At 35.1% G+C, this 51497-nt stretch overlaps 3 protein-coding genes across 3 annotated transcripts; 1 reads left to right on the top strand and 2 right to left on the bottom strand.

Moving 5' to 3' along the window:
• Positions 1 to 7607: 7607 nt before the first annotated feature.
• LOC118282340 (cell surface glycoprotein 1) lies at positions 7608 to 13272 on the bottom strand. The gene is made up of 4 exons (XM_050701294.1): positions 12910 to 13272; positions 12229 to 12414; positions 10540 to 11861; positions 7608 to 9440 (listed from the first exon to the last, which is right to left on the bottom strand). Exons 1-4 carry the CDS (start codon positions 13095 to 13097, stop codon positions 7849 to 7851), a joined length of 3288 nt encoding a protein of 1095 aa, XP_050557251.1. The 5' UTR covers positions 13098 to 13272; the 3' UTR covers positions 7608 to 7848.
• A 1648-nt stretch (positions 13273 to 14920) lies between these two features.
• On the top strand, positions 14921 to 18733 carry LOC118282341 (uncharacterized). The gene is made up of 3 exons (XM_035603379.2): positions 14921 to 15757; positions 16248 to 16347; positions 17964 to 18733. The coding sequence occupies exons 1-3, from the start codon at positions 15054 to 15056 to the stop codon at positions 18144 to 18146; spliced, it is 987 nt and encodes a 328-aa protein (XP_035459272.2). The 5' UTR covers positions 14921 to 15053; the 3' UTR covers positions 18147 to 18733.
• A 4282-nt stretch (positions 18734 to 23015) lies between these two features.
• LOC118282348 (endocuticle structural glycoprotein ABD-4) lies at positions 23016 to 43094 on the bottom strand. Its single transcript, XM_035603389.2, has 4 exons — positions 42948 to 43094; positions 27486 to 27610; positions 24435 to 24609; positions 23016 to 23549 (listed from the first exon to the last, which is right to left on the bottom strand). Exons 1-4 carry the CDS (start codon positions 42948 to 42950, stop codon positions 23451 to 23453), a joined length of 402 nt encoding a protein of 133 aa, XP_035459282.1. The 5' UTR covers positions 42951 to 43094; the 3' UTR covers positions 23016 to 23450.
• Positions 43095 to 51497: the final 8403 nt, after the last annotated feature.

Raw genomic sequence — 51497 nt, 5'->3', positions numbered from 1 at the left:
AGTTACAATAACATAAACGTCTTTGTAAATAACAATGGTTCAATTCTCTTTACTTCATTGTTTACCAGAAATTGTAACCTAATTTAGGTCGTCGTCATCAGACGTAGTGAACGAGACTATAATAACACTCTATAAATAATTGTAAACAATCAACTGATTTTATTGGATACAATATTATAATTATCGTATTCTTGTGACTACAAATCAATGATTACTAAGTTTATGTGATTAAATGAATAAATTATCATTTAATCTCGTAAAATTAGTAACGAATTGTTGTGTAAAAAAACATTTAACTATATCATGACTATGTTAGTATTTAGTCAAATTTATGAATGTAACGTAAAGATATTGGAATTTTATAATTTATAACTTCCTTTCTTATTAATTGCATTGTATTGTATAAATAGTTATAACATAATACAAAATGACTTTATACTATTAACTAATAATACGTTTCCATAGTCGAAAATTAATAAATCAAAAAGCGTTTAATCATTAAAAAATTATCAAATCATATCAGCACCTCTCCATTGTGAACACAACTGAAGTTTCTATTTTTTTTTTCATAGGTGCATACAAGGAAATAATCACAACTTAGGCTACTTGCTAGTAATAGTATTGGTTGTTAGTATTGCGATTGTATTTTTTTCTTTTATTTGCATACTGTGAAGCTGACGAACAGGATGTGAACAACAGTCTAGGTATTGACGGTTTATGTGACGTTATGTTCTTGTGTAATACTTCTCATTTTCTATTGTATGTCAAGGACATGTCCTTAAACACAACAATTTTTTAAAAGCAAATAAATTGTTAAGGCCTATTTCTTGAATGGGTGACTCTACTTATACAGGATCTAAGTAAACACACTACGCCTAAGTCTTACTTGATCATTAACATAGTCATAAACATTCGCATACATTTTCATCTGAGTGTTGTGAGATGGTCATTTGCTCAGCTTATAACACCGAATGCTTCCTTATGACATTTGTTTATACGTGTCCTAGTTGCATACTTCTTTTTTCAACAAAATAAATATTATAAAAGACGAACGCGTCATCCACGCCCAGTTTCACCTTTGCTATGTGCATAGAATTTGTATAAAGAATTTGTATGAGAAGTGTTTCATGTTAGCGGCACTGTTTTAAGAGCCATGGTGTAAGGGGCATCGTTTGTGTTGCCAGTAGCTGTTACATAAATTGTAGGCGTTGTTTTCGCTTGTCAGTGTAGCAACACGTTACTATCAGTTATCAAGGCAACTTGCGCAATGGGCACAAGAGGGAGTGTGCGTGGACGCAGGCACGCCTGCGATGCGCTTCATTTCCGTTCATTTTTGCGCCCGATGCACATAAGGTTAATCCATTATGTGATTTACAAGAACTATTTCCTGCCAAGTTTTCTGCTTTTAGCAATAAATCCACACACAAACAAATAATCCAGACACAATTCTCAATGATTGATACATAATCATACACAATTGTCGTGGTTGCCGGGAGGTTTAAGACGCTTCTGATGGATACGAATGTGGGTTCGAAATGAACCAACGGCAAATACCAATGTAACTTTTTCCGATTCCGTTATACACATTACTTTCTAAGAATATTTAGACACTACTGATAAATGGTGAAGGAAAACGTTTTGAGGAAACCTGAGCTTATAATTTCTAAATTATAAGTTTGAAATCGCCAACACGCATTGAGCAAGCGTGGTGAATAATGTTCAAACCTCCTCTCCGGGTGAGAAGAAGCCTTTGGTCAGCAGTGATGGCCACTTATATGCTGATAATATTGACATAACTAGGATATCACATGCCATTGAGTAAACCGTAATGTTAAATTAGTCATTCAAAATTATTTCATCAGATGTTTTAAAACCACCTGTAAATCTTAGTCAGATCACAACCTGTTAATACTGGTATGAATCTTAGTCATACGCTTATTTACATTAATATTTGTACTTATGCAATGTATTTGATTTTTATGAAGATAAGTGCCTATATAATGAAATTGTTCTTATGTTGGAGGAAAACCACTTAAATTTTTCTATATTACACAGGAATGCCTTTCCACAGAAATGCTGTTAACAATTCCAACAAAACATATCCGTAAACTTTCTTGCTATTTAGTTTTAGCCATGAACTTTGCAACGAGAAAGTGGCTCTTTGTCAGTGTCATTTACTTCATATTATATTTTACAATATGGCTTATTATATGTATATCGTAACATATCGTTAGCGTGGCCATAGTTGCGATTTTGTCATATACATAGTTTCAATTGCACGTCTTTGGCGGACGCGAGATGTGTCTGTTACGTAAGGAGTGCCTGCGCTTTTGAGGTTACTGACACCGCTGCGTGCCGCATGGAGCGCCCAATTCTAAACGTTTTGCACTCATTAGTCATTACCATCGCTCGGTGCTTTACTATAACACGAAACTAGGCGTGCGTGAGGACCCCTCTTAGTTGATCAATTTAACCTTGGAACTTTATACAGGTTGTGTAGATCGGGCTAATGTTACTTGCTTAACTACCACGTAAGTCGGAGAAAGATGTGCAATTCAGCATGAGATAATATTTACGCATCTATTACTCTGCGTAATGTGTTTCTAAGAATAAACTTGAAGATTGCATATTAACATAATAATGGTTGAACTCCTACATTGAATGGGCATACCCTTGATTGAATCCTGCGTTGAATAGATCATAATCGACGTAGGCGAAACAAAAGAGGAATGCAAGGACAATAAAATGATGAGCCGTTCTCTCCTTACCCTTTACAAATGGACTGATGCTGAGATAAATTCAAGTGATGAACATACATCACTAAAATAATAAAAAATATAAATTTAGTGCTAACAAGATCTGTTATAACCACAGTTATTTAATAATTTCGTAATACGTTCAACACTTAATCAGGACTCTATTACTAATACATCGTAATATTTCTTGTAGGTGTTATGTGTCTCGCTGCCCAAATTTCCAGCATTCTTTTCATTTCAATTCCTTCAGAAAGAAAGAACAATAGAATTATATACAAACAATAACACGGTAAAATGTGTAATATTTCTTTGTAAAATTATTTTCTATGTCACATTCTTATACACAAGGAATCTTGCTACTACAATACCCATTCATAGCAGTGTTACGTAGGAACTTAATTACGTATTCTTCTAAGTGGGTTCAAGTCAAGTATAAATAAATAGTGAATGTGTCCTCACCTCGTTCACTTTGACAATGACATTACTTTGATGTTAAAGAAAATTATAATCTAGGCACGTAATGTATAACTTAACGTTGCTGCATATTTTAAATCGATAAAATAATATATCGCAGTGTTTCCTGAGAAACTATTTTAGCTAAAATATACTAACTTATTAATGTTTTATGTGTGAGTAGAAATACATTTACTAAAGCATGTAGTTATGTATTTGTCAAACTAAAGACAAAAGCTCTTAATGACATATAATTAAGATTCAAAAACGTTTGTTGATGGAATTCTGTTTTTTCTCGGCACGATAACTAATGAGGTGGTAGCAAAGTATTCGTGTATTGCTTCACCTATAGTGTATTTAAACAACGTACGGTTTTATCAATAGACCATTATTTGCGTGAGACGATGATCAACTGATAGTCAAGTAGCCGCTGTCGAGGGTTTTTTAGTAGCTGCATAGAGCAGTCACACTGGTACATATAGGATTAGGTATATCTTTCATTTTGTGGAGGGTAACACAGAGGATAATAAATGTCATTTACTTTTTTATAGTTAATGTAACTTAATCCTATGTTTTTGGTGAAAAATCCAATGAATAATCCTTTTCTCTACTCGTGAAATAATCCAACTTCCAACTCCTAACTAACTCAAACGTAATATATTTTAAACATTTAACTTAATTATGTTACATAACAATTTTATCCTTTATGTAAATAAACTTGAAAAGTTTGTCAGATTTTTTTTATTTTTTAATCCTTTCCCTTGGATTGTTCAATCCAAAAATATATACACGATTTGCATTTTTATATCAGTCTTATAAACGTTACGAGTTTATTGATAGATCTGAGGCTAGAGGTTAGGGTTATGACACGAAGTCTGGCGAAATAACCTAAATAATAATGTATTTGAAACTTAGCAGATTTATACAGACTTTTTATACACTTCACACCATATAGTTCGTCTTTGATTACGTAGGACTCGCAGCAGAAAAACGTTGGGCTTTAAATATACCCGTACACCTCTATCCTTCTTATTGGGGATATAAAAACAAGATCTTTTTATGTTAAGTGAAGTACCTACCTAATTGATAATTTAAAATACTATTGCATATCCAAGATACGGATTATTATTAATATAGGCTAGAGAAATTCCAGAAGCATATTATTTGAGATCAGAGTTACTTGTAACTTAGTACGGTACTTGTCCAGACTCGTGAACAAGAAAGAAGCCAAAAAAGTATCAAAGAATCAAAGTGAACGGCAATCCGTGGTCCGTATCCCGTATGGTTCCATGAGACAAAAGTATGAAAATTATACCTGTATGTTTAATTAAACTTGATATTTTTTAGTAAAACCTTTAGCGAATATTGAGTTACCTTCCAGTCTCTCGCCATTAAGAGTATTTTTATTATTTTGTTTGTTTAAACCAGATCAGTAGGTTTTCTTAAAATAGATTTGGATGATTTTTTCTAGACGAATATTTACGTTCACTTTACTATAGGTACTTTATTTTGTATGCGTCTTATGTGCATCCAGAGGCCAGAGACACGCCATATTTATTTCGACCGCCATGTTTTACCAACTTTAGAACTATTTTGTGTTGTAGTTATGTTACGTTATTCATGAGATATTAAGATTACCTACCCATAAGCATCTGAATGAAATGTAAAACATCTACACTCTACACCACCCAAAGATATAATATCGTCGTATAATACGAGACGACTGTAATATAGTTCCTTGACCTTAGACACAAAAAACATCTAGAATCTAGATTGAACTCTCAAATATTAATAAAGATACGAGATCGAGAAAGAGAAATCCGTGTCTTATAATAGGTACCAAAAGTCGGTACATTTAATAGTTAGAATAACATCAAGATAATGAGAACAATATGCGGAGACATGGAGACTAAACGGAGAAAGTAAAATTGTAACGTAGGATGTCTTGCGGCTCTTTTCTTATGTAACATCTATGTATAGCTAGATACCAGTACAAAAATTTTAATAACAATCTGGAATGTTAGTACTAAGGCAATTTTTACAGAATTTCTATTGTACAATTAATAAAAGTCCATTAAATTCCATTGATTGGTAAATAGATTCATAAGTAAACAAAATAGATGACTATTTCTCGCCATTAAATACATACACTCTCCCTTTTCATGTACATAATATGTATCTAACACATTGTATTATACTGCGTATTTGTAAACATTTAAATACCATTTCGGAGACTCCACTACTACCTAATGCAAATTAATTTCGTCATCAAGTTCCCTTTAATACTTTGTCTGAGACAATGATCTTCATCTAAACATAATTTACATGCAACTTGTTCCAACCATTGATAAAATTTATGGGATTCACCATATTTGGCTATCCAAAAGAGTCCATTAAAAAAACCTACACAAAATCCAAGGTCGATTTCATAATATTATCTGACCGCGTTATTTTACCGAATAGGCTATTTAACGATTAAACGTTTTAAACCAAAATCAATCTAGTTTTATCTTAAATAGTACAAAAACTAGTAGCATGTTACCTTAATAGTTGCCTACTTACCTTAAATGAGAGCCGGTAGAGCAACTAAACTTGAATCGTATATTAATGTCTAGTGCAATCCTGTACTTGTGTATGTAATTATCCTCTAAGTGTATCGACATTTTTATTTCGTTTAATGGCTTTTAACATCCTAGCCATTATCACTAAAAGTACCTACAAAAATTGAATTGTTTAAAGTGCGCCCACTTTTCTAATGCTTCGATTAATAGTGTCATTGTATAGGAGGTTAATAAATAATAACTTTTGTGGAATAGAAAAAATCTATACATTCATGAATGAATGGAACCCAACTGCAACCAGGAAATATAGCTTTATGTTGTCAACTACCACACTGCTAAAGCATGCGTTGCATACATTTAAGAACTTCGAACAGTATTATATTTTTTTACTATTTCAACAGTAAATAAATTATCATCGGATTGATCAGAAACCATAAATCATAATGATTAAGTTGTTTTTAATTTATTCATTCAGTAAGCGATCTAAGCCGTAATGTTTATTAAATTAGTCTTGGATCTCTACAGCTGCAATAGTTGCTTCAACACGATTCTAAGAGCAAAACCTTGATGCAGTACACAACAGTGGATGCCTAAATGACTCCCTTGACTTTATTAGAGCATTCCGATACAAAATTGTATCAGTGCACCTAATACCCAAGATTAACGTCATTGGTTTCACAACAAAAGTGAGAGGAGGAACGCTTCTCCGCACTATGCGTCGACTTGAGCTGATCTTGACATTTCATTGAACTGATATTTCAATCTGCATCGCTTAGTGCACGTAAGGTGTATTAGATATACTTATTTACTTTCTTTTTTTATTTAAAATAGTGAGTGATTTCTTTAAGATCATTTTAGGTACCTTAGGTTCCAGAACCCAAGAGTTTTTTGCCTTATAACATTTTTCCTAAGATATTTTCTGTTGTCATTAAAAGTATGCGTCGACTTGTAGATTTTTACTTATTTTATCCAGTTGGATTGCCTTTGTATTCAGAAAAATGTATTACAGTCAATATTTTTATTGAAGTACACAATACAGCCTTTGTTTATTTTTCTCAGAGCTGTTGGATAAGAAGCATACAAGCGTGCAAAAGGGAAAAGGGTTACATCGTAGCATCTCTTTTTAAATAAATATGAATATTATTTCCAAATATTTTCCATTTACAAGTAGGAAGTTTCGTATAGTACTAATAATACTTCTATATCTATAAGGTATTAAACATAAGTCATATAATTAAGTGATACATTATTTTTACCATCGTTGAAGGTATTGTTGCTGTAAGCTAAAGTTGAAAGTTGTTAGTTGCGGCAAACTTCGTACTGCCTCCAACATTTTTATTCTCACCTTTTAAACCCTCCAAAAATAATTCAGTACCAAAATCTGTCAAATCGGTCCCTACTGGACCGATTTCTAGCGAACCTAACAAACAGCAATATTGATTTTAATATATATAGATCATACAATATATAATCTGTAAATTTAATATATAACCCAAAAAATATATATTTACAAATTATAAGATACAAAGAAGTAGTAAGCAACTATCTAGTTTATAAAGCGCCTGATAGATTATCATACTATGTTGTTTGTTGTAAATTGAATTGAAAATATCCTCAGGCGTTTAAGAATATGTATATAGAAAACGTAGTTACACAATTAAACAGATGATAATATTATACTATGTGATATCAAAATAAATTTTATTCTGCTCATTCTCAGTTGATTTGAACTGAGTAGGTATTAATAAAGTAAATAGTATCAATGAAAAATCTTCTTAAAATTTTTATGTTTTTGTACTTGCTTGAAGACTAGATAGGGGAAAACGAAACCAATAAATAGTTTAACAATCGTTTATTTTATAATATTAAACTAAACATTTACAACATAAACTATGCCATTGACTTAGAAATTCTTAAGATGTATCACCCTTAAAAACTAATTAACAGTTTATCCACAGCAAGCTTCAGGCTTTAAGTAGAATTTGCATTTGTTTCCCCAAATTCACACAATGTTCGTACAGTCAACCATTATAATTAATTAATTATTGTACAAATATTTCACCAGATATTTATGTAAACTATGCAGCTTTAGGTTTAGGCGCTTCGTCTGTAGATTTAGTTGCTTTTTTAGGGTCCTCCATTGGTTTAACACTGTAATCAGGTTCTTCATGTTTTTTACTATCTACAGACGGTTTCTCTGATTCTTTTGGATTCTCAATTTTCAGTACCTCCAAGTGATCTTTACTTTGCGCAATGATTTCAGAGGGTTTTGGTAGGGATTTAGCCAAAGATATAGCTTCTTTAGCGGCCTTTTCAGCAGTTTCAGCGGCAGTACCAACTGTTTGAGCTGCTTGTAGTGCTTCTTGTGCAGCGTTTTTGGCAATGAGTGCTTTTGCTTCTGTTGCGTTATTTTTAGCCGATGGCCCTTCTATCGCGCTTTGCTCTTTAATAGTTTGAATTACTTTTTCCACGGTTTTCAAAGCTTCCATAGCAGACTGAACTGCACCACTTGCTGATTTCTTAGCTTGTTTTGCTACGCTAACCGCTCTTTGTGATAATTTTTCTGCGTTTTCAGGCTCTTTTTTCAATTTGGCTGCTTCTTTAGTTTTTTCTTCTTTTGTATTATTTGCCTCCTTTTTGGGCAATTTGCCTGCCTCAATAGATTTTTCACCTTCCTTGCTAGGTAGCTTTTCTCCTTGTTTTGGTGCATGCTTTTCACTTTCTTTAGTAGCAAGTTTTTTATCCCGTGAAGCTGGTTTTTCTTTTTCCTTAGAATCTGGGTTTTTGCCATCTTTAGGCGCTGACTTTTCACCTTCTTTGGGAGATAGTGTTTCTCCTTCTTTGGGAGCTGGCTTTTCTCCTTCTTTGGGAGCTGGCTTTTCTCCTTCTTTGGGAGATGGTGTTTCTCCTTCTTTGGGCGCTGGCTCTCCTTCTTTGGGCGCTGGCTTTTCTCCTTCTTTGTGAGTTGGTTTTCCGTCATCCTTAACATCTAGCTTGTCTTTTCCTTTCGAAATTCTTTCACCATCTTTTGGCGCTGGTTTTTCTCCTTCTTTAGGGGTTGGTGTTTCTCCATCTTTGGGCGCTGGCTTTTCTCCTTCTTTAGGAGTTGGCTTTTCTCCTTCTTTAGGAGTTGGCTTTTCTCCTTCTTTAGGCGTTGGCTTTTCTCCTTCTTTAGGAGTTGGTTTTTCTCCTTCTTTGGGCTCTGGGTTTTCTCCTTCCTTGGGCGCTGACTTTTCTCCTTCTTTAGGGGTTGGTGTTTCTCCTTCTTTAGGGGTTGGTTTTTCTCCTTCTTTGGGCTTTGGTTTTTCTCCTTCTTTAGGGGTTGGTGTTTCTCCTTCTTTGGGCTCTGGCTTTTCTCCTTCTTTAGGGGTTGGCGTTTCTCCATCTTTGGGCGCTGGCTTTTCTCCTTCTTTAGGAGTTGGCTTTTCTCCTTCTTTAGGGGTTGGTTTTTCTCCTTCTTTAGGGGTTGGTGTTTCTCCTTCTTTAGGGGTTGGTTTTTCTCCATCTTTAGGGGTTGGTTTTTCTCCTTCTTTAGGGGTTGGTGTTTCTCCTTCTTTAGGGGTTGGTTTTTCTCCATCTTTGGGCGCTGGCTTTTCTCCTTCTTTAGGAGTTGGCTTTTCTCCTTCTTTAGGCGTTGGTTTTTCTCCTTCTTTAGGGGTTGGTTTTTCTCCTTCTTTAGGGGTTGGTTTTTCTCCTTCTTTAGGGGTTGGTGTTTCTCCTTCTTTGGGCGCTGGCTTTTCTCCTTCTTTAGGGGTTGGTTTTTCTCCTTCTTTGGGCGCTGGCTTTTCTCCTTCTTTAGGAGTTGGCTTTTCTCCTTCTTTAGGGGTTGGTTTTTCTCCTTCTTTAGGGGTTGGTGTTTCTCCTTCTTTAGTGGTTGGCTTTTCTCCTTCTTTAGGGGTTGGTTTTTCTCCTTCTTTAGGGGTTGGTGTTTCTCCTTCTTTAGGGGTTGGTTTTTCTCCATCTTTGGGCGCTGGCTTTTCTCCTTCTTTAGGAGTTGGCTTTTCTCCTTCTTTAGGGGTTGGTTTTCTCCTTCTTTAGGGGTTGATGTTTCTCCTTCTTTAGGGGTTGGTTTTTCTCCTTCTTTGGGCTCTGGTTTTTCTCCTTCTTTGGGCGCTGGCTTTTCTCCTTCTTTAGGGGTTGGTGTTTCTCCTTCTTTGGGCTCTGGCTTTTCTCCTTCTTTAGGGGTTGGTGTTTCTCCTTCTTTAGGGGTTGGTTTTCTCCATCTTTAGGGGTTGGTTTTTCTCCTTCTTTAGGGGTTGGTTTTTCTCCTTCTTTAGGGGTTGGTTTTTCTCTTTCTTTAGGGTTTGGTGTTTCTCCTTCTTTGGGCGCTGGTTTTTCTCCTTCTTTAGGGGTTGATGTTTCTCCTTGTTTAGGGGTTTGTGTTTCTCCTTCTTTGGGCTCTGGTTTTTCTCCTTCTTTAGGGGTTGGTGTTTCTCCTTCTTTGGGCGCTGGCTTTTCTCCTTCTTTAGGGGTTGGTTTTTCTCCTTCTTTGGGCTCTGGCTTTTCTCCTTCTTTAGGGGTTGGTGTTTCTCCTTCTTTGGACGCTGGCTTTTTTCCTTCTTTGGAATACGGCTTTCCTTCGTCCTTAACATTTGGCTTGTCTTTTCCCTTAGAAGCAGATTTTTCTCCCTCTTTGGGCAGTGGCTTTTCTCCTTCTTTAGGCGCTGGCTTTTCTCCTTCTTTAGGCGCTGGCTTTTCTCCTTCTTTGGGAGATGGCTTTCCGTCATCCTTACCATCTGGCTTGTTATTTCCTTTCGAAACTGTTTCACCATCTTTTGGCGCTGGCTTTTCTCCTTCTTTAGGAGTTGGTGTTTCTGCTTCTTTGGGCGCTGGCTTTTCTCCTTCTTTAGGGGTTGGTGTTTCTGCTTCTTTGGGCGCTGGCTTTTCTCCTTCTTTAGGGGTTGGTGTTTCTTCTTCTTTGGGAGATGTTTTTTCTTTATCCTTGACATTTGGCTTTTCTTCTCCTTTAGAAGGTGTTTCTCCCTCTTTGGGCGCTGGCTTTTCACCACCTTTAGGGGTTGGTGTTTCTGCTTCTTTGGGCGCTGGCTTTTCACCATCTTTAGGGGTTGGTGTTTCTCCTTCTTTGGCCGCTGACTTTTCTCCATCTTCAGGAGATGCTATTTTTTCATTCTTGACATTTGGCTTTTCTTCTCCCTTAGAAGCAGGTTTTTCTCCGTCTTTAGGCGTTGGCATATCTCCTTCCTTTATAGCTGGCTTTTCTCCTTCGTTAAGGATGGGTTTTTCTTCTCCTTTAGATGCTGGCTTATCTTCTTTGGGAACTGGCTGTTCTATTTCTTTAGGGGTTGCCTTTTTTTCATCTTTGGCCGTAGTTTTTTCTTCTTCGTTACCAGCAGGCTTTTCTCCTTCCTTCAGGGCAGGTTTTTCTCCTTCTTCAGAATTTGACTTTTTTTCTTCTTTGGGGGCTACATCTTTATCAATAGGATTTTCTCCTTCCTTCAGTGTTTCTTTTTTGTCTTCTTTGGCACCAGACTTTTTCATTTCCTTCTCAAATGTATTTGTATTTACTTTAGGTTCAAGAATATCACTGTCTTTTGTAACTAGGTTTTCTTCTTTTTGTACAGCATATTTTTTGTCTTGTTTTGAAGCTTCTTCTGGGTGCTTCCTATCTTTAGCATTGTGTTTTGTATCCTTATTAATAAAAACTTTTTTACTTTGTTTGCTAAAAGGTTGATCGTTAGAATTATCGTTTGTTAATGCATCTTCTTCGGCAACAGGCATCTCAGGTGCAGCAAAAGTAGGATTTTTACCTTTGTTAACTGATATCTTTTTATTGTTTACTTTGTTGCTTTTCTCGTCTTCCGTTTCAGGTTTAATGTCCATATGTGTTTCTTCATTGGTGATTCTTTTTGCAAATTCGCCATTAGGTGGTAATATATCTTCAAATGATTCCGACTCTGAATTTTCTGCCAAAGCTTTCTTTTTATGAACAGGTTTGGATTTATATTCCTCACTGTTCTCGTGTTCTAGTGAAGACTCGTATTTGCTCGTGTGGCTGAAGGTTTCAACCCTTTTTGGTCCTAAGTTAATATGTTCTCCTGTAGGTCGGAATCCATTTTCGTCAGCAATATACCTAAAACAAAGAAAAAGATTTGTGTGTTGATACAGGAAAAAGGCGGTAATATGACCTCTGCTGGAATATACAGTATATATCGAATACCTATGTAGTTAAACGTTTATGTTTGGTTGTTATTGGAGTCAGTTTGAACTTGCTCTTGTTAAAACTTTTCCTGTGTTGCTTGAAAATGCATCATTCTAGTTATAACTTGGAGAGCCAAAATTTGAACTTATTGCAAAAATACTTTTACTAAATTAAATACTGATTGCAAAAATATTTTTTTATGAATCTGTTTATTATAGTGCATTACTAAATACACTAAAGCCGGAAAACTATCTCCTTGGGCTCTCAAAATAAAATTGTAAGATTATTGTTTACTTACGATACGCTGACGACGGTACCATCTGGGGCGGTATAGGAGTAAGATCCTTTTTGCACATGGATTTCTCCACTGTCCTCATCTTCACCGCCTTCGTTGCTGCAGTCACTGTGTCTGTGGTCGGCCCTGCCTTCTACCACTTTGTCAAACGACGTCTCCTCACGCTTGATACCATTCCCGGTTTCGTAGCTGTAATTATAATTTTAAGTTTTCACATCAATATGGTTTTATCTAGTACAGATTTTATGTTCTTATCTTTTACTAGCTGACCCGGCAAACTTCGTACAGCCTCAAACATTTTTTTGTCACTTTTTAAACCTTACCTAGACTTCTAGAAATAATTCAAGAGCAAAATTTGCCAAATAGATCCAGCCGCTCTCGAATTTTAGCGAGACTAACGAACAGCAATTGATATTTATATATAGAAAATACAAATACCCTAAATAATTTGCCACATATTTTTATTTTATATTTTGATATAGGTATTATGTAACTTTCATAGCGTATTCTGTACATATTGACCTTGCAAAAGAAATCACGTTTTTCTAAAAATCACTGAATTACACTGCTCAACATTTCTCTTTACCACCTTTTGGTTTAATGTCAATATACAAACACAAAATAAATAATTAATAGAGAACGGTAAAGGCAACTACTTCCTTAATAAAATAAATGAAAAATTACCTAAATTTATATTTTCCGTCCGCGTCAATTTCCTCAGATTGTGTAAGAATGGGTATCACTGACGGATGATGTCGTTCTCGGGGGACCTCATCCGTTGGTGGCGCAGAAAGCACGCACACCGTTAGCCAACACAAACAAAGTAATTTTAATAACATATCTATTGCAACCACTCCCGACTGACATTTCATAATGATACTCCAGAATTGATGTTCACTTATATGTAAGACACATTTATTTACTCTATCCTCCCCCCGCCTTCCTTAGGAGCGAGCCTCACCGGACGCTAACCACTTCAACCTTAACGCCGGACTGATGTGTTCTTCGGAAAATTGCACAATAGCCTAGGTGTCAACAATTGAACATGATCGGTGACGATCGAACGCGATTAAACCATGGATTCCGAAACACTGCACTGAAATATCTCATGTTTATAAATAAACATCGTGATAAATAAATAAATACCAACACGCCTTTTTTCAAACGGAAATGCAGGAGGTCCATAAAAGGAACTATATCTTCAGTCTTTATTAGTTATGTTATTTACGGATCCCATGTGATATGGGGGTCAAGTACCATGCCCTGAAAATGTAGATATAAATATATGCATTTTTTATATTTTAGGTGAAATTAAAAACAACGTGCTCAATGACATTTTATTTATTTTTAGAATTGAACTTGTGTAGCCACATGCTCAGCAGTCATGCTTACGTCCGCTAGGACCGTAATTGTTTAATTTCGGTGTTTCAGTATTGGAGTTTTTATGTTCGTCATATATTTAGTTCCTCAAAAGGATGTATAAAGAGAGCAATTTATTAAAAATTTACATTCCCTAATCGTGGTAAGCAAGAAAAACAGCTATAAAGAAAGCAAGTATAACAGCTCACGCATAGGACCCATTTAGTTTTAAGTAAAATTTCCGTGGTGTTTGGCGACTGGGCTTCTCCCAGTTGTGCAGTCTCTTTTGTGCCTTTAGGCTTAAGTCATTCTGTCTCCTGCATTAAATTCACCGAGGGAAGTGGAAACTATCGTTTTCATTTTCTTCTCCTCTAATAATATCTTCTGATTTATTTCGTTGCGGGATCCAAGACAGTCATTCATTTCCCTGGGACGCGCCGGACTTCAGTGTTCCGGTGTTTTTATGGTTGTATCTACTGTAGATCCTGGCTTACAATTGCAGCGATAAGGGAGGGAGTGGCGGGCTTGTCCAGTAAAAAAAAACCTAATCGTGGTATCCCACATTATTGACATCCTGTAAATTCCAAAATTTATGCCATTTTTGAGTGGAGAAAATCATCCAATGACTTCTTCCGCCTTGGGCGAGGCGAGAGGGAGTGTCAGTCTTTTACTAGCTAAAATCCACCCCGTTCCTACTCCTGCTTTTCGAGCCAGAGCCCCGGTAAATCCGCTAGGTAGTTCGCAGCTCCGGAAGGACTCATGTTTTTTTTTAAACTTTGCCCCACATTGGGATATTCTCCTGTGTCGTGGGTGCGTTTACAAACATACAAGTTTACATGCACATGACACCCAGACCCGAAACAACAATTTGTGGATCACACAAAGAGTTGCTCCGTGCGGGAATCGAACCCGCTACCCGTTGCGCGGCAGCCAGTTGCCCAGCCACCGCACCAACCGTGCAGTCAAATGTGCCTACTAACAATTTTTGGAAATTCGAAAATTAACCCAATAGGCTATTGGACTGCACGATCTGAAAATAAAATCACACACCTTGATCGGCAGTTGTGGTTGCAAACACTCGGCTTATAAGGCAACATTTTTGTTCTTATCTACAAATATTAATTTATTCAGTTTTATTAATAGGTAGGCTTTGGCGATGTAATAATTAATTTTATAATAATTATTAATGACCCAATAAAAATATTAATGAGGATCATGCTGTATAGTATTTACATAATACGAATAACAGGTAATGTAAATATCCACAATCGTATTTGTTTACATAAGTAGAGTTGATTGTCGTGCGTATAATTATAAATACAAGAAAAATCAATGATTCTTGTCAAACCAGTGAATAGATTACGAGTAAAGCCCATTATGAGTTAAACTATTGAATCGCCTTCATTTGCTGGCTTAATCGCGCGGCAGAAGGATCACAAGTACTTAGCGGATTAACTAACCGATATAAAATGTTAATTTACAAATCAATATTACCGATGGCGTTGTTATTAGGGATCAGTGTGACTAGTGCAGATTTAATTATACAGAGACGTGTTCCTCGGAGGCATACTCAATTTACAAGATCGCATAACTCAAACCATCCTCCATTTCCGGATTTCTTAGAGAATGCTCCAGAGAAAGCTCCAGTAGCTGTGATGGCAGACGAAGACTCCATACTCCATATGAAGAAAGTGGCCGTAAATGAAATAAGTGACACTAGTGAAACAAGAAGCACGGAAAATCACCAACCTGGAGACCTAATGCTTTTAGGCATAGTACAAGATTATGAAGACAGAATAATTCAAAAACCCAAAGCCCGATCAGTAGATATAAAACGTTCTGAATTAGATGAGACAAAGACACCGGCGCTTGCAGACTACGATAATAAACCAAGAAGGAAAATACGAAGGAGGTTGCAACAAGTAAGAAAAGTTAAAGTAAACAAAAGTCAACTTGATGTTTTTGTTAACGAAACAGAAGCCGAAGCAGCTAAAGTAACGACAAAAGAAACCACAAAAGAAACGACAGCAAAACCTGAAGAAGCCTATAAGGAGGAGCAACAGTCGTACGCTACTCAAACTTTCAAACGAAGAAAGGGCATGCGACCACCGGTGGTTCCTATAATTGAATCGCAAAACTATGTGTTCTCGCATTCTGGCAACTTCCATTACAGGTAATATCTCTAACATTCACAATAACCCTATTGTGATGAATAATTTTAATTTAATGTCCGACTTGTAAATTATTTGTTAACAATACTTTCGAAGATATATTGATTTAAAATCGCGTGACATCACTTCTAGGTACGTTTTATACATAGAAATGACACATTTGCTGCCACTCCTAAATTTCGATACGTTTTATCTAAGTAATATACATATTTTTTTTGTCTAACTGTCGGAGTAAAGAGATTTTTAGTTTACATATCCTATTACAATATTTGATTCATCTCTGATCTCATTCATATCTAATTTCTGAATAGAATAAACATATTAAACATATTTTTTTAGTTTATATCGTCTATGATAAATTATAAAACAGCTTAAAAATGTTCTTGAGTACAACGTGATCTTTGCTTAGACAAATATACCGTAATGACGTCATACACTCTTATTGGCTTGTTAAAAATGCATACTCATACTTGAACAAATGTTATTCCACAGTTACGAAGGCGGAGACGGCACAAAAGCTTATGAGAGAGGTCAATTAAAAGAATCAAACGGAGGTGCCGGCAACGCTGTTGAGGGAAACTACTCCTACAAAGTAATACAATGTTTTATTAGCTCATTCGTGCTTATCTTTATCTTAACATAAACATAGTATAATCATAGACTTAATGCATGTTTTAACAATCCATTACTATGTGATGAGATTTTGGTTTCTGTGAGTAATTGAGTGTTGGTCATTATTTAAGGAAATACATTATATTATTCACATACATATTATCATTTAACATACCCATATGACAACCCTACATCCTAACTTGCTGCCTACAACAAATAGTCGCTCAACTCTGCACTTTTGATCATACAATAATATTTAACTGCGTGATTTCGACACCAGCAATTTATACTGCGCTAACTCAAAAAGCGTACTTTACAGTAGAGGCGTTTAAAGGGAAAAACGTGATAACTTTTACATTACTTAAGATACTTTTTTGAAATTTGGTATGCTTAATATTTAATTTATTCATTGTAATATCTCATATTTATATTTCCTTTATTATTTCTATTTTTTGATTTAGCGCCAGTTAGCCGTATATAAACGTAATTCATCAAAAATAATTTACATCTTATACACGTCTAACTTATGTTAGCGTAGTGTAGTACGGGACGTCGTAGTGCATGATCAATCATCTGATGCATATTTCAATATTTTATAAAGAACATGTACTTACTTACAAAAAGAATAGTCAGCGTACCATTAATAAACGAATTAATACGTTAACACATAAGTATTTACTATGTAAAAGTCGCTAAGTCGTTCATTTTACAAACGAACAAGTGCACACACATGAACGCACTAAACTACGCTAACTATGAGTTAGTGCAGTGTTGCACGGACTTTGACCAAAGTGATCCTTTCGCACACTCCGCTAATAATAGTTGGCGTAATATAAATCGAGTGATTTCAAAAAGTACCTTTACTTAGCGTTTTATAAGATTTGTAACTTTCTTATTTTTGCATATTTCTTCTCAATTTTTTTATGACGTATGTAAACACACATTTTAAGCAACTTGGCATAAAAAAAGTTTTTTCCAAATTTCGAGTTAGCGTAGTATAAATTGCTGGTGTCGATTTGTACACTGGCTATGTGACCGAAGAAGGCGTGTCGCAGTTTTGATTCCGGTACGGAAAATTCTTTGCTAATTTGATATTATTGTTCCACGGCTGCATGTGAAGTGTTTGGAAGTGGACGTACAATACAAGAGAAAATCCGAGTATGGTAACTAGCTAGTGAAGCATAGGGCAAAACCTCCCAAATTCACATCATGTGATGATTATCATTTCATTTATATCCTATAGGTGAAGTTGTGGTATTCACATACACTTCCCTAAAACATATGTAGTACATTTTTTATTGTTTTCAATGCACATAGTGGTGGGTGATAAGTTTATTATTGTTAAAGTTTAACAGCTGATTATCTTAAATTAAACTACAATTTACTTAATAACAGATACTACGAATTTTTTAACAACTTTACAACTTTAGTGCAAATCATTTACTTGACACGGCTAAAAAGTTCTTGCCAAAAATCTACTCTATGACAGGAGGACTCCTGTCATATGATATTGTCTTCCTATCTTAGACGTCGTCTAGCTTTCTTCCTTTTGTTGTTATTAAATACTACATTAGTCCATATTTGTGCAACTTTCAGGATAATGACGGCAATGACTACAGTTTGCAATACACAGCTGACGAGAATGGATACAGGCCAGTCGGGGCACATTTACCCACACCGCCGCCTATTCCTCCAGCAATTAAACGTGCTTTGGAGTACCTCGCCACTAAGACAACTGAGTCAGAAGAGGTGACGGAGAAAATGTGGACCCGTCACTAAAAGATTATTAAAAGGTGATATATACATATACATGATGTTATTTCAAAACACAATTGTTTAATTTACTTATATTGAAATCTACGGCAGTAAAAATCATCTATGGTGATATTTTTGAACTTACAGAAATTACTTATACATATATTATGCGCTTATGAGGAAATTATCACTCATAACTTTAAAATATGCTTGGACAAAATATAATAGTAGTACTTTTGTAGTAAAAGGGGCTATTAAATCTTTAGTTATACACCGAGATTGCGTAAAAATGGGTTGCAGACTAGGTTAAGTTAAAAACGACTTAAAACATGATGGTTAAAAAACTGGCAAAATTTTAATATTTAGCTACCTATTTGATAATTAAGCTTTGTAAATATAAACTCGATTTATCGAATTTAGCCTTTAGCTCGGCATTATATAAATATGTGTTGAAAAAAATCATGTCATGCTATTGTTTTAGTTTTAGTCTGAATCTTACCATTACGTATTGGCTATTGTTTACGTTATATTTCAGGTTTATTGTTTACATGTTTTTGTTTTTCTATAAAAGAAAGAAGAAAGGTTATTCTTTCCTCAAATTTGGGAAATTATATTGATGTTTCATTGTCTTTTGACATTCATTATCCATACAACTTAAGGACATTCAGACAATAGGCATTGTTAATTCTTGTATATTTGAGATAGGCCATAGTACATTGCATTTTCTTATTTATTTTAAGAAACAATCCGTTGTAGGAATACTCTCAATTAGTTGAATATAACAGATACCAAATTTTTATTGTAGCCTAAAGTCACTTGTTAACATTTGCAACTAAAAAGTAATTATTGAAGTTCATACAGTTTCCGTAAACAATATCAAGTTTACTTGCATATTGTTGATATTACAGTATATATTTTTGGTACTATATTTAATAACAACAGGTGATTAACAAACTAATTCAATTGAAGAACATAGGTACTAGTTTTTATCACACGTAAGTAAATAGACTACTTTCAAAAATTTTAATGGTGACCATCACCATTATAAACAAGTTTTAAGCCATTAGGTAACCAATCGTAAGTTAGATACATAAAGTCACCACCCTATTCTTAAGGCCCAGAGATGCGGACTACCTAGCGGGGTTTTCCGGGGGTCCGGCTCGAAATGCAGGAGTAGGAACAAAACGAAAAATAAATTTTGACGTTGGCATACCCTGAAGGTACACATAATGTTTTTAACGGTTTTATATTTGCTTGCCTCGTTTGTTTTTTTGGGTCAAATTTGGGTTTTACTCATTGAAATTTTACCCTCTTCCTGACGACAGATCGATCTGATATTTGGTAAGCACAGACTTGATGACCCGCCTTGGGCGAGGCGAGAGGGAGTCTCAGACTCTTACTGACTAAAAACCACCCCGTTCCTTCTCCTGCTTTTCCAGTCGGAGCCCCGGTAAACCCGCTATTTAGTCCGCAGCTCCGGATCAGGCATCACCACTACTGGGCCCCGTCTGTGGTGGTCTGACGCGCCACACGCACAGGTCTGGTTCTGGTCAGGCGGCGAGCTACCCTCTCTCGCCGTCCGTAGATCGGCACTTACGGTGGCCAGAGATCGTCCCGCGATTAATTACTTATTGGAGATCCCTTTCAATTTGACATTCAGTAAAACAGGTGGGGTACAGAGCCCAAAAGAAAAAAAATGTGTTCTCTGTTCTCATCAGTGACCTTGAGACGTTCTCGTATTAAAAACAGGTTTGTAGAGTTATGCTGTATATGTACCTACCAAGTAGTGGTGAGGTCACTTTTGCTTTCTATGGTGAATTATTTTCACTGGCATTTACTTGCGTATAATGAGGTCATATACCTACGTCATCATAATATTTGCGTCAGCGACTATTATTAATGATGGTATTTTAAATTAACTATTTGTTTTTACTTCTCAGTTCGTTAGTGTTTACTTTTTATTTTACTTTTTTACTTTGTCTTGTCTTTACTTGTACTTGTACTTGTCTTTACTTTTTTATAAGACTTTTAACCTTTTAACATAATATGCAATCTAAGAAATAATTCAATATCTAAACTTTTTGTTGTACGTAATCAATATTTACTGTATGCATTTTTTATGAAGGTCATTAGTTTGGTTTTAAATACATACTTCAATGTTTTCAACGGTTATAAAATACTTTACCGATGGTACCTATATTTTCAAGGGAAAATTACTAGTAAAACAATTTATATATTGTGATTTGCAATATATACCTAGGTAAAACCAAATTGAGATGGGTAACATATTCTATTAAAACTTGAGAACAAAAAATAAAAATAAATTATTAGCTCTATCACATAGCCTATATGTATAAGTAGATATTATGTCATAAGTTCAAAATGTTCACCTCAAACATTTTAAATATCTTTCTGGACATGCTTTACCTACTCGTTAACGTTAAGGAATTAGATTATCAAAACAATATAAAATACCTACCTACTATATAAATTCGCAGAATTATTATTAAAAAAAACATCCGGCAGACGAAACCTGACTATTTTGTAGTGATTGTTATCAGTTTGACTATGACATCAACAGTTTATCACTTATATGACAGTTCTATCTATAGGAGCCGTGCTAATGAAAAATCACAGTATATGGGCCTATTGTCTTTAGTATGCTAGTATGTAAAACCTTGATATGCCTCCATTTGGTTATCTAGTAGAAGGATGTGTGTATCAAATTCCTTCTTAATTATATAAAAAAACGGTTTACATAATAACGTCACCAGGTAACAGTTTGTTTTGTCTGAAAGACTAAACCATGCACTATACCGTCTAGATACCGTACGATCTAACTGTGCAGTTGAACAGTCAAGTTAAATCGTAAAGTGTGTAGAGCAAAACAGTCGAACTGTATAGTTTCAACTGGATGGAATTAAGAACAAAACTATACAGTTTATACTGCACAGTTAAATCGTAAGGTGTGTAGCGTAGGTTCGTCACCTACCCCGGTCAACAAGGTGTGTGGAACCGGCGAGAGATGTCGCGCGGTGTTCCACAGGGTTCGGTTTTGGGGCCGCTCCTGTGGAACATCGGTTACGACTGGGTGCTGCGCACCGACCTCCCGAACGGTGTCAGCGTAGTCTGCTACGCCGACGACACGCTGGTGCTAGCGCACGGGAGGTCGCACCAGGCGGCGGCCAATTTAATGGCGAGAGCGGTTGCGACGGTCGTTGCAAGGATCCGGCAATTGGGACTCGAGGTGGCGCTCCACAAGTCCGAGGCCATGTGTTTTCATGGCCGCGGAAACGCGCCACCTCCGGATGGGTCCCAAATAACGGCAGGAGGGGTTACCATCGGCGTCGAGACGACGATGAAGTACCTAGGACTCGTCCTCGACAGTCGATGGAACTTCGTGGAGCATTTCCGACGTTTGGCTCCTAAGTTGGAACGGACGGGGGCTGCGCTTAAGCGGCTCCTGCCCAACCTCGGGGGCCAAATGCCTCCTGCCGGAGGTTGTATGCGGGGGTCGTGCGGTCCATGGTCCTCTACGGCGCCCCTGTGTGGGCGCCGAACCTGATGCGGCGACCAGCTCGGTCGCTGTTCACGTCCCAGAGGGTCATGGCCATTCGAGTGATCCGCGGATATCGCACGATCTCCGGAGAGGCGGCCAACCTCCTTGCCGGACTCCCGCCGTGGGATTTGGAGGCGAAGGTGCTCGCGCGCGTCTTTAGTTTGCGCGCCGACGCGCGTCGCCGGGGCGAAACTCCACTGCCGCGCCAGATTAATGCGTGGCGGGATGAGCTCCGGCGCGATCTCATGGCGGAATGGCAGCAGCGACTGTCGCAACCAAGGGCTGGGCTCGCTGTCATTGCAGCGGTAAGTCCCCTCTTTGAGGAGTGGCTAGAGAGGCGCCACGGCGTCCTCACCTACCGCCTGACGCAGGTGCTTACCGGACATGGAAGCTTCGGTAGGTTCCTGTTTCTGATTGGGCGGGAGGAAACGCCCGGGTGTCATCACTGCGAAGACCGCCCGGAGGACACGGTGGAACATACGCTTGCGGTCTGCCCTGCGTGGGCTGAGCACCGCCGTGTCCTCAGGGATGTGGTCGGCGACGGCGCCCTCTCGCGTCCGGCACTGATACAAGCCATGGTGCGGAGCGAGGGGGACTGGGATGCCGTCTCCTCCTTCTGCGAAGCAGTCATGCTAGCTAAGGAGGAGGCGGGGCGCGTGAGAGAACGAACTCCTCACGCCCCAGCCGTCGCGAGAGACACTCCGGGCGTCGGAGATCGCGCGACGATCTCCGGCCACCGTAAGTGCGGGTCTGCGGACGGTGAGCAAGGGTAGCTCGCCGCCCGATCAGAACCAGACCCGTGCGTGCGGCGCGTCGCGTTCTGCGCGCGCCTCAAAGAGCCATCAGACCACCACAGATGGGGCCCAGTAGGGCTGATGCCTAATCCGGAGCTGCGGACTACCTAGCGGGTTTACCGGGGCTCCGGCTCGACGGGCAGGAGAAGGAACGGGGTGGTTTTTAGTCAGTAAAAGTCTGACACTCCCTCTCGCCTCGCCTAAGGCGGGAGAAGTCATTGGATGATTTTCCACCCTCAAAAAAAAAAAAAAAAAAAAAAAGGTGTGTAGCGTGCATTACACGGTTACACCACAGAACGAAAAAGTATTTCATTTTTCTGTACGTTACACAATATCGGAGCTAGATCGTCGTATACAGCAGTTGTATTTAATATACTTGCATTACGATCAAGCGATAATAGTCATTATGCTAATAGGTAAGTAGAATAATTAACAATGACTTTAGCGAAGTTCATCCGAAAGAGTAATTATTTGAAAGAACTTCATGTGGGGATTGGGGTTTAAGGGTCATAGCTATCTATTAAATACTGAAAAACAAAGTTTACATTTTGCAATGCATCTTTGGCACTGATTTTGCTTTTATTTAAATAAATATACAAACATTTTACTCAAAACTCAATCATTTTCTATCACAGTTCAGTCATTATACATTCTTTTTTATATGTTTTTTATTGCTTACTATATTATATTGTTTTAAAGTTTATATAGTTTCGTAAATAGAATTTAAATATGCTTTGTAAATTTTAGATTTATTTATTGTAAAATAACATTTGCTTATCTAAAAAAGACTGGTAATGCATAGAACGCATAACGAGATCTTTTTTACTATAAAACATATAAAAAGTTCGCATTAATTCTATTTTATTTTTCAAAAGCTTTAAATTCTATTTGCAAGACTATACGAGTATTCGTGGGGTTACAGGTACGTAGGATGATCAGGTCGTTTAGGCATCAGCCAGTGGTCTGGGTCTAGATTTAAGCCCTGGATGGAGCTGGTGGGGGGAGAGTAGCAAGATAGTCGAGAGCCTTCTGGATTGCAGGCGGTATTGGTGGTGGTGTCGGCAAATGAGCACCCTGGAATTAAAAGGTGAAAAAAATATTAGACACGATCGATATAAAGAAAATTCGACCATTCGCTATGCTGTTTCTACTGGTATCTTTAGTTCTTTTACTCATTATAACATTTACAGCTAGCAATATCTGTAGTTGATTTATCTCTAGTATCAGAGACTTATACTGCGATTTTTTTTATTAATATTGGCTGTTGTGTTTGACGTGGCCATGTACACTTGGGGGACAAACAGGTTTAGTGTTAGCTCAAAATAGCTAAAACATATTATAGGCTTTTAAATCACTTGACTTCTGTCACCAACTATAATTATGATAATCATTATGAGCTCATCTTTTATACAAGGTATCATAATAATGTAAAACTATGACAAATAAATAGATGCCAATATCAATAAAACAAAATATTTAAACAATTCCGTAAAAATTACGTCATCCTGCGTGTTTAAAGTCTATTTTTACTAGGATGACCGAACTATAGAACAAAAAAAACTCTATTTTAAAGGTTAAACTGCATTCCTTAACATACAGATATAAATTAAATACCTTAAGTATTAAATATCCTTGACCTATGTAACATTTTTACCTTTTTTATTAGCTACGCAACAAAAAGTCGGCGAGACCAAATAAATCAAGAAATGGTTCATCATTCCAATTGTTCACACATTGTAGACGAATATTTAGTGTTATTTTTATGAGCATTGCCAAATGATCACATTTGGTAACACAGAAAACCGCAGAAGATACCTGCCTCTACCAAATACATTGAAAAGACAAATATAGTGTGCCAAGAACCAACCTATTTTCCTTAAATACTGTACTATGGAAGGCGAAACGACGAAAAAACTACTATAAGTAAAGTTTTTTTTAAAGTGATTGAAAAAGTGTCACCTCTGGTTTGAAACCATTGTCGTCATCAGCAATGTAGTTCAGGTTGATGACGGTGCCATCAGGAGCGGTGTAGCTGAAGCCTCCCTGAGCTACGATGACGTCAGCAGCGTCAGGACCAGTGGCCTTCTTCAGCGTACCAGCCTCCTCAGCCTTGATGCCATTTTCAGTCTCGTAGCTGGAGAAAATTAAACATTATATGTATTTACAAAATACTTATTTATAGTTAGGTTTGGTATAAAAAGGTATAAAACTTCATAATGAAATTAAATCTATTATTGGCAGTCAGGTAAAATTCATTTCCAACTATCATACGTTAACATTCCGGGGTCAGTAGGTATCTAGCTAAAAATAATAATTGCATAATATGATGGAGATTAGTGTGTCAGTGCATGTCTGATTTTCACAGCCAACTGATCCGTTCAAAGTCGTGATGAGCAAATATTTTGTCATTAGAGCTTATTACTACTGTTTACTTCTTTATTTGGAGCAGGTGTGATTTAGGAGAAACCTAAATAAAAATGACGGATATCACTGAAAATAAAAACCCAAAGAACCTACATGTTATTGTGTAAAATAAAATACGTATCGTACTCGTATTCAATCGTTACTGTCTGAACATCATCTGTTCAACCATGTTCCGAGGTACCTAGTCGCGATGTGCCCTTTCTGGTGCATTATACAATGGAATGATATGATTCTTTATTGTATGATCAAGGTTATAAGGTTAGCAATAGATACCTATCGCATTATAACATTCAAGAAATGCCTATACGACGATATTTATCGAAAAGAATTCGGCCAAGGATGTAAGTGATATCAAAACGTGACATTCAAATGAATGGAATATTATTTGTACATTACTAATATAAAAAACATAACCCAGCATCAAGTTAGTAACTGTATTATTCTCTGAAGCAGTAAATAAGATTAAAATGTAGTAAAGTTAGGTTACAATAAGCTCACCTCCTATTACATAGGACTTATAACACAAAATAAGCGGTATTACATGCCGTAATGTGCACCTCTGCCTAATCTACGGGGGTAAAGGCGTGACGTTGCTAAAATTACGTTGTTAGTTCTATATATGTAGATATATATATGTGTAGATACTAATCAATCAATTACTGAAATTGTACAATCTAAAATCAAAAAGTCCGACACGATTTTACATAACTAACAGAAAAAAAAACTAATAATGTGTTTAAAGAATTCATGGTGAACCTTGATTTATGTTGTCGTCTTTTGTTCTTGAACTTTATTAGATGCCAGCTGACCCAGAGACAGTACACGCAGGGGGTCAAATCAATGATTGTGCACTTGCTAATGTAATTTACTACATCACTTGTAGTCACGTTATGTAATGCCGATACAGAGTGAACAGCACGTCTCTAGCTATCAGTAAAAGGATGAATAATTGCAAAGTTCAAAATTATAATCAACTAAGTAAAAAAAAAAAATTGAAAAGGTTACATTTATGAGATCATTGTTAAAAAAGTCATCAATCGAGAAATCGATGGTATTAGACGTAATCGATTGAAATTATCAATTTAAAACGATTCAATTTTGACATCCTTGTTCATCAATGTTTTCTCATTATATAGACTGTTATGTTTAATTTTCCCATAAATAAAACTATTTTTCCTTTATAAAGCTGGTTTTGATGATATATCGAATAGGCAAACTCTGTTGAGCAGCCTTGACATCATTAGAATATCTATTACATGGTTTTTGCTAGTCACAAAAATTCTATCACGTTTTGAATTACTCATATCGATCTCCTATCTCCATACATACATAGTATTCTAGGAGAGTATAGGAATATTTAGAAACTCTCATACTCAAAACACCTTTCATCCCAGAAGGGGTAGCAGAGAGGTACACATTACGGCACGTAATGCCATTTTACAATGTACACCCACTTTTCACTATTTATTTTATAAGTCCCATATACAGGAGGTGAGCCTTTTGCCATATACTGGACACAGTTCCATCCAATTCCAGAGTCCGTGCTACTACTGAGCTTATTTCGAAACTGTAAACCCTAAAACCCTAATAATATTTAACTTGTCCTAAGAACCAACGCAACCTCACGCCTTTTTATCCCCGAAGGGGTAGACAGAGGTGCTTATTACGACACGTAATGCCGCTATACAATGTACACCCACTTTTCACCATTTGTGTTGTAAGTCCCATGTAATCTAAAAATAAATAATTGTCCTAAGAATCGGACATAAAACGGCAATTCAACCAGGCAGTGTAACATAATAGGCTGGAAATAAACTCTATCTATTAATAAAATCGATTAAACACATAGCGTTATTCTTATTTTGAATCTACGCTGTAGGTCTTCACTATACATACATTTTATTTGTACGTTGACGCTCTCTAACAAACCGCTTCGTAGTTACACATACACGAAGTACGCTTTACAGATTAACACCTAGATACGATAATAGATTAAAGCCCGAATTTCCAAACGATACTCGACTTAAATTACCTTTATAAAAGTACTTCTGTCTCAAAAATTTACTTGGAAGTAATAGAGACGGCATGATATTTATTGCTCGTTCAAAATTGAGTGGCGTTTGAGTGTACGGTGGTAAGCTTGTCATTGTCGTCAGTGCCAAATATTTGCTTCCTAATATTAATGGTAAATATTTAGCTGTTTGAACATTATATTTATATTGTTAGAGTTATCACAATAGTTTGAATCAACGTACAGCTACTGTATCAAATTCAAATGGGTGTTTCTTCAAAAAACTTTAACTTTTATTTAACAAATCATTATTCTCCCGCGTTATTAAGCATCATGGTAGCTTATTGTCATCCTTATTTATATTTGATTGGTTGAGAGCAGTGTCACAGCTTAATTTATTGAAACCAAATTTTGTGTTTCAATCGACAGAATTGTTAACTTTTGGTTGAGGATAATGACGCCGTTAACGTTTTGTGATTTTTTTTGAAGAATCACCCAAATATATCCTTAAAATCCGGTTCTAAGCACTAGAAAATGTCAAAATGTGTGTGTTCAAGTCTCATAAAAAGATTTACCTGTAACGATAAGATCCATCGGGTTGTTGGTCGAACTCTTGTGAGACGATTGCTATGACTTTCTCTGCAGGCCCCTGCGGCGCTGATAACGCTACTGCCACGACTCCTAACAGAATTAAAACCCTCTGGAAATAATAAAAAAAAACACCATATTAAAAATGAAACTTAATGTAGATCATAAAAAATGTCGCTTATAAAAAAATACGGATAATAGAAAACAAAATCATCAAATAATAAATCAACCCATTGTATTACGTTACATCAGAAAATGCTTTAGTAAAATATAAACGCCTGATATATCTACGAAGCAAGTCTCACTTATAAATAAAGCTATTATAAACCGATGAGGCATCAACAATTTCCAGTTAAGTATAAAACATAAATAAATATTAAGTTCCTTTTGGTTTATAGAATTGTGGCACTAGCACATGCAACAAGGTCATTGAAGACACATGTCGACCTACAATTACCTACAAGGACCCATTAAGTCCTATAGACTATAGTTTAAAATCTATGCTCATGTCACTAAAAGATTTATTGCCCATTTGGTAGCAATATCAATTTCAACATTATTCACAATCAACGAATCAACCAATTAATTTCTATAAAATAAATTTTAATTAAATGAATCAATGAATAATTGCAGATGAGTTTCTATGTCTGGTAAGATTTATTATCCTGATCTTTATAGATGTAAATAACGTCTAGTCACCAAAAACGGTGCAAGGTTAAGAACTCGCCTACGTAGAACAAGCAAATTGTTTTGGTTAATTCTGTCTTAATTATACAAAACATTTCATATAGTAGCATAAACCTTGTGTTTGACTCCATATCAGAAATTTTAGAATTGGGCAATCCCTTAAAACAAACTGTAACTGCATAGGACGTTTTATAGAGAAACAATATGGCGTTTGCCATTTGTGACCCGCAGACGTCAAATTTTAGGTCAGGCACGCATCGTAGATAAACAAACTTGTTACATTCAGCCTCTAATTGTATCCACAACACAAGACAAACACAATTAGCTGGGCAGCCTAGTGCCCGTTTGTGGCACGCGGCCTTCACGCGACAATCACGCGAGTGACACACGCAGGCTCTGGCATTTTATCTTATTTAGACAAAGCATCTTTACATAACATTGAATCAATAATAAATAAAAATCGATATTTCTCTGATAGGAGGCTAATACGTTCAGATTAAGTATGGACCCGATCCTAAAACTGCGTGCAGTTATGGGCGAATAGGCAGCAACATCCCCAAAACGTGACATTTAAGAGAAGGCTTCGACCAAACTACGATTCCTAAGCATGGTGTTTCTGGCAAATATTCTTTAGAAACAGCGTATTATTCAGTAATTTGCGGCCATATATGTAGTATAAGAGAAAATCTAGCAGTTGACACTTAATAGAATCAAAAATACGATTTCATTAATTATTTTTTTGTATCTCAACCTGATCATACATCACTTTAACATCAAATATTTTCATCAGGGGCATAGTTTAATTGATTTATGTCCTTTAATTTTAAAAATAGACATGTGAACATAGAAAATCTACAAGATTCATCAAAATATATTAAATGAATATGTTAATGTACTCGTTTCTAATTTTTGACAACGAATATGATTAATTTTGTAAGTGATGTCGGTGTTTTAATTACTTCTTCTTAAGTAAGCTGGTTTTTAAAGTGTAAATGTTAATTAATATTATAAGCACTGATACGATCAAAGTGTAACAGATGCGAATCTGTAAAACGTCTGTAGGAATTAGTCATCAGCTTCCTTGATGTATTATTTGCTAAAAATCCGTTGGTAACTGGTCCATTCTAGACTACATTTTGTCCCAAAGAAGAGGATTATTTGTTAGGCTATGGTTTCAACATTTATTTTCAAAACAAAATCAAAAAAATCATTTCGAGAATCTCATGCGTGGATCGTGAAGATTCAGTTAAATTAATCATTCTCATACTCAAACATATATTATATCTACTCGAACATACAAATGTAGCCAAGAAGAGAGTATAAGGCTTGATCATTTTGTAATTTCAATACATCTATGTATAGTAATGATAAAATGTATTATTTACAAAGAACCTTCTCGTGTCAAAGGTACAGATGCATATGTAAAGATTATTGCTTACACAACTATGTATTACCAGTCTTACTAATACTTTGAACTATGGTCAAATCGGTGTCAATATGCGTACCTACCTACATAATTTGTTATAAATGACATTTGAAATTATACATATTTAAAAGAGTAGGTAAATTGAATTGAGTATCGCACACACGACCAGAGATGGAGAAAAAAAGTCATAATCAATTTGTTTAGTGGTTTCAGAAATTTCGTAAGTTCAATCGTTTTCCTGCTTATGAATTCTTTTTTTTTAAGGATATGTAATGGATGGATAATTCAAATCAAGAAATACATATTGTTAGTTGTACCTTTTGTGTCTAAATAGGTACAACTATTAGGTAATAGCTTCTGCCAGCGGTTTCGCCCACGTGCCCGTGGGATAAAAAGTCCTATCACCCAAGTCAGCTCAAACCCTATCTGTATACCAAACATCAAAATCCATTCAGTAGTTACAGGATGATTGACGGACAAACATCCAAATATCAATAAGTGTGATTTAGGCTAAACTTAAATTACAAATGGGCACCTATATTTTAATTTATAAAACAAACCGTATAATATGACACTGAAATGATGAAATGAACCCTGAAAGATCCAATGTACCGATACTACTGTAAGATAGATATCACACGAATTATGTTTACCTAATGGTTTAAAGGACGAAGTTGTTTTCCATCTGACATTTTCCTCTCATTTACCTTCTGCATCCTCACTTTATTTATTAGCAATATAAATAGGTTTTACAAGACTTTTGACCCTCTGTAGGTAAACAAAATTTATGTTTATATGCACCATTTAGCAACCCGTTTCGATTAACCTTTATGTCGACAGGATAATTAGCCACTAATATAACTTCAGCTATAATTATTATTGTGCTCTTTTCATGGTATAAGTCGGTAAACGAGCAGATGGATCACCTGATGGTAAGTAATCGCCGCCGCCCATGGACACCCGAAATACCAGAGGCGTTACAAGTGCGTTGCCGGCTTTTTGGGGTTAGGAATTTAAGGGTTGTTGGGGAATCGAGGAATTAATTGGGCCTCCAGTAACCTCACTCACACAACGAGACACAATGCAAGCGTTGTTTCACGTCGGTTTTCTGTGAGGCCACTCTTTGAAAAGAGTAACATTGTCAAACATTTTATTAATAACTAGATTATCCTTGCATTAATATACTACTGTGATGGAAAAGTGATCGTTCTACGTGTACCATCAAGGAAATGTCATTTGCCTCTTATGATGACTTTGTTCGCTCAAAGCTGTGGCAAATATGTTTTCTCAAAGCTAATTAAACTTTAAATGTCTATTCAACTTCCTCGATCAACTTTAGTATCGGATTATACTTAATAATATTAATACTAATCCTCTTAATAGTTTTATTTGCTCGTTTTTAATGTAAGTACAGATTATCTCAGGTTTATTAGAAAAATAATCACTACGTCGATATCTATTTTAAATGGCTAACCAAACCAATATTTTACGATACAGGTACCCACGATACTGACCTATGACATGTTCTAGTATTACATGTAGGTTATCGATAGAAGCTTGAGTTACGAAGGTTGATACGCTTCACGGACCATTAGCTAAGTCTGGTTAGTAATTGATATGAACACTTGAAACTTAAACCACATCAATTAGTGGAACATGTTACACATTGTTTAAATTATATTATGTTTTGTAGATTATGTTTAGAAGAAATGTCTTTAGCAAAAAGTTAAAGACAGCTCATGGTGAAGAGTTCCTCTGTGACTCGAAACTAGTCGAACCTTTCTCCATTAATTACGTGAGTTAACCGTGATTTTTGGTTAAATTACGGACAATCAAGACAGTACATTTAATACAGATATTATATTTCAGGATTGTTTTCGCTATATTTTGCATAGACAAAAGAATACCATGGCTCCGGCACAAGAGGGCAGGAATTAGAAAGGGGTGATTTTAAATGCCATTTTATCAAACTGTCCTTATTTTAAATGAACTACTAAATTTGGACACGTGAAAGTTATCATCATTTTCGTTTAGATGCTGTCACGCTAAATAACTTTCAATCAGTAATAGTTTAACACATTCAACGTCATGGTGGTCACCGGTGACCGACGTTAGCGGAGGATTTGCTTTCAACAGTTTTCTTTTAGCAGTCTAAGACTTAATGGTGGTGGGTAAAAACGACCAAGTATAATAAGGTCTTTTTCTTTTTTTATGGGGGGATAATCATCCAGATCAGTTCAGGCGAGAGCGAGTGTCAGACTAAAAACCATCCCGTTCCTACTCCTGCCCTTCGAGCCGGTAAACCCGCTAGGTAGTCCGCAGCTCCGGATGTCCACTCTAGGGAGGGATTACCAACATATTTGAAGAATTTTCATCATCTATACATATAATAAAATCGTAGAAAAGTGCTGTCTGTACATTGAAAATAAAAATAAAAAAAATAGCAGGGGTTATTGTTATGTCGATGTCGAACCCAAAAATGTAATTAACTTTTTTTTTGTCTGTTTGTCTGTTTGTCTGTTTGTCTGTTTGTCTGTTTGTCTGTTCGTCTGTGCGCGCTAATCTCAGAAACGGCTGATCCGAGTTGGATGCGGTTTTCACGAATATATTGTGGGATGCTTAAATTTACATTTAGTGTTTGTTTCATGTCAATCGGTTCATAAATAAAAAAGTTATGTCAAATTAAAGAATCACGTCGAACATTCTATGCTTATACCATTAATCTCCGCAACTATTTGACGGATTTGGTTGAAATTTGGTACAGATATAGTTTAGAACCTTAGAAAGGACATAGATATATTTTTATTTCAAAAATCAAAAAATAAAAATAAGAAATAAATTATTTATAAATAATTCTATGTCGATCGTTACACGACTTCGGTTCATGTTATTGTTTTAATTCATCGAAAAAAAGTAAATAAATAGTAAAAAGGTATGAAAAAAATAATATCAATATAATAAAACATTTAGTACAAAGAAAATGCTCTAACGGAGTATAGATAATTCTATGTCGATCGTTACACGACTTCGGTTCATGTTATTGTTTTAATTCATCGAAAAAAAGTAAATAAATAGTAAAAATGTATGAAAAAAATAATATCAATATAATTAAACTTTTAGTACAAAGAAAATGCCCGAACGGAGTATAAATAAATAATCCAAGTTGTCTTTATCCTCGATAGATGGCGTTGGGATCGAAATAGATCGCGCTATGGTTTCGTTACATTCATTTGGTTGGGTATCGGCCGAGCGCTTCGGTACTATCGTAGAAAAAGTGTATTATCAGTCGTATGATTATTTGTCTGTAGTGGTCCTGCTGTTTCGTATAATATTCTAAATTGGTTTCGTTGTATTTGTCAATTAATAAGTTTATTTGTTGGGTTTTCCTGGTTTTCTGGTTAAACTATTTAACGTAGGTTTAGTTTGATATCGATTATTAGTAGTTACTGTAGTTAGTTTTTTTAATAAAATTGTAAGTCTAATTTATAAATTAATTAGATTAGATTTAAGTCGTTTCTTTTAAATTATTTAGTTTAAGCTTGGTTATTATAGCATAGAGGATAGGTTGTAATATAGTTTCTTTTTTAATTGTTATAAATTCGTAATTCGTAGCTTTCTTTAGTTTTAAGTTAGTTTAAGTCCGTTTTTAAACTATTTTTTCAATGCCCTAAGTGAGTATACATCTATTAAATTCAAACGCAGAGCTCATTATGTTGATTTTTGAAGAGTTCCCTGGAATATCTTCCACATCTCATTTTTGAAGAGATCCCGCGAGATCGGGAACTATGTGGTTAAAACCAAAAATTTGCCGGAAGTCACTATTCCACGCGAACGAAGTCGCGGGCAAAAGCTAGTTACAAATAAAACTAAAGAACAATGTGAATGGAATGCCAATATCTCGCTTCTAACATAAATCTTTCGTCTTCCTAAAGTTCATTAATATCGTCATCTTATAATTAAGTAGGTAAAGATATTTTATCTTGATGCAAATTAATATGAAGAGGAATAGACATTGCTTCACAAATAAGGTAAGCTATGTAGGTAAGTATTTAAACACTTGTCAAAGATTAGACGACCTACGATCTAAGCGTATTTGGGACATCAAATTATTTATGCTAATGAGTAAGGACGAATGATATAGGTATATATTTTAAAGATCTATAAAATACATCGATTTATTAACTTAATAGGTATTACAAGTTTTCTAGAACGTAGTAAAAAGAAGTAGGTACAATACAAGTAATACTGTCTCTACTATTTTTCGAAACTAAAGACTTGAGTAATATAGTCAATACTAGATGTAGTTGCTGAGAACATGGTACAATAAAAAAATACACTCTAATTTAAATTTAGAGTATAGAAGTCAGTTAAAGAAAACATACACACACACTACAAACCGGTCAGTCATACATGACCTAGTGCTTGCATTGTCATACGTAACACACGCAGAAATACCACAAACTAACCACTTAGATACGGGTCCGTTACCATGGATACAGAATAAAACAACAAAAGGTTTTCAAGTCGCCGTTTGTCACTCGCAAACAATTCATACCGCCTAAATAGTTGCGGATGGTGCGGTATGCAGATGTCGGCACACCAGCTATTTTGCAAGTGTATTGGCGTGTGGGAACATGTCATAGAATTCGAGAGTTACCGCGAAAACAATGTACTATGTGTAAAAACAAAAGGTGTGCACCTAATTAGTTGCTCGCACGCCTCCGTACTAGTCCAGGTACGGACTTAATTACATATTTTTTTGGATCTTTGATATAATACATTAGTGACATGGTCTAAATTTTATTTTGCTCAAATAGGTAAAGTAATTTCAATATCAACCTAAATTAAATAATTTCATTGTAATTTCGTAATATAAAATAATTCCTATTACCTTTTTCATTTATTTTTTCTTGTGTTTTATGACTCATTAGAGAAAATAAAAAAAAACCTGTTAGATTACATTCAATATGAAAAACTCAAACCATGTTCAACAAAATATGCAAAACATAGACGCTTGTTTTAAGATTATTAATTACTATTTTATTTTAAAATAAAGATGTCAGTATAATCGACATGACCTGAACGCATGACCCTGTCAAGACTATTCTCTGAATAAAATATCTAAGTATGAATATTAAAGGATATTTTCTATTCTCTAATACAACATATACAATCCTTTAATATTCATACTTATACGTATTATTATTTAGTCAAATATTTATATCACACTAATATAACATTCTATTCAGTCATGCGTACACATCGATTGTTTAAGAATTATTCACGTGACTTATTGAATTAATAACCAAATATTTAATTAATGATGGCTATTTTTAAATTTATTATTCATACTACAGATTTATTATAAGTATAGATAAAACCGATGTTCTGTCGATGATTTAATAATTCGAAAAAATTAAAATATAATGTTTGACCTTCAAGGCAACGTTATAAGCGAGAGTAAAATGTAAATAACTATAACCATATAAGTTATGGGAAATAATTTTCACACACTATGAAATTGGAGAAAGATGCATCGTACCTTTCTTTCGCGCATTGCGCATGAAGATAAAAAATATTACGTAAAAAGAGGTGAATAGAATTCGAGGGGTGAATAGATACAGAAGAGGGGTGAATAAATGTTGGGAAAATGTTCTAATATCTATTCACCCCATTCCTGTGTCTATTCACCGTTTGAATTCTATTTACCCTGTTTCACCGTACATTATGACTTAAAATACATTTAATTAATTATTTCGTTGACATAAAACTGTGTATTTAGATGACTTTTTATGAAATTCTATTCTATTCTATTGTTGTTGTCGATCTAAGTAAACTTTTTATTTCATTATCGATTTTATTGATATAAACAAGTAAATTCTCGATCTTCTAGTAAGGTTCCATAAATCACATCTCACAAGTAATTGATAAATAAACGCGCCATTCAGGTACCTTATAATAAATCTGCATAAAACGATGGCACGCTTGTCACTGAGGTAAACAGCACAATGGTTGCAAAGGTTATGTATTGTGGATGCAATAAATGCACGGTGCATTGCATAAGGCGCCGACTGAACTTATGCCCTATGCACCCACTATGGTCACGTCCTTAAAAACAAGATTAATAAGAAGATGTCTCGATAATGATTGAGCAGTTCAATGAGATTAGGTATCTGTCTAATAGTCAGTAATTAACTAGTTTAGAATTTAGGTTTCCTTTTTGCGATTAACGTCTTTAACTAAATTACATTTAGGGTTAAACTTGCATGTTTGGTTACAGAACTATTTTATTTATAGAGGTATGATATAACTACTAATACAAGTCTACTGAAACTACGTGTCTTAGTAGGTATAAAACATTGCTTTTTAAAGTTGCCAAAAACTAATGAACATCAAAATTGTTCAGTGCAATGTGCAATAGTAATAGTGCCCTGAACATCTAGATAGGCATCAGTGACCAATATGCATTTAACTATGTTAGACAACTCATTGGTTCGTTTAACGACATTTTAATATAAGTAAATTGCATTGCAAGATGCAATAATATAATCAACAAGAAGGTTATCAAGAAATTAAATACACACGCACAGTTTTACCATCAACCTAAAGATTATTTATAAAAAAAAACATATTAATAGAATTTCAATCAATTTGAACAACAATACCTTTAACGGAATCATTAACATAAAGAACACATATCATTAATTTATATCCATTCAAATTCACAATACGATTTATTGGCCTATTATAAAAAATAATAATATACTAAGGTAAAGCCCTTGAGTGTTTGTAATATTATTATCATAAATTGTCCACTTCCTAATAAGATTTGATCAAAAATATGACGGTTGTACCTGCGAAGGTAAATGGTGGCCTTCTGCACCTAAATGCTAAAGATGCAACATCCTTCAAGGGTCAGGAGTTCACGTCCCAGCATGGGATATAATTTATAGAATCATTTAAGTCCGTTTAAGGTTTACTTAAATGGTTTCTAGCACTTTTAGATTCCATAAAAAGCAGAGTCTTTTACATTTAGTTTTCTTACTTCTTCTTTTTGTACTAAGTGTTATATCTATATTGTTTATGGTAAAAAAAGAATAAATAAACAAAATGTATTTGTCACTAGTTGTCACCCGTTTGTCGTAAATAAAAACTCCTAAAGCAAACACGCATTTTAACTGAATCAATTCCTACGAAACTACCATCAAGCTTAATATCAAAAACATAGTGGTCACAATCGAGCCAGATTTACGAACCGAGCTAATTGCAAAAAAAGTTATCGAAGATATCGGCCGGCCAACGAGAACAATAGCGACATCGCATTCAGAAGGTCCGTCATTAATGAATGAATAGAAGCAAAAAAAGGTGCAATGACTACTAAGGAGCTAATAAACGTTTTAGAAGACACAGCTGCTTTATTACAAAAAACGCAAGTAAACATTAAGAAATGTCCTAAAACCAGGCTGACAAAAGGTTACGTCGAGGCAAGAATAAAATGTATAGACGAATATTGGACAACATTCAGAGAATCTCATCAACAATTAGTCAAGATAACAACGAAAGAACAAAAACAAACGTTAAATTACTTCGTTAACGAGGATTTCTATACTTATGAAGATTTATATCTTGGGTTATTAGCCGACTTACAAGACCTTTTGTCGACGATAAACGCATCGTCCCTACCCACATCATCGAAAAATAATTCATTTACAAATACGACTAATGATCAACTCGTTAGGCTGCCGAGGATACAACTACCAAGATTTAGTGGGAATTATGAAGATTGGCCTACCTTTCAAGACTTATTTATTTCATTAGTTCATGAAAACACGGCGATTAGTGATGTTCAAAAGTTACACTATTTGAAGAGTAGTGTCACTGGAGAGGCCGAGGTGTTATTGAAACCTATTCAAATAACTCAAAGTAATTATGAACAAGCATGGAGTGTTCTCAAAACCAGGTACGGTAATAAAAGATTGATTATCAATTCAGTTTTAAAGAAATTATTTTCGCAAAGAAAAATAAATACTCAATCTGCAAATCAAATAAAGAGTTTATTGGACGTTACAACGGATTGCTTAAACAACTTACAAAACTTAAATATAATTACGAGCTCTTGGGATCCTATAATCATTTTTATAGTGATTCAGAAAATGGACACAGAGACTCACAAAGAATGGGAACAAACCGTTTGTACAAATGAAGACGATAAATTACCTACCTGGGATGACTTAAGACAGTTCATGCAATCAAAATACCGTACCTTAGAACTTGTAATGTCAACATCGGGCCTCCGTGAGAAGTCTATCAAAGAGCGTTCACACTTTGTTACTGCTACAGCCTCAACTTCACCATCGTCGGGAGATAGAAAATGCGTGCTATGTAAAGAAAGCCATACCTTATGCCACTGTAAGGAGTTCTGCAAACTGCAACCTGCTGAGAGAGCTGAATATGTTAAGTCAAACAAACTTTGCTTTAATTGTTTGGTACCAGGACATTCCGCTTATTTGTGTAAATTGCGAGTCTCATGTCGTATATGCAGTCGACGTCATCACACTCTGCTACACCGATCTAAGGACGCTACTTCTTCGGTACAATCTGAGGACACTGAACAACCGAAAGTAGTACAACACGGCGTAGAAGAGAAGGAGGAATTAGTCAACACTACAATCGCGTCGCATCACAGTACCAAACTAAGCACAAGTCTAGCACTACTGGCCACGGCAACAGTTTTAGCAAGGAACGAACATAATCACACTGTTGTTCTACGTGCACTGGTAGACCAAGGTTCGCAGGCATCATTCATTAGCGAGAAGGCGACACAACTACTTAAATTAACCAGGCGTACAGCAAGAGGAAGTATCATTGGAGTGGGATCTACAAAAACTAACGTCAATCACGTGGTACAACTAAGGATTGGTTCTCGATTGCATTCAAGCTTCGAGATCAACATTGAAGCATACGTCATGAGTAAACAGTTAACCACGAAAATCCCTTCCAAAGCTGTTAATGTCACACATTGGCCACACCTAGAGGGACTCAACCTGGCTGATCCGGAGTATCACAAACCGGGTCCAATAGACTTGCTCCTTGGTGTTAAAGAGTATGCACAAATCGTGCAGCAACAATTAATCAAAGGTCCTCCGGGTTCTCCATGTGCACAAGAAACAAACCTGGGATGGATTCTATTTGGAGAAATCAATACCAGTGTAAGAGAAGAAAGTTTTCTGGTCCTTCATCAACAAATAGAAGTAGAAAACATGTTAAAATCCCTTTGGGAAATTGACACAGACAAGAAAAGAAAATTAACAAGAGAAGAAAAGCTATGTGAAACTATATATAAAAAAATCAGACAAGAACAAAAGAAGGAAGATATGTAGTAAGCTTACCATTTAAAACTGAAAATCCCTTATCTCCCAATGGAAACACTAAAGAAATAGCAAGAAAGAGACTACTACAGCTTGAAAGAAGATTCAGAAAGGAACCTACACTAAAAGAAAACTATCAAAAGGCCATGCAAGAATATATAAAATCAAACTACATGGAAGAAATACCTGAAAATGAAAGTAATAAAAACAAATCTGTGTACTTACCTCATCACGCAGTTGTCCGCGCTGACAGAGAAACTTCAAAGACACGTGTCGTATTTGATGCTTCGGCTAAAGGGTCGAATAACGTTTCTCTCAATGATGAGCTACTTGTAGGTCCTCAACTGCAAGACGACCTTAGAGATATTGTTATGCGATCGAGACTATATCGTGTCTGCTATGCCAGTGACATCCAGAAGATGTATCTTCAGGTTTTACTACACAAACAAGACGCCGATACATATCATCGCCTTCTGTGGCGAGAAGAAGAATCAGATCCAATCAAAGAATACCGTATGCTTCGTGTTACTTTTGGTACAGCTTCAGCACCCTATCTAGCAGTCAGAACTCTTCATCAAGTGGCTGACGATGAAGGTGAAAACCATCCAGAAGCCGTACGAGTTATCAAATCAGATTTTTATATGGATGATCTGATCTCAGGCGAGGATACGGCAGAGAAAGCTATACAGACAGCTCAAGAAGTGTCATCTATACTGCAAAAAGGTGGCTTCATATTATCAAAATGGTCTTCGAATTCTATGGAGTTTATGCAATCTATAGAAGCCAATAAGAGAACAACACGAGTACACTTAGATTTAAAATTAGATGGAACTGTGCAAGCCCTAGGTTTGATCTGGAATCTAGGAACAGATCAATTTCAATATAAAATAAACTTACTTCCAGTGTCAGATAAAATTACAAAAAGAACAATCTTATCTGACATGCAGAAATTGTTCGATCCTCTGGGATGGATCGCTCCGAGTTTGATCTTGGCTAAAATGTTAATACAAAAATTATGGTTGGAAAAGACTGGCTGGGACGACAAAATAAGTCAAAACCTGACTGACGAGTGGTTGACTATCCGTAAGGACTTTGAAGGAGTAAAAGAAGTACATATTGATCGATGGCTTGGCACATTAACGAGTGAGGTAGACAAGATAGAAATTCATGGCTTCAGCGACGCTTCCACGCGAGCATACGCAGCAGTAGCTTACGTACGAATAAAGATGCGGGATGGCTCAGTGTCAACAAAACTGCAAGCAGCTAAGACTAGAGTGGCACCGCTACGAACTGTGTCACTACCACGGTTGGAGTTATGTGGAGCGCTGTTACTGTCGAGATTGCTTAAGCAAATACAACAAGCCATGCGAATACCTACCGTAAACATCTATGCATGGACAGATTCAACCATCGTCCTTGCGTGGTTATCAGGCGATCCCCACAAATGGAAGACATTTGTAGCAAACCGGGTTGTAGAGATAGCTGAAAATGTAAATAACAACCGGTGGTTTCATGTCTCATCTGAAGATAATCCTGCAGACATTGGGTCACGGGGTATGTTAATAGTTGATCTAAAAAGGTCCAATTTGTGGTGGAAGGGTCCAGCTTGGCTCTCTGAAACAGAAATAACATTAAAACAAGAATATGAATCTACTGATTTAGAAAGAAAAAGTGATACAATACAAGCAAATTTAAAAGTAAATATTGAAGAAGGCCTAACGTCACAGTTTAATGAGTTTACTAATTTACAAGAACTGATACAAGTAATAACATACTGTCGAAGATTTTTAAATTTTAAGAGAAGCTTAGAAAACTTGGAGAAGAACTTTACTACAAAGGAATTAGAAAAGTCACTTATGAAATGCATAGAATTAGTACAACAACAAGAATTTAAAGATGATATAGAAAGGATAAAATCAAATAAAGCATTAAAAGGAGAAAGTAAAATTAAAACATTAAATCCTTACCTTGACGAAGATGGTATCCTCAGGGTGGGCGGTCGACTTCGTAACGCGAATTTGGATGAGCAGGTTAAACATCCTGTTATATTAGGAAATAAGAACACTTTGGTGCCTTTGATTATCGCCAACGCACATGCTCGCACACTGCACGGTGGTGTTCAACTTATGTTAAGTTACATAAGCTCAAGGTATTGGATTGTACGAGCCAAGGCACTTATAAAATCCTGCATACACAAGTGTCTTATATGTGCTAAACTAAAAGCGAAATCAAGAACACAATTAATGGGTGACCTACCTAAAGTGCGAGTCACTCCTGCTCGAGCTTTCCTACACACCGGAGTTGATTTTGCAGGCCCATTTAATATAAGCATGTCTAAAGGAAGAGGCATCAGAACTCAGAAGGCATACATCTGCGTATTCATATGTATGTCAACCAAGGCAATACATCTTGAGTTGGTAAGCGATTTAACCTCTGAGGCCTTTATCGCTGCATTCAAGCGATTTGTTGCAAGAAGAGGAAAATGTAGTGATATATGGAGTGATCAGGGCCGAAACTTTGTTGGGGCCAACAAAGAACTGATGGCTGCATGGAAAGAGGCAAATCTGGTCTTCGAAGGTGTAATATCAAACACACTAGCACTGGAAGGAACACAATGGCATTACATACCAGCGTACTCACCGAACTTTGGAGGCTTGTGGGAGGCCGGCGTAAAATCAGTAAAACACCATTTGAAACGCATTCTGACCACCAATCTAACCTATGAAGAAATGACTACGGTGTTGTGCCAGATTGAGGCTTGTCTCAATTCTAGGCCGTTGTGTCCTATCGATGATAAAGATCCAGACTGCATAGAAGTCCTTACACCTGGACACTTCCTTATTGGTGAAGCTCCTATCGTGGTACCGTCACCTAACTTCAAAGATACAAATATGCATTGCCTATCGCGGTGGCAGTATACTCAAAAGTTGCTTGGCGATTTCTGGCGACGTTGGCAACAAGAATACTTGACAAGATTACAACAACGTCCCATTTGGTTAAAGAAATCAGAAGAGTTCAAAATCGGTGATGTTGTCTTGATAAAGACCGACGGATTACCGCCAGGAAAGTTTTCACTGGGTCGTGTGGTAGATAAGCATCCCGGAAAAGACGGCATTACTAGAGTCTATAGTATCAAAAGTGGCAACAGCGTAGTGAAGAGATGCTGTTCCAAGTTGTGCGCATTGCCAATTGAAAATGAATGAAGTTTATGCTAAATTTCACATAAAATACCCTTAAGACTATTATGATTAGTTTAATAAGTATAGTAATAGTAAATATCCATTTTAAGTTTTCCTATTGTTATGTTTAGAAAAGAACTATGTCCTTTTGGTGGGCGGCATGTTATATCTATATTGTTTATGGTAAAAAAAGAATAAATAAACAAAATGTATTTGTCACTAGTTGTCACCCGTTTGTCGTAAATAAAAACTCCTAAAGCAAACACGCATTTTAACTGAATCAATTCCTACGAAACTACCATCAAGCTTAATATCAAAAACACTAAGGGAGTGTCAAATCCATTTAAATAAGCAAAATATTTCTGAATTTAATCATTTTAAAAATGACACAAAATGGTGATAATAAGAACCAATATTATTACGAAGCGTCAACGAAAACAAACAACCGCATGGGTTACTTGTACTTAGCTACTCGTAAAAATAGGCCTGAAATCTATCAAGGCCATGACTTGTAATATTTATTTATTTTACTTTATTGTAAAAATAAAAATAACTGATTAATATCTAATAAAAGAATATCGAATACTTTAGTTTTATAATCGAGAAACATAACTGCTTAACTAACTCTCACTTATTACAGAAAATTTCATAAATGCAAATAATCCAAGGAAAACTATAAAAAATATATTAAATAATGAACGAACCCTTTAAATAAAAAAAAAACATCCCTAGCCCTTATTCTATTACAATAAAAATCTATATTTTAATGAAAATACAACTATAACTCACCATTGTGATAATGTATGAAGCACTTGATAATTCAGGATGAGCAATGATTATATCCCATGTGGTTTGGTTCGCGGCGTGTGCGCCCGATTGTACTTACTCGTCTAATCACCTGTCCCTTATATAGAGACGCGGATTTGTCTAGCCATTGCATGTGGCCGGGGGAGCCTGCACTCTGTGCAACACAGGGATGTACTTAGGCCTACGATCTAAGCAACAAAAAAAAATTATAAGCAGTGACAGAAACTTCAATAGTCAACGAACATCTTTGAGATCTTAAGAAAGTATAAATTTTAGAGAAGCATTTAGAAACATCATTCTGGAATTTATGTTTCAGTTTCAATAAAAAAGTTTTTTAATCATATGAGACATATTAACAATATGGAGTTGAGTTACGTCATTATTGACCAGTAATTTGATCGAATCGTTTAGTATATTAACTCTTTTTATTTTGTCTAATTGTGTAGAGCAAAATATTAAAAAAAAAATACAATAAATTACAAAAACTACGGGAAAAAGTTTCACCAGATAACAAAACAGTCATCAAATAATATTATTACAAAAATTAACATAAGCATTGTTACAAATGTTAAAAGTTTTTTTATTAATTTCGTCTATAAAAACTGAATTTTACGACTTAATTACAATACTGATAATTATTTATTAATTAATTAATGTCAATCCATTTACAATTTACAGTCTATACCCTGCTGTTTTGCGACGCATTATTGTCAATTTTATCATTGTTTACTCCATTTTGGGAAGTTAGTATAATTTTATTATAATGTTATTAGTGCACTAAATTATGTACATAGTAATCATAAACTTCAAATTTACGACTGAAGTGTCTACTTTGTTTAAATAAGTTATAAATTCTTCACTGACATTGATTTTATTGTGTTCTTTACAACCAAATTGTATTAAAATAAATATTCATTAAGTTACAATTCGTTCCTTTATAAAGGGCCAGTTTACGAACTTAGCTTTATGGACTATTTTATTGATACATACATATGAGTGCTGCTAATAGACGTGATTATAAATTTAATGGCAATAAAAGGTATAAGATCAGCAATAAAATTGATAAGAATTGTATGTTTAACCTTTGTGCCCATGAAATTAAACTTTATGGCTTTAGCCCATAGTATTAGCTAATGCTGTTGATAAGAAGTTGGAGATTGAGGGCAACAACAAAGTAATGTATTAAAAAAATAAAATGTTATCAGGATTCTTAGTGTTCTTCGTTTAACATCTTCTCATTTACAACAATCTGAACTACCAACACTACAGTGAGACACAGAAACAGTCAGAGATGGTAGGAGATCATGAGGAAAGCAGTATCCACCTCCAATACAAACAGCCGCCTCAAACTGCTCTGCCAAGAGCGAAACGACAGAGAAGAGAAGAAGATAACCGTGTAATTCATTCTAAATTGCGGTTTATAGCCCAAATGACACATTGACCAGTAGCCAAGAATTATCATATCATAGAGTTAATCGAGACATCTCGCGTGTCGCATAGTCCGTCCCTTTGTCGTAACATTATCTCGTTCAACGTACAATAGAATAACTATCAAGAGTCTCGTAAAACGATGGCCAACCCAACACTTAAATGGTACGCACGCTTTATGTCAAATGCATTGCAAATTGCGCCCGCGCCACGAAGATGCCACTGCGCTTGGCATTTTACAATTTTATTTAAACTTGGAACTTATTAACTGCTTTGACATACCAACACACTTACATACGAAACATGAAGAGTCAATATACGTGCGTTCGTTAGTTGCTAACATTTACACATTTAGCCACTAGTTTGCTCATAGGTTTGGTTAAACGAGATAATTTTAAGGAAAATCTAGGTACTCGTAGAATGTACCTATTTGGAAATTATTTATTTTTCTGTGACTATTGGTGGGTTGTCATAAGGTTTTACGTAGTGAAGAATGGGAATTTTGTACAAAAAGTCAATAAAATCTCGATCTTTATTATGAAACTATTAACGTATCTAGAAGAAAGGTTACAAAAGTTACTTATGTTCTGCTTTTCTTTTCGCTCATTATCAATCAAAATATCTATCGCCATCGCCATTTGCATATAAAATGTCCGCAACAGTACAGAATCGTGCCTATCGTCTTAAATGCAGTTACAATTTAATTTCTATAAAGTGTAAAATGAGTCATTAAAATGTACTACAATTCAACCACACACTGAGCTTATGAAATAGTACTTAATGGAGTAATGGCCCTACAACATGTTTATTTCCGTATAATAAATGTATAGTTCAACTTTCATGGGCTTTTTATGGCCGTTTTATGGCCAACATTACCCTTTTTGATCGGAACTAGTTTCTGAGTATTCATAAAGACAATTTGTCCATTAACACGTAGGGTTATTTAATTTGTCATGAGCATATAAAACGGTTTTATTCAAAATTTATTATGCTAGGGAAATTAAGTAATCAATGTAAAGCTTTTTTATGTGTATCGTTGTACTTTGTCTTGTATAGATACTTAGATACTTACACATAATTTATCAAATGTAAAGATATGAAACGGTCCTGTAAAAAAATTATACAAATCAGTTTAACCAATAAAAACGCTATGAAAATTACGTTTAAGTAAACGATATAATCAATCAATAACTAAGTAAACACTATGAAATTGTACTCTCAACAACTTTTTTGTAAAAGTCGTTCAATATCCTTTTATCAACACATCTAAAAACGTGAATTAATCACGTTCTTAATACAATGGTGATTTTTAATTCCCAATTCCAGTGTTTTGCTACACCACACTGTCATCATCATCAATCATTTATTACGTTGAACTACCGAATTTCGAGGTCGGCATCATTAGCGTACATTAGGCTTTTCCAATATCAAATAACTACTTAAAATTCTTCAATAACTATAGATTATTATGTCAAAGATGGATGAATAACTAGATCGTAACAAACAAACAACTTGCATAGCAAAACTATGGAATGGGCTGTCATTCGCGATATGTCTGAACCGTTACGACCTTCAAACCTTCAATAAAAGAGCGTATTCCTTTTTAAAGAGTCGGCAACGCACCTGTGACTCTTCTTGTGTTGCGTCCATGGGCAGCGCTGATCGCTTACCATCAGGTGATCCGTATGCTCGTTTGTATTCCATAGTAATATAATCTTCTTACAAGTACCTATTGACCTACCTATTCATTGTTAGTTATTTATATAACTTGCAAAGTATAAAAAGACATCTATCGAACAATTATCAGTTGATTGATAAATAGCAAAATCTTTGTAAAATATTATCAGATAATAATATATATCCGTCCTAGGTAAATTAGGTTGTATTATTTCAACTAAACGGGTCTTTATTAATTGCTCTAAAATCCCAGGCGTTAACCTAATTCAGATATCAATTTCATTTAATTACCACTCATGCTTTGCTAGAGAATACAATTCTAATTAAGCCTAAGGAGCATAAAGGTCTATAATTACTGCAAAGCATGGAATAAGTTGTAACAATTAGCCAGTTAATTAAAATTAAAGAGACAATGTCAATGATAAGCCAAAACCATACAATTGTGTAAACTTTAATTTAACAGGTCATCGGACCAAATTTGTAGACAATAAAACTATTATAGTATTGTTTTCGTGCACAAAAGCTAATTACTTATAGTTTTGTATGCGAATGCGAATACTAGTGGAGGTTAATCTCATTGCTTTAGTAGATGGCCGATTAGAAGGATCATTTGTGTGGGACAATTTCTCACACCTCTGGTTTTGGTGGTAATGTCACACGCTCCCACCAACTAGTACTGCTAGTAGCAATACCAACCTATTAAAAAGAACCTACGTGTTGAAATGAAGTACAGAATTGCGTGTTCAGTGAGATGGTGAACACCTAAAACTTGAAATACAAAAATAAAATATTTTAAAAACTTGTAAAAGTGCGTTTACTAAGTAAAACATAACATTTTTTACATAAACTCAAAATACGAGACCATGAAATATAATAAACACATTCCATAGAACTTTTATCTAATCTTATTTGCAAACAATTACATACACAAAACAACATACTCGTACTATCGTTATAATTACTACGATAAAGGTGCGAAAAATTCAGTTGCGGCAACGGTAATTAATTTGCTAAAGAAAGTTACATACAGAAATGATAATCTATTGCATTAAAATTGAACAAAAACAATAACAATGGTTTATTTTGTAATATGATTCGTGTTTCTTTCGGTGAATGGAAGTAGGAACATTGCCAACTCGCTCTTTGCTTTCATCAAACTTGTCAGATTGACACACTTGTTATTATGAATGACAAAAATCATTCACATCAAGTCGACTACGATTGTCATAAAAACTGCAGTAAAATTATGAGGTGTATGGCAATGAAGATAAAATAACGTTTGCTAGTAGAGACAATGGAAAGAAAAGTCATCTTGAACTGAGTTTAAGACAAGTGAAGAATAATCATAAGACGGGGAATCATTCATAAATACTTATACAAACTTAATTTTTCCAAAAAATCATTCCTTGATCGTTATAACCATGTATTGCAATTCTATCCAAAGCTACCGTGTACCCAATTTAATTGAAACTAATGTCAACTACAAATTGCAATGCACAGACCCGAAGACGTGACAATTCTCTGTGCCTAGTCTTATTCAATCAAACCATCATTAAGTACAAGGGTGACATCAAAGAGACATTTGATTAACATAGCTACAGCAAAAAATATCTATTGAATAAATGAACTTTGCGATGTTCTACCAGTCAACATTCGCCGCTCACTACGTCAGGATTGCTTGAGGACAGTCGCAATCACCACTACATATTATACTTATTTCTAAACTTTAATAATCTTTAATTTCTATGCTTATTAATTCATATAAATTGTATTTTTAGCAGAAAAGCAGTAATTGGAAATTGCGTTACAAATGTGGTGATTAAATGTTTTCTTTATTGAATTTCTTTGTCGAAATGGATAAAGAATTAGAAAAATATGAAAAAAGAACAAATACCCAACATACTACATATCATCGGTGCTCTACAATTATGTTTAAATTCGTTAAACAAATGATCTTGTTTATAAATAACATTTTTATACCAAAGAATAATACTAATCCTTTCGAAATCTTAAGAACTAGTTTTTTCCAAGCTTTGTTCAGTAGGCAACAGATTTAACAACTTTATGACATTTCATTAATGTCTTCCGATGATATGACATCATTCTGTGAAAAATGTAGATCTAAACATAATATCCTGTTTTGGAAATACAAGGAGTGGCTTTATTACCTGTCGTATAGCCTGGGGAAAAATGAGTGAATCTCTTAATCACATCTTTAAATAGGTAATACTAGATAAAATAAAATTATAAACATCGTTTTGGTCTTTTTTATCAGCGGCTCTTAGTTTAATAGATAGTTTTAATGTTCCGGTGTCTAAAAGATAGACATTAATCAATAAAACACAGATAAATGTACAAACTAGCCGAAGTTTATAATAATCAGATATTATAATTGGCTATGAATCATTTTCTCAACAGTGTATTCAAGGTATTTGTTGTCAGGTTCCCATTTATTCAAACAAATAGGTATTGAAGAGTAAATCGTGAGCTGTCTGTACTATCTATTTAACCGATATATTATAAAAAGTATAATAACACAAATTTAATTTGACATTAGGACTGAGATAGACTTAGGAAATGGCTGAGACCATGTTTTTCTACCTTTTATTAAAGCGACGTGCAATACCTTGCTCACTATTCGATACAAAAACAAAATTTATTGGAGAAGGCAAGGGCGATTGCGACCAGAAATGTCGTGAAATTATATTAGTTTTCTACATAAGGCCAGCTAGGTTAGAATAAATTTTAGTATAATAATTACCATCAAACAATGAGTATTTAACGTATGACTGAGTATGTAAATTGTGTACTCTAATTATATTATGTGGTTACAACCGATTTTAATCAAATGTTTGCTTTCAGATTTCACTAAGAAACAATGTTTTTGGTAAATTCAATTCTTTTAGGCTTATATACGGTATTAAATAGAACTCTGACATTTGATACGACTAACGGACGATTACTCACAGTAATCTGAACATAAGGCATTAACTGTATAACCTACATCGAGCTCCAGAGGACATTATATTCGCATAAAATCGCGACCTCCAACATATTGTTATTGAAATTAAGGAACACTTTATAACAGTTATTAATAAAGTTCATAGCAATGGTATTGAGCTGTAAATATGGGTATTATGAACATGAATTGCATCAAGTTTCTCACGCGTCGTGGGTCGCGCAATGCTGCTCATTAATATGGGCTCCTGGCGTGGCTTGAAACTAGTCGAGTTCACAGTCAAATAGTTATACGTAAGTATACCAGTTAATCGAGTTTCTAGTAAAAGTGTATAGATAGATAGATTACTATACTTGGAAGTACGAGTAAGTTCATGCTGTTTTAAGTAAATCAAATAAATTGTGGTGCAAGTGAACTGTGGCTTTTGACCCGAGCCTACAAACCTATTTGTTTAATGCTAGTGTGCGCCGGCGCCGAGGATGCAACTCCAACGTGTCGCGTCGCCGAGCTGGTTCCACGGTTATTATTGCTAATTTTCCATCCATTTTAAACGAAGAATAACCTTTACACATTTTATTATTGTGTATTGATTTACTAACACACTTTTTATTTCACAATTTAGTTAGACATACATAACTTTACGCCTGTCTCCCATGGGGGTAGGCAGAGACAATGGACCGCCAATTGCTACGACTCTTACATACCTCTTTCGCTTCATCAACATTACAGTCATCAGTCTTTTCATGCATGCTCGTCGGTTAAAGGTGGTTTTAATTTACTTAGACGGAGTACATAAGTTCCATTATTTTTTCCACGTAATGAGACTTTATAGCGTCTTAAAATGTATAGAATATTATGTTCATTGCTCTTGTCTAGAATCCCTCAGTCCGATGGCTGCTAATCACTGCTGACCCAGAAACAGAATTGTCACCATTGTGCTAATTGAACGCACAAAACGTAATCTTGTTTGTTTAGACAACTACAGTAGCTGAAAAATAGTGAAGTTGGGCGTATAGTAAAAATAATTGTCAGTTTTAGTTGCGAAAAGTACTTGGCAATAAATGCATCCTCTATTACATTGGGACTTATAACTAGTGAAATGTGGGTGCACATTGTATATTTGACATTGTGACCCGTTATGTGCACCTATGCTTACCACTGCGAAAATAAAAGGCGTGTCGATATAAAATAATGGCTAATAGTAAATATACTAAATTTAAAAATGTAAAATAAAAGGCGTGTTGAAATAAAATAATGGCTAATAGTAAATATATATACTAAATTTAAAAATTTAATTTTAGAGAATTTTAAATAAATATATGGAATATACTAATTTTAAAATATAAAAACATTGTATAAAAATTACAAATAAATATCTCAAAGACGTATTTATGAGCTAGTTTACATAAAAAATGCGAAATATATTATCATTTAAAAGATAAAGTCCAGTAAATGCCAGCCTACACAGATTCCTTATACATTGATGTACTGCCTGCTTTAGCCAAACAATTGACTGTTAAGACACATCTGACCACCACTTCTAGATTTATTATGACTTGACCACAAGGAGCGAAGTAAGTGGGACGTAAGGTCAAGGAAAAGAGGACTTTTGATTGAGAAACGAAGGTATTTTTACACTAGAACCTGAAATTTGATATATTTTTGTTGTAGTAAAGTATTTAGAAATAAAAAAGATAAAAAATAAAGTAATTTAGAATTAAAAATAAACCGTTGCATTGAAAAAATTGTAGTAATAAATATTCAATGAAAATAATGTCAATTTTATCGAATATTTTTTTCTTTCACACACAAATTAGAACATTTTGTAATACTTACTATATGAATCAAACGCAAGAATTAATAAAGAATGCTAAATTTGCTTTAGCTTGCATAATTTTATTGCGATCAAAATGATGAAATGCAAATATTTAGAATTATTTTTGTAATGATTATAAAATTTAATATCAGAATATATATCCAATTTCTGTAATAGGTAACAAAATACACGCAAAAACTACGAAATACTATAAAACTAGTTTGTAAAATATTTTTAGATATCTACGATATGTAGGTAAACTTGAAATTCTATGGAGTTAATAAGTCAGTGGCTAATTTGAGTCAGAAAATTGGATTGTAAAAGAACTTGTATAACATGTTACATTCATAAATCAATTCTATGTCATAAATCTGCCTACTATATAACAACTTAGGCTAAGTCATTCGCAACCATAAACCATAGTAAAATACTCACCATTTTTTAAAATTAATGTTACGGATATTGAATACGGTAGTATCTACCAAAATAATGTCGGTCTCTTACTTTACTGCGATTTCTTAAAAGGGCAAGGAAATAGTCTTAATTCAGAACCATATGTGAAGGTAAAGATTACGGTCAGAGCTAGATTTTCTTAAAAAAAACTGTTGCTAGCTAAGCTATCCAACCAATATTAATTATTCACGTATAGTAC

This window comes from Spodoptera frugiperda, chromosome 20 (genome assembly GCF_023101765.2).
Source record: "Spodoptera frugiperda isolate SF20-4 chromosome 20, AGI-APGP_CSIRO_Sfru_2.0, whole genome shotgun sequence".
Classification (NCBI taxonomy): domain Eukaryota; kingdom Metazoa; phylum Arthropoda; class Insecta; order Lepidoptera; family Noctuidae; genus Spodoptera; species Spodoptera frugiperda.
This window is presented reverse-complemented; position numbering and strand designations above follow the sequence as displayed.

Bases quoted from the DNA above. Each gene is read 5' to 3' on its own strand.
- LOC118282340 (XM_050701294.1), bottom strand. From the start codon at position 13,097: ATGAAATGTCAGTCGGGAGTGGTTGCAATAGATATGTTATTAAAATTA. The intron at 12,415-12,909 runs GTAATTTTTCAT...TTATAATTACAG, and splicing joins GACGGAAAATATAAATTTAG to CTACGAAACCGGGAATGGTA. The intron at 11,862-12,228 runs GTAAGTAAACAA...TCTTTGTTTTAG, and splicing joins GGTACCGTCGTCAGCGTATC to GTATATTGCTGACGAAAATG.
- LOC118282341 (XM_035603379.2), top strand. From the start codon at position 15,054: ATGTTAATTTACAAATCAATATTACCGATGGCGTTGTTATTAGGGATC. The intron at 15,758-16,247 runs GTAATATCTCTA...GTTATTCCACAG, and splicing joins TCTGGCAACTTCCATTACAG to TTACGAAGGCGGAGACGGCA. The intron at 16,348-17,963 runs GTAATACAATGT...TGCAACTTTCAG, and splicing joins AGGGAAACTACTCCTACAAA to GATAATGACGGCAATGACTA.
- LOC118282348 (XM_035603389.2), bottom strand. The intron at 24,610-27,485 runs GTAAATCTTTTT...AATTTTCTCCAG, and splicing joins GATGGATCTTATCGTTACAG to CTACGAGACTGAAAATGGCA. The intron at 23,550-24,434 runs GTGACACTTTTT...TTTTAATTCCAG, and splicing joins ACAATGGTTTCAAACCAGAG to GGTGCTCATTTGCCGACACC.